Source organism: Haplochromis burtoni, unplaced genomic scaffold (genome assembly GCF_018398535.1).
Source record: "Haplochromis burtoni strain Fernald_Lab_line unplaced genomic scaffold, NCSU_Asbu1 Contig_134, whole genome shotgun sequence".
In the NCBI taxonomy this organism is placed as follows: Eukaryota; Metazoa; Chordata; class Actinopteri; order Cichliformes; family Cichlidae; genus Haplochromis; species Haplochromis burtoni.
Genome location: NW_024582495.1, coordinates 666,502 through 736,541, shown reverse-complemented (window position 1 = coordinate 736,541; position 70,040 = coordinate 666,502). Strand labels below are relative to the sequence as shown.

Sequence of the window (70,040 nt, the reverse complement as noted above, 5' to 3'; positions counted from 1 at the left end):
GGCAAAGCTTGCAGCTCCGGGAACAAATCCAGTAAGAGGCTCAGACGTGTCATCTTTGAAACAGCTACAATGGAGATTTATATCATTAGAAAAAGCATCAAATTAAGAAGTGAAAACAACAGCATTAAAAGAGTTGCTCACATAGATTGCCTATAAACTGAAGCACTGTGCACAAGACACACAGAGAGGAGTAAAACTGAAATCATGGGAGAACCCTACAACAGCAAAGATGGCGGTAGAAATATAACTTTCAGAGGACAAAAATCTTTCTAAAATGTAATTGTTGGGCAAAATCCTGTTTGACTAGTGATTTGACATTTGTCAGGATTAGCTGTGTAGGAGGCAGATTGCAGATCCAGATGCATGGGGTACACAGGGGTCAATTCTAAAGTGAGCCTTTAATGTCGGCTATTCTAAATAACAAAGCACCAACCAGGGAATACGATCAAGATATACAGAAACCATGAGGAACACAGAGCAGGATAACACACAGCACTGAAGGTCAATGTAACAAGGGACAAAGAAGACAGACAGGGGGTGAGGAGGAGAGGAAACAGCTGGAAGACACAGCTGAACTAAATCAAAATAACAAGACATGAGAGAATTAAACTAAAACACGACACCGAAGTCAAATGACTATGAAATCATAGCACAAAGTAACTAAACAGAGACAAACTTGACACAATGAGACACAAATGGGCAACTACACAAATAACCGAAGACTAAACAGAATAAACCCTAAAAGGGATATTGATAGCAAAACTCGGCTGAAACAAGGAACTAAGGCTCAAGAATTTGGACAAGAACAAACTAAGAACTAAATAGAACATTAAAATAATACGCAAACATTCAAAGTTCACAAACTGAAACCTCTGGGTTCAAAACCCAAGACCATGACATTGTTTATGTTGTGATGACCATTAAAATTAAAGATTATTTAATTAAATTAATTTTAATGCTTCTAAATAACATCCCAAGTAAATGACTGGAGATGTTTCAAGTTGTTTGCAATACTGGAATTTGTTATACAAGATGGACCAAACCACTGAGATATCAACTGCTGGTTTGTGAAGTCCACCACTGTTTAGTTTTGTGGGTTTTTTTTTTTTTTGGTGTTTTTTAAACTAGATGTGAAGAGTGACTGTTTAAGAAACAAGCAACACCACACCGTACAACTGCATATGCTTAAGGCACTTCTTCATTGGCTTTTATATACAGTTCACAGTTGCTCATTTTGATGAACCTTTGAAGCTTTAGTTTCAGCTCATTGTATCACAACATCTTAACTGATTTCATGGCAGAAATCTCAGGAAAAAAAGACTCTTCGCACATCTATTTTGTAAGACAGATGCGTAGGAGAAGGACAAACAGATCCAGCATTGCAAACAGACTCCCACACAGTTTAACTTGGAAAGATCCCTTTTTTCTTCATCAGGCAATATTATTTCTGACGTATATTTGACAAGTAGAACAATCAACTTAGATACCCAACATAGCTGATAAAATCATAAATGTTTAGCCAGACACACGATCAACCTCATTACATATATAGATATTTAGATGTAAATAATTTTCAGCCACTTCATGTACAATATAATGAACAAATACATTAAAAAAAAATTAAAAGTAAAAAATGAAATCCCAGCAAAAAGTTAGAAACGTGAAATAATTTAGCTGCAAAAGAGATATCAAAAAGAAAAGAGAGAAAAATAGACTTTTAGCCATTAAGGTTGAGGTAAAACCTTAAATACTGAGTTCATAGTTGTCTGTTATAGCATGTTCACAGCAAGTTCACACTCACAGATTTAAGATCAAGTCAAGTCTTGGTGTTAATAAGTCATAAGTTAAGTTATTTTCCCAAGAGTTTGTTGAGAAGGTTTTTAACAGGCTACTCTCTGAGCACGAGATGATACAGAGGGAGTCGCTGTGCTCAGAATAGCACAAAGACCAGAAACAGGGAAACTGATATGCTAAGCTGCAAAAAAAAAAAGTTTGGGATTTATGAAAAACACAAAAAGATAAAATCTCAAAGGATAAGTGTAATTTTAAAAAGTATAACGCAATAAACTGACTTTGTTGAGTGAAATCACTAAAGAGAGTTCATTTTAATATAAAGCACTGAGACTCTGCCCATATGGATTGGCCAGAAGGATAGGCAAATTCAATATTTAATTCAAGGGATTGTTGAACTCTCTATATGTTGCTTAGAGAACTGGAAATAGCTAGAGTGAATTATTGAAATGTGTGCAAGTACAATATGGTATTTGTACAACTCTAACAAGCTCAAAAGACTATGCTTGGTATGACCACCTTTGTCAAGATGGCCTGAACCTTTTCTCATTATTTCTTTAAGTAGTCTTTGGTAATAGTAAAGCTAAAGACTTTTGCACAATAAATGTAAAATTTATAAACATACAACTGACCCCCAAATGATCTTTTTAACAGCGCCATCATGCTTGCTATTATTATATGGATGAAGAGTTCAGTAAACTATCAAGACAGATTGTAAATTTTCAGTTATTCACTTCAGCTGCTCAATATGTCAGCATCTACAATATCAAAGAATGTGTAAGCAAATTTATAAACTCTTTGAATGTAAATAGCATTGTCACACAGACTTGGATCAATATGGATTTTGAACATAAAAGAATAAGAGTGAAGGAGGTCTGGTTTTGTTTGTGGATTAAAGCTTAAAACTTGAACTACAAAATAGTGAAAAAAGGTGGCCAACAACATACTAGAATGAATAACAACAGAAATCTGCCATGTGAGCTGAGTTGTGTTAACAAACAGTTTATTGGCTGGGGAATAGGATTACATTTAGAAAGATGTGAAATGAGATTTTAGTTACATTGTAAGAACACATTTTGTTCACCCATCTGCAGTATAAGGTGTGTTATTATTATTTTTATTTATCAGATTTGTTTAAATGTTTTTTGTAATGCCAGGGATTACATCGCTCATTAAAATGTCAGGCAACTTGTGTTCATTAACTGGTTACAAAGTAGCCACGGAACACAAAGTAATCTGACCCAAGCGTGCCCAACAGCACCTCTAAAGTGTATGGGCATCTTGCTGGAGTCATTATTCCATATTTACTTCCAGCTCTTTTTCCATGAGTATGCCCAGATGTCATTGTTCCAAAAAAGTTTTCCATAAACCTTCAACATAGTGAGCAAAAGTAAATCAAAGGAGATCATTCTCTGCAGCAGAATAGAATCATTTGCTACATGCTTTAACAGATAGCCTTACAATAGTCCTTGCAGGACTTAAACATACCACTTTTAAAATGAAAGATGGATATTAACGATAATACATTTATTATTTATTTTGTATTTTTTTATTCTTTATCCAGTTCAGAAGTTACATCATCATCTTCAGAGCGAAGAGAAAACACAGAGCTGCCAACAATCCTGCAGCAGGCCCACGCTGGAGTCACATCAACATCACATTATGACTCAAACACATTAAAATTTGAGAACTTACCACACTGTTACAGTCAGGAGAAAAAAAATTCAGTCAAGTCTGTTTGTTCAAATGTTTCCAACAGATCTTTTGGAAATGGCAGCAGGCATAAAGCAGATCGGTTAATTGTAAGTCCTCGATGTCATGAACAAAGCCCTCACCAGTGCTCAGGATGGGCCAAACTGGGCATAAATGTTCCTGAGAATCATTGCGAGTCTGCCTCTAACAGGTCGCATGTGAGAGCCAAGGTGTCATGGGTTTGAGGAGTACATCCCACAGCAACTGTTTTAGCCTGTTTTAAACATGATACAACCTTCATGTCTGTACTTTGTAATTTGATGCTTCAGCAGGGAGTTGGTTCACTTATCTTAGCATATCATTGGATCGGCATAATGTACAAAATGCATAGCTAAGAAACTAATAGAGAGTTACAGAAGGCCCAGCCAAGAAATCTTTGCAGAACACAAGCTTAGTCCCTGCAAACTCTTTGCACACACTGAGTGGAAAAATTGTTTTAACAGGTCATGTCTTTATGTTAGGGTATCAATCTGACCTGTTTTAGCATTATATTTAGCATAGACAAATAACATTAGGTTAGATTAGATTAGATAAAGCTTTATTAATCCCTCGGTTCGGTTCCTCCTGGAAATTCTGTTTCCAGTAGCACAGCACCAACAGAAGCTGCAAAAGAATGTAAGCAGAAATAGAAATATACCATATATACACATATACACATATATAAATACAGAGACGCATATAAACACAGAGTATATAATAGCGATAAATAGGAATAGGAATACCAGGGAATTACACATTTCAACTATTGTGAGACAATAGTTAGTCTCAGTTAGGCAGCAGATGTTCTTTAGCAGAAATGTGTCACACAAATCAGGTTATGGCATTAGTGTTATGGTGCCATCACTCCTAACCAGAGATGGGCAGTAACACGTTACTGTAATCCGATTACTTTTTTCAAGTAACGAGTAAAGTAAGGGATTACTATTGCAAAAACGGTAATTAGATTACCGTTACTTTCCCGTAGGAACGCTGCGTTACTGCGTTACTAAAACCGTGATTTTTTTTGCGAGAATGTCTCATGACAGTGACGTAAACAAGTGCTACGTTTGTGACAACAGCTGTCTGCAGATCAACAGTGGATATTATATCGAGTGCGGGAGAGAGTATGAGCGTGCAGCGTTTAAAGCGTGGAAGTACTGACCTTACTTTAAGTTTGATTCCATAAAAAGTGACAAAAACATTAGCGTCCGGTGTGCGTGGGAAGAAAACTTCTTTTTACAGCGAAAAAACCCCCCCTAAACTTCCAAGCAAGCACCGAGTACGCAAAGACGTAATGGGAAATTCACAGAGAAACTCGCGGATTCTTCCACTGACCGCCGCGGCACACCTGCACCAGGGTAAACCTCCGCCTGCCCTACTCCTGCTTTATAGGTGAAAATAGAGCAAAAGGACCGCTAGTCTTTGATTTTATTTATTTTCTGCTGTGTTTTACTTGCATCTATATTGAAAGAGTGAGTGTAAACACAAAAAATATTAAAATATTATATAGAGCTAAAAATGATTACACATAACTTACGTAAAGGAAAAGTACAGGCAAAGGTCATATATAGGTTTCTTTAATTTTCTACTTTGTGCCACCTCATTTCATCTCCACTCTGTCCTCCTGCCTGTGACCTAAAAGTCATTCTCAGTGAAGCATCGTGAAAGATTTCTCATCTCCAAAAATAAATATTCAGTAGAGAGTACGAGAATAGAAAAGGGTCAGCGGACGTGCAAGGATGCACAGGTATAACCTTAGAGGAAGTTCTTTCAGCAACTGTGATGTGATGTATATAAGAAGCATGACACTTGGTTAATTGAATTCAAAGTATATATAGTGTTAAGCTGTAATGCATGTGAAATATTCTGCAGGACACTGCTGTGATGAGCAGAGAGAAGGTGAGAGTTAGAGCTTTTTTATGTCTTATACACAGTTTTCAACACTTTATGAAGCGCAATAAAAAAACAGTGCAGTAATAGACAACAGTTCACAATTTAAAACTAAATAAAAAAAAATTCTACAGGTCATAATATAAATCTGTAAAGTTGTGATAGTATACTCATGTTGTCAGTGTCTGTTCTTTAAGTTGGACCAAGGTCAGCAGATTTCCTGTTCCTGAATTTCATATAAATACATTATGTCCATAATCACTTATTTGTGCCATCATTTATTAAATTTGACGAGTGTTTGCAGTCAAGTCAGAGTGTTCTATGCAAACTGTGGCTGACCACAGCAATCTGCTAGTGATCAAAGCAGTTGCGAGGAGGTTTTTCTCTAGAAACATGACTTTCAGATACTGTTCATCTGTTGTGGATAGTTTCTTAGACCTGACACTTCTTTATTTATCCTCCACTTTGAGGACATGTTGTCCAGATATGCCAAGATTTTGGCTAATAACGCTTTGGGAATCACTTTAGTGGTGCAAAAAAATTATTTTATACCTGTCAAACTGCGTTATCGTTGGCATTTTTCATACATTTAACTGAGGAAATAACTAGTAATTATGTGATTTTGCAACAGATTGCTAGTAACAAAGTCCCTAAATATACAATTTAATGTTGCCTGTTATGTGTAGACAAAAGACTGTTTCATCCCTTGACTTAGGTGTATTTTTATGCTTATATGATTCATAGGTCAGTGTTAATAGGCTTAACAAAACAAAACAAAACAAAACAAACAAACAAAAAATGCTCAGGACTGGATTGAAAATGAGTGACATGGCAGCCTGGAGAGTCTGGAGAGCCTGGAGAACCAGTTCTTTTGCTTCCATATAGTAAAAAAACAAAACAAAACAATACTGCAAATCCTCAGTCATCACAAATAAAAGTCACATCAATTCATTTTCCATCCTCATCTGAAATAACAGGATGTTACGGTGCTAATGTCAGTAGGTTCATGTGTTGAACATGTAACAGTGTTGCGTTCACTTTGTTGCGAAACATGGTGCATACATGCAGGCATTCTGTAGCTCATCCCATCACGATAAAGAAACAACAAAGAAGTCAGGTGGGGTGCGGAACATGGGAAATGAAACAGTCATTCAAGTTTTTAACAATGTTCCAGATTACAAACAGTGTCATGCAGGCTGTAAACACCTATCCCAACCACAGATTTACAGTTTCAATGCTGAACCTAGTTGTTTTTGACTTTGCTGCTCTGTGTATGATAATCGTTTCCAAATTTGTAGGAACACAATAGATATGAAATAGATGTGAAATAGATGTAAAAGCTGAAAAAAAAGGTTCAGAGTTGCAATAAGTGACAGCAGTTACTTAGATGGGTGGATATTAACAAGAGTTTTTGATACCAGTGCCAGTATCAGTTCCCCCCTGTGCCTTTATCATTTCCCTTATTGTAGAAAACGTAGAGGTATGCAAGTTTCAACTGCAATATGTCTGATTAATTTCATCTGAGTTTTGATTAGCTGTTATAAAATACAATGCACGAAGGGGCCTGGAATGCAAAAAATCCACTCTTAAAAGTGATTTGATTTTTTCACTGTGTCAGTTCTTGCAACGCATTTCCTCCAAGATCTGATCTCTGCACGAGCCTATACATTTATACTGAAAAGTGTTCAAGTAACATGACTCCTCCAAGATAACCTAATACTACTTTAGATTGATTTTTTAATAATCCAAATCCCGCATGGTCATGGTCATCTCAAATGAGACCTTTCCTAATTGGGATATCTCCCGATGGGGTATGACCTTAAAACTTAAATCATGCAGAACCCCCCCCCAAAAAAAAAACCCCATATACATATTCAACCGGTTCTCACACACACATACATACATACATACATACATACATATATATATGTATGTATGTATATATATATATATATATATGGATGATGACCAATCATCTGACTTAAATGCTCGTCTTAGTACACACGCAATCGTAAAACGTAAAACGCTTACTTGGGCCTTGTTTCCAAGTAAGATATTCTTATAAAATTGTTATAATATTGCTTCATTGGTGGATTTTTCCTCCATCCGTGCCCACTCGCTCGTCAGGAGGCCGCCCATGTCTCCAGCTTCCGCTCGCATTGTAGGGTGGTCCAGAAGAAGGATACAGCGGAGCGAAAATGGGAGTAGAAATTCAGACTATAACTCCGGGTGACGGTGAGAATTATGTGACTTGTTAAACAGCCTTATATTGTTTTTATCCCGAGAGTGTTCGCTTCATTATTCTGCCACTTTTCTCTCTGTTTTCCTGTTTCCAGGGCGGACTTTTCCGAAGAAGGGGCAGCGCGTCGTGGTGCACTATGTTGGTGAGTGCGGAGGCTGGAGCTCCGAGATTTGGATGCTCTTTAACGTTTTGAATGTTTCCTCTAGCCCCTACCTGGGTGAAAGGTGTCTGATTGGGTGAATTGTGAGACAAGTTAGTTTCATCTAACAGTACCCGAGTGCCCATTGCTTCTTCTGCTGGTTAGCATTGTAGCTAGCTTCTGTTAACAGACTGACTATTTTGACTGTTGGGCTATCATCAGCTATTCTGATGCTCGCATACTTTTATTATACCCCCTGGTCTTTTAAACCGGCCAGAATTGTCTTTATTTAAGGGAACGAAGAGTAGTTAAGTTCGTTGAGCTGAAGCCTCCTAACGTAAACTATCCGGGAACCCGTTATGCTAACGCTAGCATCACGGCTAAAGAGTTAGCTCATGTTGGAGAAGACAGCCGGGTGCAGAAAAGTGGGATTAGTTATCAACAAGCCGAGCTCTGTGTCGAGTTAGATATTCATACATGTCTAACCAGCCTTCGGACTCTTATTTCATCTCCAGGCACACTGGCAGACGGTAAAGTGTTTGACTCTTCGAGGTCCCGGGGCAAGCCGTTCAAATTTAAGATCGGACACCAGGAGGTGATTCGGGGATGGGAAGAAGGAGTAGCCCAGGTGAGCAAGATTTTCGCAATGAATACCTTTATGCAGGTATTACTTAACTAGCTATGTTTTCCTTACAACGGCTAAAAGTAACGATTGTGATCTTTCTCTCTTGGGGCGCATGAAATGCTTTTAACTGCGTTTAACTGCGTTGCTTATATTGGGAGGTATTTAGCCCAATCTCAGCTGTAACATCTGTCAGTAGTGACGAGTATGGAAATAAATTTGTGTTACTCCAGATTGATGGTATTATTTTTGCATAAGTGGGCCTTTTTTTAGCCTCTTTTATTAGAACTGAATGCATCCAAATAGCACTCACAGCTCTTTTAGTGGTTTCAAGTGATGCTGGAGCATCTCTGCTCTCTTTTCTTCATCCTCTATCTGCCTTTCCTGTTGCTTTAAGTGGCACAGAGCCTGTTCCAGCTGTTAACACGCTGTTATGATACTTTGCCACCATTAACCCAGTGTAATTTTGCAATTATTACTGTTAGAAATGATTTATATTTAATGATATAATGCTGTGATGTTTGTTCTGTTGTTTCCAGCTTGTGTTTTATTGAACCATGTAAGATTTTTGGGGATTTTGCATGATCAGATGGGTGAACAAAAGACCTATTATGCCCAATTTAGTCTCTATATTTTTATTCACGGGTTCTACTAAAGTAGCTATTATAGGATTACAAGGGGTGGGTGATATAGCCTTAAAATTATATTACAGTTTTTCACAAAAAATTGCAATAACAAGAACTGCGATGCTGGAAAAATGTTTCATTGATGCTTGCAGGCAGCAGTTTTTATAAGTGAATGTAAATGAAGTGAATTTTCTATGTTTCTTCTCTAGTAAGTTACTGTCATTGATGGCACACTTCCTAATTTCAAGTGTGAATGTACTGAAACAAGTTGCCAGCAGCATTATGTCCAGTGACACAGCATAAATCAAATGCAAGCACAAAAGTAGCCTAGGCACTTGTTCTTCCCTAGAAAATTTAAGTAAAAGTATAAAAGAACTGCTCAGTATTTTAGTTTAACAATAACTGAATTAACTCAGTCTCATAACTGCTCTGAAGCTGCACAGGATGTTGTGTCTTTGGTCAAGCTTTTTATCCTTCTGCTTAAAGTCCTGGTTTTCCACCACGTAACCATGTCAGTAATTTCTATCCACTGCTTGTGCTTCCACTCATGTGGTGTGAGGCTAGCCAGCGATGCTTGTTGAAGTGATCTGTGGACATTTGGTTTGCACATCATGAGATGTTAGTATCTGCTTCTTTGTAGCCTGGTTGCACTTGGTTGTCTGTTTTTGCCACAAGTGGCGAAACAAGTTTGTTGTTTTCACCCGCAGCATGAATAGTTTTGTTGCATATTTTGTAAAACACTGTGTTCTGTTGGAGGTTATTAAAGTTTTTAGGTGCTAAATCGTTATTGGAGGATGACCCATGGCTGTCGCTCCCAGATAGGGATGGGTATCATTTAGGTTTTATCCGATACCGGTGCCAAACCGATACTTTTGAAATGGTGCCGGTGCTTAAACGGTGCTCAAACCGGTGCTTAAAGAATGGAGAACACAAAATTGATCCAAAAACCTCTCATGTTCAGCTGTTTTGTTTGTTTTTTTAAAAAGATAACAATGTTAGCCTTTTCTGCAGCTATGGGGCATATATGGTATCATTCTTGGCTGGAAGCAGTGCTTAAACAATGGAAAAAACACAAACTTTGTCCAAAAACCTCTCATGTTTAACTGTTTTCCACTTTTTCTTGGGTCATTTTAGCCTTTTTGGCCAGGGTGAAGGGAGTATCTGCCATCAAACAAGATTTGAACCGTAGGTGGTTTGAGTTTCTGGGTTCCTGGCCTGAGCTGACTATATTAGGCATATCCCCATTTTTTTGGTGTCATGGGGGGGGGGAATCTGACGCCGGAGCTTTTGCCTCACATTGTTTGTTTGTGCGCCGACCTCATAATAAACATTATCCACCACTGTAACTGTACATATCTGACAGAAAATAAGAGGAAACACAGGAAACACGATCACTGCACACTACCATTAAACTGCTCTTTTATGATTGTGACATGCTAGCTTTCCCTGGCCAAGCTAACGCTGAGCCTTGTTTTCATTTCCTTACTCAAAGAAGGGCTAAACATGGCTTATTTAAAGCTTTGCTAATCTGTGGATTTGCAGGTTACTCCTGTTTGTGCGCCATCTACTCTCAGCGTCTTAAATGTCGCTCCCATAAGTGTTCTTTGTCTAATTTTGTTTTTCAATGGTGGTTGGAAAACGGCTCGTTACTGCCACCTTCTGGCAGTAGTAAAGCACAACATCCTCCCAGCTGCTGTTAAATCTGAAAGAATTAACTCCAGGCACACATGGTTACATAATTCAGTTTTGTTTCTTCCCGCGCGCTTGCCCATCCTTACTAATAATGCCTTTGAAAAACGCAGTTCAGCATCACCACAGACTAACATTATGAAGTCTGTGGTGATGTGTTTATTGGATTGCCGTTGCATTTAACTGCATTAGTTTAAGATAAACAGAGCCTGTACTATTAAGAGGCCTTTAAATAAATCTATTACTTAGTTCGATTGCGGCAGCAGTGTTTCATTTCCATCTTCTCCACAGATGAGTGTGGGTCAGCGGGCAAAGCTTATTTGCTCACCAGACTACGCCTATGGCAGCAAAGGTCACCCAGGGATCATCCCACCAAATGCCACTCTCACCTTTGATGTGGAGCTGATTGGTCTGGAGGCCTGAAACTTGTGCACTCAACTTTAATTCCACTCAGATTTTCAGGGTGAGACGTGTTTAATAATGTGAATAATCAACATGATTAGATTTGTAACACCCGGCGCAATTAGGGAAACATATGTATTAATAATCCTAAACTGTACTATCGCTCCCCACATGCTTACAGTGACTCTACAGTTATCTTTTATTGCTTTTGTCCAGAGATTAAATAGTATGGATATAACAAGCTTTAGTGTCAGTAATCCACTCTTCCTCTTCTTAATCACAGCTCTGAGCTTTTTTTTTCCTCTTCCCCCTCACTGCAGGTTGACTCCTATCTCGGGAACATGGAGGAAAAAGGTTAACAGATGGTTCCTGCTCTTGATTCCTGCATAGGACCTATGTCTTTTGTTACACTATTTCACTCTCCTTTACATTTATATACAAGTTCTGTTTTGTCACTTGCTTTAAAATGTTATCCCTTATATTATACTTTAGATTCCAGACAGTAATAAGTCATAGGCCATCTTATCACATGTATTTTGTCATATACTGCTTTGTATTTTTATGGTCGTATTTTTTTTTTTTTTGACTTCAAATTGACTTTATTGCCGCTGTTTGACTGACTAAATGCGTCTGCCACCAGGACCATGTTTTAAGTGTCATAAATACTGAATGAGTCTCATTCCTGTGGCTTTGTGGCCTTTACAATAAAATCGTATTGATTGCGGGTAATGAATTGTCTTGATTCAAAATAAGAATAAATTGTTTGACACAATATTTTTATGAATTACTTTTGTTATGTACTCTAAAATACAAAAATGCCCAGAGCATGTCATAATCAGGGGATCAAAAATCAAACGTTTTCCTGAAGAGCGTTAGAGGACCTGTAAGATGGTCTTAATTTATGAGCCAAATATACCTGCTTGCTTTAATATCCACAGCTAAAGGGGAAAAATTTTCCTCTAGGAATGGCTTATTCGAATACATTAAAGAGTGATTTTTAAGTAAAATGATGTTTATTTCTCCTCAGAGTTATTCTGTGTCACTTCATAGCCCTTTTTTTGGTCATTTTAAGCCACAGTCAAACAGGCCCAGTGACCCTGGCAACCAGCAGTTGTTAGGGAAAAATGTGCATTCTCTGATGCAACCACGTAGGGTATAAAAATGTTAAATTCAGCTTTTCAATGGATGCTGCAGGATTCTTTAATTTGTCAACTGGCTTCTAGGCCTGTTACTGGGGCTTTGCACTGATGCATGAATAAGGTGAGACTCTACAGGTGAACAGGGTATAAAATACCACCGTGTTATTTCCCCCAATTAATCTTAAGTAAGGAATATTGAGTGTAATACTTTCTAAGTCTTAGTTTTATTAAAATATTCACTTTTTTTTTTTTTTTTTTTTTTTTTTTTTGAGCAAAAATTGGACAAAGCTCAGTTTTTGATGGCTGCTTTTTACAGAGCTATATTTGTGTTTGTTGGTTTTTCTAATGGTCTTAAAAAAAAATAAAATTATTGTTTTTTCTGTATTCCAAACTTTGAGTTAGTTTCATTCTCTTTCTAATGTGGCATCAATTTTTTTTGTTTCCATTGTTTTTGTGGTTGTTGGAATATTCTTGTTTCATTTTATTGACAAATTAATCAAAAGATTCTTTACACAGCATATTTTTGATATATTTTCTTGTTTCTCCAGACAGAAAAAAATGACCTTTTCACCATGTTTTCAGGAATCAGATTGATATATTTATAAATCTTTAGAAACTTCAATAATATAACACAGAATCGAGCTGGGGATTTTAAAGAATGTAAGTGCTACTTAAATGGAGATTTCTAGGCTCAGAATACAGAAGCTACTTTGGGCTGTTCCCTTATTCACAAGGGGTCGCCACAGCAGGTAGCTCCACGTTTGGTTTGGCAGTTTTTATGCCGGGTGCCCTTTAATGCTGCAACTACAAAGGGATTTCTGTGTCCTCCCAGGACTGAACTGGGGATTTTTTCACCTGTTAGGTGAATGCATCAGGCTCAGAATATGTGAGGGAAAAAAATCAAAGCAACCTTTAAAGATATACATTGTAAAAATGTTCTTGTAAAACCTTAAGAGGTAAGTTACTATGAAAGTTCCCCTAATAATTATTGACATAAAAAAGGTTTGGCATTGCACATTTCCCGAAATTTTATATTTAAATATGCAGATGAGCTGATGTATTATCTAATATGCATTCATTTGCATAGATAATGCAATGGAGCAAAAAGTGTTTCTGCCTGTAATGTCTCGCCTTAATAATTCATATTATTATGTCTCACTAACAAAAGAAAATAGAAAACAGAAGCATGTTTTATTTCCAAGAACAAAGGAAACAGTATTTTTTTGCAATATTTGGCTGTTTCTAATGACTGAAGTGACACTGAGCAAATACAAATACATAAAGGAAATACTGTTGCTTCGGAACAAAAGTCAACCAAAAACGAATAGCGTGAAATTTGAAGACAACATTGTGCGCTGCTCCAACAGACTTTATTATACAGTAAAATCGTCTGCTTCTTCCTCACGCTGAACCTCTGATTAAACTTCTCAAAAACCTCACTGGAAGGATCCCTGAAAGCCAAACCTTTGTTCTTTTTGCATAATAAGGCTGAAATCGGTAACTACATTTACAGCACGTCATAGTTTGTGATTACAATTGAGTCACATCAAAGGGCCACTTGAAATAGATACATTATAACATTAATGCTCAAACACTGATACACTGCATTAGGCTTGACTGCAGTACAGTGAAAGAAGCCACAGTTGATGCCAAAAATAATTATGTTAATTCTTTCTAGCAGCTGTGCAGACATCTTTTCTTTTTCTTTTTTCTTCATGTAAAATCAGAAAATATATACCTGTATCAAACTGTTATCTCTTTACAAATTCACTAAAGTGCTCTCGCGACTCACGCCATTCATCTGTGTGGATCACCGGTGACTAAATCTCCAACTTTCCCTCTTTATCTCCTTAAGATACAATGTAGATAAATGATCTGAGTGTGCGTTAAAGGATGGAGCAAATCAGACTCTCTCTCTTTCACACACACACACACGCACACACACTACGCTAGTTAGCTTTAAGATCCAAAATGTAATAAATGTTGTCCTTATAAAAGTATTTTTCACAATTTAGACCTTTACATTATCTCCATTATGTAAAATAACCTTGTATTAAGCTGCAGATTTCTGCTTCTCTATCCTTGGTCACGGATGCTCTTCCTTATTCATGTGTCCCAGCAGGATTGAAATGGAGTCTATACAGTTTTCCTTATGTTGTAGGAATTTAAAAAAAAAATCATCCATCTGTCTGTTTCACTCTCACTAGAGTCAGTTCACATCTTTGCTTCTCAGAAAGTCCAAAACCTTTTTTCCTTGTTTGTGATACAAAAACGAATGCTTTTCCTCTCTTTTGCACCCACACCCTGTGTGCCCTGTTTATTAACTGCTTCTGAACACGTCACAAAAGAGCTGACTCTAACGTACTTTTCTGCTTTGGTGAGGCATCAGTGATGCCAAAGGAATTTCATGACTGTGACTCTCACATTCTCTGTGAACAATTTAGAAAATGTGATGATGAAATTAGAGAAGCATTCAGTCACACACTATTTCTCTTATTTTCATAATGTGTACATTGTTGCTCTGAAGGCATCGCATACTGAAGGGGCTTTTTAATGCAAGCAAGAGTCCAAACAAACTGTGGGTTACATGCAAACCGCAATAAAGAGAAAACCACTTAAAGTGCAGGCAGTAGCAGTAAATACAGACTATATCAGTAAGGAAAGTATTTGATGTACAACTAATCTTTTGTTCTCTAAGGCAAAGCATGATCACAGACTCTAAAAATCTTATAAGTTTTGATATCCAATGCGAGGTTGAGACTGAAATGTTTTAAAGTAAAGTCAGTGTTGTGCCTGGAGAGGTTTGGAGTCTTTTCTTAATGCCAAACGTGGCTGAAAGTTTCAGATTGATGTTGTTCCGTTCATGCTGGCGGGTCTGCGGCCCCTGCCTGCACCCTGACGTCGAAGTGAATGGAGAGCCACAGCACAGCAACCTCTCAGCAAGGACCCGATGTGGTACACCGGCATGACCTCCTGTGGTGCTCCTCGGCACAGCCATGCCATGGTTGGAACCACCGGCACTGCCAAAGCCAAGAGATCTACTAGGAAGTACCGGCTCCAGTGGCACCGCTGAGCGGAATGACCTTCTTCACCAGCTCCTCCATTTTCATCCTTATTATCTTCTTCTATCTCCACTACTGTAGCTTCCTGCTTAACTGGTAGTGGAGCTATAGGGTGGGGCTGGCAGGTCTGAGGTCCCGCTGGTTTGTCCGGTTCTGATGGCTCTGCATTGTAAATATACTGAGGAAGGGATAGAGGAGGTAAAGATGATGGAAATCGTTGTTGTTCTGATGGCGTTATGTCTGCTGAGACTAAAGAAATTACACTTGGGCCTTCTGCACTGCTTTCTTCACAAAGCCAGGTCATGGTGGGGCTGCAGGCCTGGGAGCGGACCTCTGGTTTCTTCTCTGCTGCAGGAACAGGAATGGGGTTAGACTCAGTAGCAGAGACTGCAGCAGCCGTAACCGGGACTGCAGCAGCTGTAACCGGGACTGCAGCAGCTGTAACCGGTACTGCAGCAGCCGTAACCGGGACTGCAGCAGCTGTAACTGGGGCCTCCTCCTGAGGTAAGTGCAGAAACAAGTGATGGTGGGGGAGGTAGGTGTGTCCACTGCACCTGCAGCTGCTACTGAGAGTGTGGCAGGAGTGTGAGATTGGCAACACAGCCCCACCGCTGCACAACCTTTCATAGGTGGAAGAGCGTGGCACAGCTGGGGGGCCTCGGATGTGGCTCTGTGCCGGCAGCTGCTCTGACAGCAGGGCCGCGTCCAGGAGCAGGTGAGTTTGTCCTGCTGTTTGCGATGCTCCGCTTGGCTCGGGAGCACTTGAGCCGCGCTCCAGCTGCAGAGCCTCGCTGCTCAGTCTGGAGTGGCCGGCGCTGCGGGTTAAAGTGCTGGCTGGGGAACATCCACAGGAGCGAGACTTCCCACCTGGCCGACCTCCCTGCAACCCTGAGAATGGCTTGTGGTCATGGGAGTCTTGTTGCCGTACACCCAGGTTGGACCTTACCGACTCAACCACCTCCTGGAGATGCTGGATCTCCTTGCGGGCCTCTTTTAGGGCTAACTGGGCCTCGACACGGTGGCATTCCTCTTCTATCCAGTCTTCCTGCATCCTGTACAGCTGTGCCCTTAACTCATCTATTTCACAGTCCCTGATGAGGAAGTAAAGATTTTTGAATAGCAGTTATCTTTGCAGAGTCACTCATACACAGACACAGTGTAGGGAAGCACTAGGGAAGAGCAAAAAATGAAATAGCATTCATACAACAACAACTGCAACCACAACAAGGAAAGTAGGCGTATAGAGAAAAAGACTAACCTGTGCTGTAGCCTTTCCACATTTTCCCTCAGTCTGGCTCGCAGGTGTCGTATACACACCTCCTTCTGTTGAAGGGGTGTAAGGTACTGCTCTGGGGTTGGGGGCCTGATCCCATGGTTGTCGCTGCAAGCTGTGTGCTTCACCTGACGTCTGAATCACACGTGAATGAAAAAGGTTGGATTTAATCACATATGATGAGTATAAATTGATAGCTGACTGACAGTGAGTAGTAAAGTATAGTAGCATTAAACAGAAATCTGGTGATATAAAATAAAACACAAACCAATCCAACAACCTTCCAATAAACCCTTACTCTAGATTAATATCAGCCAGTTTTTGCTGACATTGTGTCAGCACTGGTAATTCAGTTCAACAGTTATTGCAGAAGCCAAGGGGTCCTGAAGTCTCAGCTGGCAAATCCCCTGTAAGAGCGTGCCAGTCCGACACAAGACTAACACATTCAGACAGTCAGTTACATCCATAGCTTTGGGCAATTCCGTGTGCAGTCCATTGAACTTGAATGTTTTATGAGAAGATGACTGAGTATAAAAAGATCTGGGGTAATTTTAGTAACATTTTGGTGTCTTATTTTCCGACTGTTAGACTACAGGAGTGTAAGTTGCATGTTACCTGGGGGTACTGGGATAAGTCCGGGCTGTAGGACTGCCCTCTGGTGGCCTAACTCGACCAGGGTAGGTGTGAGTACTTGATGTGTCGCTGTGGGAATATCGCCCGCTGCCGCCACTAGTTCCCACCGAGCGCCTTGTTGGGAGATCAAATTATTACTTAATAATATTATTATTAATAATGACAAAAATCAGATTTCAATCAGCACAACTATAATCGTAAGAGGATTTTTATTTCGATGTGCAAAAATTTATAACTGGAGAAAATTTAAAAAAGCAAACATCAATGGCAACAGATACAAGACAGAGTCGAGACGCACATTCAAGAAAGAGCTGGGGTGGAAGTGGGTCGCAAAGCAGCTTGCAGATATGCAGCAACTGTAAGCAGGCTGAAGCAGCTTAAATAGCATGCCCTATATGAGCCAATTTGATGTGTAGAAAGATAGCTGCTGAGCTGGTAGGTGCTGATTTGCTGGGGTGACAGCTGAGCTTGAACTAATGCTACACTCAATACGTAATATTTTTTGCCATTTGGCTGAAAAAAAAGAGAGAAAAATGAGAAGAAACAGTACCTGCGCTGACCTGAGGAGGGCTTTCGACTCGGAGTTAGAGACATCGATGTGCAAAGGAATGTCCAACGTCTCCACGGCTCTCTCTAGAGAGGGACACTAGGAGCCCTCAGAGCTGCGCTGTAATCACCGTTACAGACACAAACATATCACAGGTAAAACCAGCATGAAGAAAACTGAAATCCAAAACCTGACAAGGAGCGTGTTTTGCTTCTAAAACACTGTGTCTTGTGTGCGGCCATTATGTGGCTCTAGGCTGGAAGGCAGTGACAAAAGTCTAACGCCAACACTTGTAAAATAAATAGTCTAGGCAGCAGCAGATAAAGCCTCCTTTCTCTGCTGACACAAAGGCGACACAGTAAGTCTACAATCAGCGCAGCTGCCTCTCTCTACGTTGTGTCCTCCCTGTCTGCAGAGCTGCAGGCAAACATGATGAAACTTCACATTAATTGCTATAAAAAGCTATAAAACAGAGACAAAGCCTCACTTTTGGTGGCTGGTAGAGTCAACAGTCACTGGGGTTATCAACTGTTCACAAATACTTAAATAGTGGAACAGAGATTGTTCCTGCATGTGTTTGTACTATTGTAATTTCAACTGTGTTAATCTCTATATTTAATTTAATATATTTCGTTTCTGTCTTTAGAACTATACAGGCACTCCTGATTGTTTCTCCAACATGAAGGTTTGAATCTGTTTGAATCCCTTCTTCACAACAGCAGGTTTAAAATGTTAATGTCAGCCGTGGTATTAAAACTCAAAACAACCTGACTAGTGACTGAAATACTGGGCTGGCCCACCTTTTGCCCTCAGAACTGACTTATTCCATGCTTTCCTTCCATCTTTAAGTAAGGTGCTGGAAACACTTCTCGGAGATGCAGCTGCTGCAGATTTGTTAGCAGGACATTCCTGATGAGAATCTACTGTTCCACCCTAACATTCAAAAGGCGTTCTATTGGACTGAGATCTGATGAATGTGGAGGGCACTTGAGTACAGTGAACTCACTGCCATGTTCGAGAAACCAGTTTGAGATTATTTCACATGGCGTGCTATCCTGCAGCAAGTAGCCATCAGAAACTCAATACACTGTGGTCATAAAGGGATGGATGTAGTTAGCAACAGTAAGTGTTCCAAGAAAATATCCCCCACATCATTGCACATACACCGGCATGAACCATTAATACGAGACAGAATTATTTCAATCTGCTAATATCCGATTTTAGTGAGTTTGTGTGAATACTAGCCTCAGTTACCTCTCCTTGGCTAATAATAATAATAATAATAAGAAGAACTTTGACGTGTATAGCATTTTCAAGATACCCAAGGACACTTTGCAAAAGAGTAGAAAGCAAAAAGGCTGACAGGAGTGGCACTTGCTGTGGTCTTCCGCTGCCCTAACCTGTCTGCTTCAAGGTTCAACATTTTGTGTTTTCAGAGCTGCTCTTCTGTATATATTATAATATAATGAGTGGTTATTTGAGTTACAGTTGCCTTCCTCTCAGCTTGAAGCAGTCTGGCCATTCTTCTCCGATCTGATTCTCCTCTGATCAACAAGAAATATCCACCCAGATATCTCCTGCTCACTGGATATTTTCTCTTTTTTCATTAATTCTCTGTAAACCATAGAGATGGTCATGTGGGAAAATCCCAGTAGATCCTCAGTTTTAGAAACCAACAACTTGAGTTTAAAATCGCTTAAATCTGCCTTCCCTCCTCATTCTAATGCTCAGTTTAAACTTCAGTAAGTTGTTTTGGCCATGTCTACATTCCTAAATGCACCGAGATCCTGGCTTGTGGTTTGGTGATGAGATATCTGAGTTCAAGAGTAGATGAACAGGTTACCTAACAAAGTAGCCGGTGAGTGTATATTGGATTGAAAGCAAGTATTGCGTATTGACTTTTTCAGAATTTAGACTTGTTCGGTTTATTATTATCAGATATTTCATAACTGCATCTTCCCTAACTTTGATACTTATTTTTAAGACATTTAAATGTTTCTACAAAATATTGTATGGTACAATTGAGAGCCTTATATCTGCTTTTTATTTAAAGTTTATATTTAGATATTATAATAACTGTGATTGTAAATCAGGCTACGTATTTACTAATTTAAGCAGTTTGATACATGTTGATAATGAAAAAGAATCTAAATACATATACATTCCCTGAATTTAATTATCCCATAGGTAAAAATATTTTTTCGCAGATAAATCTCTTGTATAATCAAGGTGATCTAATGGTAGCTACAGCCCATTTCTGTTCAGCCCAACCAGCAAAAAAAATCCAAGATGAGGACAAAATGTTCTCATCTGTTTTCAGAAGTCTCACAGGTCTGCGTAAAGCTTAAGGAAACCTGCTGATCCACGCTCAAAATGTACCAGCAATTCAGGCAGCTGCAGACACAACAGACCTGTAACACTGCCGCTAATGAAAAGCGCACCCAGCGAGCCGGAAGAGTCTCATTGTGCCCTATATTTAATTTCTAGGACGACGAGGCAGGAAATCTCACCTCCCTCTCCTCCGTCTGCTCAACAAGTGCTAAGAGCTGGCGAGAAATACGCAATCATCTTACGTAAGTGTGAGTTTCGGTGTTCACTGTGTAGGCGAGCAGCATCAAACAGCCGGTGCATAAAACTGTACTCAAAGCAGCATTTAGGCACTCTGCAGAGGATCCAGGAGGTGGGGGATGCCGGGAATGTTTCCGGATAAATATCACAAGGAGAGATGGGGACGGTGCGCTTTGTCCTTGAGTCATCATTACGGTATTGAATCACATGATTTTCAACATCTGTCGCCTAAAATAAGACGCTGTTAGATAAGCAGTTAAAGAAGTCTCATCACTTTCGCATGGCCAACTGACTGCAAGCGAGTCCCTAAACAGGACACCCAACACCCCAGCAGGTACTTTCTACCGAAGACAACGCTTCTAATCGAAACCGCTGACAAGCACATTTCGCCCCAGCTGTGTCCTACATACGATCATGTTGAGTAACCATATGATACGGTTACTAAACAAGGGTATATCACCATGTCTCTGAAGCTCAAAACAAACGTTCCCTGCAGACACAAAAGACCGACAACAACCTGCATGTGAAGCGGTACCATTTGGGCAGGTGGCAGCTGTGCATCGCGGAAAAGCCTCGGTTTCTGCCTGACTTAACGGTCCCCGGTGGCAGCAAGAAGAAAAGATGCTGGTGGTGCTGATGAGGGTCCATCCTGCAGCCATGAAGCCCGCAGATTAATGAGGCGACTGCGTCTGCTGCATCGCTGCTTCTTAAAGTGACAGCAGGGAATCATAAAGCCTCATCCGGCAGGATTTACCCGCATGTCTCCGTTTTCTGACAGGTGAATCCTTTATTCTAATAAAGACAAGCAGGCTGCTGAGCTCCCTGTTCAACAACCCAGGTGACGGACGGACTTGCAGAAAGAAAATCATGCTCCAACTCACAGATAAAGCAAAGTTTGTTTGCATAGAACAGAAATAAATACAAGTCTGTGCTTCGATATATGCATTTACTTTAATGCAATCCACAATGCATCAGCCAATACAAGACACAGCACGAATAGAGAAACTTCTAAATTTTCACTACTTAAATAATTAACTTTAACAACATATTTCTACCTGCTAAAGAGTCACGTTAAATACGTTGTTAAAGAAAGTTTTGAAGAATGAAGAACAGCAACATTTCAGATAAAACAACAAAGAGCTATGTGACATTTTTTTTGTGTAACTGGTCACAGAAATAACTTCTGAGATCTTGTGTCTGGAATAAATATACACGACAGAAAAAGCAGAAAGCAGACTAAAACATATAGAGAATTGAATATGTAAAATCAGAGACCTGATAAAACAGTATGGCCAAGCATTTTAGGAAACGTGTTCCTTCACTGAAACCCAGAACAAGCAAACATATAAACAGAGTAATATGTGTTCATTTAATGCAGTTTATACTATTTATTCCAGAAGCTTATTTCAGTAACTTTAATATAATCTTATCAGAGTTAAACAGACACAGTGATTGTGCGTCAAGCTGGCATGTTAGAAGACTGACTTCTGCTTTTTACTAATTGTAGAATTTGGGTCCAGGTGTGGCAGAGATGTCCTCATAGGGAGCGGTCTGACACAGGCGGAGGACTTCTTGTTTTTTCAGGACGAGGAAACAGAAGAAGGTGGTTGCAGCTTGCCAGCGACTGCTTCCTTCACAAATTCCCTGCAGGCTGAACGTGGGGTCTTTGCTGTCATGCTGGCTCTGCTGCAAACACAAACACACATAGACAAGAGTTTAATTTCCTGTACATCACCCCTAATCCTCTCCCATCCCTCTCATTGTTAAATTCCTGTCCACGCTGACTACAGTTTCTGATATTCAGGGTTAAGTAGGGCATGGGGCAGAAAAACACAGTACAGGGTGTCCACATTTAAAATAAACTTATTAAGTAAAATTTGATTGTCAACTAATTTTGTTACTAAATGGCTGCGATCAGATGTGCTAACCAACAGACCAGCAGGTCCTTTCTTTTTGGTAAGTATAAACAAAACTTAATCCCTTTACATTTATGTATATGTTAATTTTCTCTTTTTAATGCATGGTGAAGTTACATTTCTGGATAGTAACAACTCAAATAAGTTTCAGAAAGAGAAACAGAGACGGCCCCGGTATGCTAAGCTTTTTCTGGACTTTGCTACTCTCCTTTAGGTCAAGAAGATTTGTTCAGTTTTATTCTAATTAGTAAAAGGATACCGTTAAACAATTCTTGAATACAACATCTCCCTAAGGCCAACAATGATATCCAGAAGGTGGTGAGGTTATGTCATTGACATTGGGACAACTTTCATCTTGGAACCAGTATTAAAAAAAACCCCAAACCCTTTCCTAAACCTGGAAACTGGTTAGTGATTTCCTGGCGACCAAAGGTTGCTAGGGAAAAATGTGTTTTCTTCACATAGTTTCGAGTGGTTGTGGGAGGCTGCTCACACTCGCTAGATAAAATTGGTCGCAAAGAGGACGCCACACTCAAAACCTCCACGTGACTGATTTTGAACAATCAGATGTGCCCTATTTAAACCCTCAGTAGCAGGATCGCAGATGTCAAGCCAAGACTGTTAGCTGTCATTTACTCAACACTGAAATGTTTGCAGAGTAATCAGGATGTTGTTATCATATCTATACCATAACAGTCAGGTCTGAATTTTGTCTCGATCATGCGTTTTTCAGGAACCAAGTACTAATGTTAAGTCAGCTTATGTAACATCCAAACTGAAATTAAGTAGACCCCATGGGACAAACAACACTCCTGTGTCCTGAACATGCATTCTTCCCATCTATTTTAATTCCAGTTACATCCAAGATGGAGTAGCTGGTGCGACTTTAATTCTAATGTCCAACCATTTATTTTTAGAGTCTTACTTTTAGAGCGTTCAGAAGCTTCTGTGCTCGCCTGGTTATCCTCCTCTCCTCAAAGTCCTGGCTATTCAGCATAGACTGGAGGTAAGAAAGGCACCATATTTCAGTCAGTGATGCTGGGAACATCGCCAAGGCAGGGTGGGAAATGAACACCCGCCATCTGTCAAGTGCTAATAGATTGGAGCTCGTCTACTGTATTAGCTATTTTCACACACAATCATCCATTATTAGTTCACTTTCATTCCACAGTTAAGGTCGGTGAGAAGCAGAGGTTGGCAGAGGACAGTTTCCTGCCCTGCTTCTATTTGTAACTGTTTGTGTCCGCAAGCACCTGAGTGTGGAGGGAAGTTGACTGCGTGCTGTGCTCCAAGTAAGGCGGGTGGACAAATATGGAGTCTTCAGATGGAAGTGATGGATGAGTAAGCTCTGACCTGTTTTCATCCTGGTACAAAGAGCACAGATTATGAGCTATGGACAATGAAAAACAGTGAAAGCAGGGGAACTATAATAAATATATATTTTTTTACATAACATGTTAATACTTACTTGTGTGAGCTGTGAGTAGCTCTCACGCTGGCTGTCGTTGACGTGATCGTGTTCAGTCAGCTCAGTGTTGTGTGTTTTTTCAGGATCAGCTGATAAATCCATGACACTGACTTCTGTAGTGAGGGCACTTCGTTCCCTCTGAGCTAAGGAGCAGGACAAAGCACATACATTAAAAACAATATAGCACCAAATCACAACAACTGTCACTTCAAGGCGCTTTATACTGTAAGGTAAAGACCCTACAATAATGCAGAAACAACAACAACAAAAGAAATCTATGAGCAAGCACTTGAAAGCAGTGGGAAGGAAAAACTCAATTTCAACAAGAAGAAGCCTCTGGCAGAAACAAGCTCAGAGGAAAGATCATTTTATTATAATCTTTCCTACTTTCTCCACCATTCTTTTGTCTTTTTACCCTTCTGCCTCTAAGCTTTAACTTTGTTATATTACACATGTACTGTAATAACAGAAACAACACCATAGAAATGAATAAACAAACATAAAATACCTTTATGCTCTTCGTGGCGCATCTCCTCAACATCCTCACGTACACCACGGCGCTTCACTTGGAAAAAACTCCTAGCAAAAAGCTGGAAATGTAAAATGTGACATAACATTAATAGCAGGGATTCACCTTTGTCTATGCGCCAAAATGCAAAGTTTAATCAAAATCACGTCATAAAATCAAAAAGCCTTTACTTGATTTAAACTGGCTTATCTATTATCTTCCCATGCACCTCCAGAACGCCTCGAGCACGGCTGCTATTTTGAGACCACTTGGTGGAAGTCTCATTGTGTCCTCTCGCACTATATACATCAGCAATGAATGCTGGATCTCCTGCAGCGTGTCAAAATGAGAATCCTTTAACTGATTCTACATTTTGTGCAACTGAAGGAACTCACAGGGAAGCAAATTTGGCAAGTGACGAGTTATGATTGTTTCAGTGTGGCCAAAAGTCTCTTGCGTTTGGATCAAACCGTGTATTTGCAGTAATCATTACAGCGTTTCCACTGTATGCCCTCCCTCAGATAACTCAGCGATTTTCAGATGAAGACAACCACCAGAAAACCCAACACAAGCTAAAGCAACAAGCATGTTGCCGGTCCCACTCGTGATGCTTTTGGTCTTTCGGGCTTTACCTGAAAACTAGTTTTAGCCATCGAATTCACTATCATTACCAAAAGGTACATTAGTTTAAAAGACGAATGATTCCTCTGTAAATAGGTTTAAAGCTTGTCGTGAAATTGCAGAGTGCTCAGCTTAAATAGCAGCGCTGGAAGCTGTCTGGAAGTGGACCAGAAAAGGTTTTTGAAGGAGAAAATCATTTATGTGACTCCCAGAAAAAACAGACAATAGTGGTGATATTATTGTGGGATTAATATTGTTGAGAATGTAGCAGGGTTTCACCTCCTTTATCTGGAGCGATAAAACAGTGGAACACGGCTGTGCAAAGAGTTTATCTGCACCTCCGCTCTCTTTCCACTGCATTAGCTGCACAGTGGGCGGGGCCATGTCCAAAGGAGTGACCAGATCTGAAAAGTCAGAAAGCTGCTTTCTGATGCATTCGTTGCTCAGCTCTTTAGTCTGATCCACCACCAATTTGCGTTTCCTCTTCCCCTTCTTCCTCTCAGAGTTTGCTGAAGAAAAACAGTTAACCATACAAGAGTTTATGTGAGAAAAAGAGTGGCATTTCAGCTGTTCTGATGTGAGTGGCTTTTGATTGGCATGCTTGGTGCTTACGAGTGATGGGCACAGGTTCGAGAGCAAAGGCCTCCTCATTAGCGAGCAGGGTGGTCTGATTCGCCATCGGGGTCTCTACTTCCATGGAATCCGTTCTGTTAGCATCTGCCAAACATATGGGCTCTGTTCAGAGCAAACACAGCTCTTTACTTTCTTAATGAACAACACAATTCCCTTGCGCTGCTGTACAATCAAGCGCATATCACTTGCAGCTGTTTAAATTAAATTGAAAATGTGATTTAAATAGCTAATGTAAAATACAGTCACAATGAAATATCACCTTGCTGATCATATAAAGGCGAGCTCGGCAGGTTTTCATTTTGTGGATTCTGCTGGATGAATTCTGTGGCCTCAGCATTATCACTGGACTGCGCCAGAAAATCTACAAAGTCAGTGAAGGAAAAAATAAAACATATAATTAATATGTTTTATTTTAATTCAATTTTAATTCTGCTATGTGAAAAAGCAAAAAAAGAGACCATCTGCAACCATACAACCATTCATTATTAAAAACTAAAAAGCAGATAGGAGCCATGCCGTGTCTCAAAGGCTATTTATTCTTTGTGTTACAGTTCAGATGTTGGATCCCTGAGAGAATACATGAACACGAGTCCTGTCAAGGACCTGAAGGCCCAGACAGACAGTCTCCTCTCACAAACACCAAAGCTAATAGCAGATGTGAGCAATCCAGGTCAAACATTTCAGTTTATAACCAGGACAAGGATTGCAAACACCACTGGACAAAGGAGAGCTTTGATTGAGTTTATAGCATATCCTGTGACATTTTACTCAATCACCTACTGCAAGAATGGTTTATACTCCTTTTTTGATCTGTATGCATTTGGTGACAAAACACCAATTTTTAATGGCCTGCTGAATACTGATATATTTGAAAGAATATTTTCTGGCATCACAACTTTACAGTAAAGGTAACACTAGAGTCAGTCAGTATCCCAGAGAGGGATCTGTTTTTAAATGTTCTTCTGGCTAAAAACTGACTGTAAACTGATCCTCATCAATTCACGTAAGACTACCGAGTAATCAGCACCTCCAAATCTGAGGAGTTTAAGTATCTCGGGGTCTTGTTCAAGAGTGATGGGAGAAGGGAGCGGGAGATCGACAGACGGATTGGTGCAGCGGCTGCAGTGATGCGGACGCTGTACCGGTCTGTTGTGGTGAAGAGAGAGCTGAGTGTAAAAGCGAAGCTCTCAATTCATCGGTCGATCTACGTCCCTACCTTCACCTATGGCCACGAGCTGTGGGTAGTGACCGAAAGAACGAGATTGCGAATACAAGCGGCGGAAATGGGCTTTCTCCGAAGGGTGGCTGGCCTCTCCCTTAGAAATAGGGTGAGAAGTTCAGCCATCCGGGAGGGGCTCAGAGTAGAGCTGCTGCTCCTCCACATCGAAAGGAGCCAGTTGAGGTGGTTCAGGCATCTGACAAGGATGCCCCCTGGGAGAGGTTTTCCAGGCATGTCCCACCGGGAGGAGGCCCCGGGGCAGACCCAGGACACGCTGGAGAAATTATATCTCTCGGCTGGCCTGGGAACGCTTTGGTGTTCCCCCGGATAAGCTGGAGGAGGTGGCTGGGGAGAGGGAGGTCTGGGCTTCTCTGCTTGGGCTGCTGCCCCCGCGACCCGGCCCCGGATAAGCGGAAGAAAATGGATGGATGGAATACCGAGTAAGTCAAATCCTCGGTCCTCATCCCCGAATGCATCTCCATGTTGAGCCAAGCTCTGGAAGCTCACATCCATCAATACATTATGATAACTTTGGCGCTCATCTCCTACAATCAACGACAAGTAAGGGAAGAAATTAATAATATTCTATGACAGAATGAAATCAGGCTCAACAGAAACAAAAACAATAACAACTCAACTTAAGCAAGAAAACAACTCCGCTCTTACCAATGTCTGCAAAGTTTAGAAAGTTATTTCCAAAATCCTCTTTCAGAGTGATTTCCTCCAATCGACACTGGTTCAGTGAAAAGTGGTCCACAACATCTATGTCACTGGTGTGTGGACACAAACAGAATACTTATTCATCAGGTTTAAATAAATAACAAGTAATTAAATTATGTATGATTGCAGGGCAGCCTTACTTTAGGAAGTCAACACAGAATTATAACTTAGAAAATAGGTAAGTCCACAATCAGCCTTATATTTTTTTATATATTTTATATGAGCAATCCTTCTATTCATATCCTTTTATATTGACAAGCATGTCATAAAAATCAATTCTATAAATGACAGGTTAGACGTGTTGGAGAAGTGAGGAAAACAGTGCCTGGGGTCTGGAAGCTGGGGATCAAAGGTAGTGAAATCTTCGACCAAGGTAATCGCTTTTATTGTGGCCTCAAGCCCCTCCACCGGCAGATCTGTCTGACCTGGTGTATTATGAGAGAAAGAGCATGCAGGTAAATTAAGTTTTCACACCATAGGTTTGATGAAAGACTGTTTGCTGTGATCGTGTACATGAGAAAACCACAAATCAGCTCAAGTTCTTGGGGTTGAAAACGTTCCTTCTTAAAATATGTTGGTTAAGCACTTATGTCATAAATGGGATACGGTCTGTTACCACTTTAGATACATATAAGTGAAACTAATGCATTCTAACACATAGAGCATGTTTTCATAAATACTCCTTTCATGAATATTGCAATATGCCATTTTTGTTGAAGCTTTTTGCTGCATTACAAATAAATGGCTAATATAAAATAAATGATTACATGGTTGGTTCAAAAACAAACAAAACAAACACACACACAGTCTTATGTACCATACACTGTAACTTTAATAAACCCAGGAATAATTGTAGGATTGTTAGACTGGATTAATCGTATTAAAATCTGAATGGAAATTTTTTTACATGGCAGTTAATCAATTTCTGAAAACCATCCTTTCCTTATTATCAGCCGATAAGACCATTTCCCACACCCATAAACATAAACTACTCTACACTCTTTTTATATTGCCAACACTTTACTCACTTTTAGTCACTTACAGTTATTTACCTTTCAGTCACTTTAATTTTAAAACTGTGTATATACTGTATATTCTGTGTATTTATTATCTCACTCCTATTGCCTGTTTATGCCCTGTCCTCATCTTCAACATCATGCTGCTCTGTTGTATCTTAATTGCCCCTTGGGGATAAATAAAGCCTTTCTGATTCTGATCAGATTGTGAAATAAGTTGTGGTTCCGCTAAAATTCAGGTTTTAGCTTTATTTATTTACGAGGAACTGTCACATAAACTGTACAACAATAGCTGCTCCGATTAAAAATATTTTACAATGTTATTCTGAAAGAATTTAAATTATTTAACGCACACACAGACACACACGCGCAAACACACACAAACTTCAACAAGGCGGGGTTACCTGGCCTAAAAGCTGTTTTAATCTTAATCAGGGCATCGCTGCAGTCTGCAAGGAGATACTTTGCTTTTCTGGAGTAGATTCGAACCACACCAAGGAGCAGATGACCAGATGTCCGCAAACCAATTCTCACCTACAAAGAACACACAAACTGATGTCTCAGACTCACTCTTTATATAGTTAATATAAAAGATTAACTAAAACTAGCCATTAAAAAGCGTTTTAGTCATTTCAGGGATAAAATCATGATTATTTAACTCAAAGACTAAAAAAAAAAGTGTGTTTATTTAAACTTAAAAAAGTAGACACCTGACACTCATCTCCACCCTGCCTGTGCTCTGTATAAACCCAGAAAAGGGAAAGCAATAGTCTTTATCACTGTGGTTAAATTTGTTAAGAAAACTATTTGTTTAATAAGACTGGGATGTCTGATTGTGTTGTGTGTCAGCTGCCTTCACTGTAAAGTTTCACGTTCATATTGTGCTATCTACTTGCCCATGGGAAAATACCTCCTATACTCTAATAATTAAAAAGACAAAAAACAAAACAAAAAAAACAAACAAACCCCAAACTAAAAATAACATAAAAACCGAAATGAACCAAGCAAATTCACTTTAGGAACTGACTGAAACTAAACGGAAATGAAAACAGTTCAAATAGAATAGAATGGTCCTTTATTTTCATTGCTCAAGCACAACGAAAAATCATAAAGCTAATGTCAACATAAAACTATAATAACTGGCTTAAGTTATCCCATAATATGTGGTTATGGATATGCGCTTTGAAAACGTTTACCTTTGGTGAAATTATTTCTCTGATAGTTGTTTCCAGGTTGCATTCAAAAACATGGGCCTTTGTTAGCTTCTTTTCCCAGTGGGCTGCTAGCCAGATTTTGGCTAGTGATCCGCGCTTAGAAGTGAAGAGTTGTGTGTAGAACATCATGTTGGTAAGTTAGCTGTCACCTGTGAGGGAAATATCAGTGTTTGTTTAATTATGTTTCACGTCTCGGCTGAATTTTCTCATGCTGATTTAGCTAAGTTTAGAAAATAGGTGTTTCCTTGACCGCTAACTAAGCCTGACTTCTACTGTCAATGTCCTCTAACTAAGTTAGCTAAGAGTTAGCTACGAAGCTGTAAGCCTATCAGAATTTTTTCAAGTGAGTTTAACTTCTACTGTTATCAGTGACGCTAAAAGCATAAAGGGGTTATAATAATTAATTTTACACAAGCGCAGTAAAGGCCCGACACAAACACAGCCGCCTACCTTAACTTTGAAAGTGCCGCCTTTTGACATTGAACAGCATAACACCGCCAGGGGTTATTCTGGCGCCATTTACGTCAATTAAAAAACAAACAACAACAGCCAGTTGATATAAATGGCCACAAATATATATATATTTTTTAAAACTACTAACATTATAAAAGTACCTGTGGTATTAAAAAAAAAAAGAAATCACACATTTCACTATTCAAGCTTAAGTTGAAAAGAAATTCACATATTTAAAGAATTTTTAATCAATTATTCATAAGAAACCTTATTAGAACAGCAAAAGAGTGCTTTCCATTAGTTATGTTCATCGTCATTAAAGTTAGTCTTCCTCTAACAATACTGGTCTCTAGCTGTCTAAGTAGTGCTCAAGGACTTTTGCAAAGTGCAACACCATCCATCTATCCAGAAAATATGGCCTATTTTCTTTTTCCCTTTTCGCTGCTCCCTTTAATAGTCGCCACAGATCATCTGAATCCATCTCACCCTAACCTAACATCCTTCTCTCTCAGGTAAACTAATCTACCTTAACTACCTCTACTCCTTGCAGCTTCACTCTGACACATCTCTCCCTGTCATTTGCACACATGTATTTTGTCTTATGTCTGCTGACATTCATTCTTCTTCACTCCAGGCTGTCTGCCAGTTGCTCCCTACTCTACTCAACGTCATACTCCATGGAGATCCCATATGTTAAGTACCTATAGTACTCTTATGCCCCAATCACCACTACAATAAAGTTACCAGGACATACATATATGCAAGTACTCCATAAAACTGCCCACTCCCAATTCTCAACTTTTCCACCAGTCCCAGTTGAGAGTACTATTTAATATACAATATAATGTTTGATAATGTATGATAACAGCATGGAAACAACTCTTAATTTGTTATATGTAAGTACTTTCCTCAAGGAGAGCTTTAATCTACATAGAATAGAATAGAATAGAATAGAATAGAATAGTCCTTTATTGTCACTGTACATGTACAACAAAATTGTGGGTGCTGCACACCAACTGTGCCAGAATAAAATATAAATAGTAGACAGTAGGGATAAATAGCAAACAGGAATCAATCAAGAGGGATATATATACAAAACAAGGGAATATATATACATAAATCTAAACTATTCTATTCTATGCTCTCTTAAATAATAGAAAGTCACACACTGGAGAACAAAATAGTCACAGAGTGCTTGGAGGTAGTGCAAAGAAAAGTCTTGGTCTGAATAGAGTCCGTGTGTGAGTGGCCTGAGTGATAAGGTTACTCAAACATTGGCTCAGATTGGTGAGGTGCGTGTGCGTGGGGTGTGGGGGGATAGTGTTTATTGACAGTCCGAATGGCCCAGGGGAAGAAGCTGTTTGTGAGTCTGGAGGTGTGGGACCAGATTGACCTGAGGCGCCAACCAGAAGGCAGTGATGGCCCTGGTTTTACTTAGACTTTAGGTAATGCTATGTTATACTGCTTCCAACTTCTACACTAAAATCTAAACTATTCTATTCTATGCTTAATTTATTTGCTAATGATTGAGGGGGCACAGTTTATGGATGCAGTTAAGATAAGCTACTTCATATTTTGTGCATATCTGAGTGACATCTGCTTAAGATGAAGACCTTATACATTTAGATCTGAAGAAAGAGATATTAATGGGAGAAAATCACAAAGTAAAAAAATGCAATTGTATTGATATAAAAAAAGATATAATTGGCCTACTGTTTGTCACATTTGACAGCATGACTCCTTTTTAGTTTTAGGTTGTCCATTTGTGCAAGAAAAGCACTAAATAACTGTTTTATGTTTCTGTTAAACTGATGTTTCTTAAAACTAAAGCACACTCAGAATCATGTAACAATTCAATTTTTTTTCAATTTTTTTTTACAAATTAGCTAATGTTTTATGTCTTAAAGAAAACAGATCACAAGCAATGCTTTTCAGAGGCTTCATGCCCCAGTGGGCTTAAATTCAGTGAGTCAAACTGGTTTGTCCTCAGACTCTTAACTTATTCATGTAAAAAAAGGAAAGTCATTTAAAAACCTATGTGATTATATAATTTCTCTCACTGACAGATGTTGTATTGAAAGAAAAAGTAACAAATTACTGCGATTACTGCTGTAAAGTCTGACAAGTTTCATTTCACACATGATCAGGTGTGGATTCTTAAAGCAGTCCATCATAAATGCTTCTCATGTGGTAATCTGATGTTTGGTGTTTCTACTTCTTCTACTTGTGTTTAAATCCTCAAAATGATTTAATATATTTTTGGTCCTAATGACCAGTGGACATGTGAAGGAAAAGCACGAGGGTGCAGCACGAGATTGTCATACTGTATCTTATTTAGGAGTGCACAGACACACACAGGTGTTTTTAATTTTCTGGGCTGCATCCCAAACTGAATATTTTTTCCCTTTAATGCATACTACAGCTGCTCTTACAAAATATGTATTGCTGCATGCAGAAGGCGTACAACTGGGATATACTCCATCATAACAGCACTTTGTACTTTGACAGTCATGCATTATGTGTAGCTGACACAGACAAAAAACCCCTCAAAAACATGCTGGCTTGCATTCTGCAAAAAGCGCCAGTATGCAGAAGCACATCTTAAGATGTAAACCTAAATACCAGTTTTGGAACGTACTGACGTACTGACTCTTTTGCCACAGTAACATTGTGGCTCAGTTTTTAGTGCTCACAGCAGAGTTCATGCTCAGGCAGCGGTCTTATCTGTGGAGTTTGCATGTGCTACCTGTTATCGTGTATGTTTTCCCCAGTTTCTCCTTCAAACACATGCGGGATGAAGGTTTGATCACCTGTTTCAGTTGGAGCTCATCCCCAGGCAATGGACAGTGTCTGCAGACATCCAGTATCTGCTTGGGATGTGTTAATGCAGTAATAAGTTTAAAAGTAATTTTATCCACCACTTATTTACAGCTACAGGATACATAAAGATGAATTTTATGGAATTATGGGTATTGGAAAAATAAAGATTATGTAGCTTAATGTTATTCCAATATATAGGAGGTTGAAGGAGGTGTTAGTCTTTATTTGCCACTTTGTTCTTAAGGTTTCCTGTTCCCTTGTTCTGTTCAACAAATTCAAGCATGAACTGCCTGTTTCAGATGTGCATCAGCATTGACCTGATATGTTTATCTTCGACCGGGCGTTGGTCAGAGATAAAGATATAACACAGATAACACAAATATCTAGTCAGCCAATCACATGGCAGTAAATCACTGCATTTAGGCATGTAAGCATAGTGAAGACAACCTGCTAAAGTTCAGAGTGAGCATCAGAATGAGGACGAAAGATACTAGACTGTTGGAGTCAGATGGGGGGCTGAGCATTTTAAAAATTGCTGATCTATTGGCATGTTCCGCACAACCACTTTGAGGTCAAACAACTGCTCATTACAACCAATGTATACTGGGGAGCTTCTCTGAACCCACAGCATGTCAAACTTTGAAACAGATGGGATTGGCTGCAGAAGACCACACTGGGTGCCCCTCCTGTCAACTAAAAACAGGAAATGAAGACTACACTTCGCAAAAGTTGACCAAATTTGGACAACAGAAGACTGGAAAAGTGTTGCCATGTATGATGAGTCTGAGTTTCACTGCAAAATGGGCAGAATTTGATGTAAACAACATGAAAGCTTGAAAGACTTGATTCAAACTGGTGGTGGTGGTTTAATGGTGTACCAGCTGAGCATCATTTAAATGTCACAGCCTTCCTGAGTGTTGTTGCTGACCATATCCATCACTTTATGAACAGTGTACAGATCATCTGATGGCTGCTTCCAGCAGGATAACTTGCCAGTTTCAATCCACTTTTGGGATGTGGTGGAAGGGGAGATTAGCATCATGGATGTGCAGCTGACAAACCTGCAGCAACTGATGCTATCATCTCAATATGGACCAAAATCGGTGAGGAATCTTCCCAGCATTTCTATACCATGAAGAATTAGGGCAGTTTTGAAATAAGGCAAAATAAGGTCCAACCAGGTACTATCAATGTGCATCTAATGAAGTGGCCAGAAAGTGTGTATATTAATCAATAGACAGCACATTTGTTCCTCTGCTCTTTGTGGTTCAGTTTTTTATTTTCTTCCTTGTTTTTTCCCCCCTTTGATATGTGAAAATGTATTATTTCCCCCCAAAATTTATAATAATAATCATACACCTTTCTACAATATCTGTTTACATATAACTAAACGAAGGCTTATTGTCTTTCCACTGTCTTTCTGTTTGTATGCACTAGAGGGCACCAGCATGCTGGGAAAAACCAAGCAGAGCCATGGTGTCAAAGTTTGGGTTAGAATGTAACTTTCACCCTCTGTTGAAGATGAAATATAGTGAAACCTTACAAGAAGTGCACAGTAATTACTCACAGTCTATTGCAGACCTTAGTTGTAATGTTAAATCTTGCTGAGGTGTAGTGTTGCACCTAACACTAACTTTCATGTCTGGTTTTTCTGCTGAATAATCATTTTCAGGTCATTTGTTTTCTTTATATTTCTTTTCATTATTCTAATAAAAACATACTGTGTTTAATAAACGTATTTTATGTCAGCTTTTTAACATCATGTCCTGGATCTTAAACACTAATTTACTTAGAGAGTTACCGTAAATACTTTGTGTATTATAGAGTGCTAAATTTTGACCCCATTTTCCAAGATTTTAACTGATTTAAAATTCCACTTAAAAATTTAAAAAATAAATAAATAAAATAAAATGGACCTTTTCTGCTCATTTCCAGCACCAAATTTTTAGTCACTGTGCATGTGTTACGGTTCAAAATAATGAGTATTTATCTTATAAAGTTCATCCTTGTTTTGCATGAAGCAATTTTAGCTCAGTCCCTTCTCCTCCAAATTAAATTATTATCTGATTGGATGCTGCTCATAAAGAGGAAGTGTGAATAACAGCTGGGTGGAACCGCTGTAGTCATAGTCAGAGATATTCTCCTGGATGACCATGTTATGGATATTTGCTCTCCCTAACATCATATAGAGCCAAGAAAGAAAATAGGCTCCATATTAAGCAATTCATTGATTCAACAGAAATCTTAGCTGATAGACTGATTAATCAACTAATTGACTGAAAAATTAGTTCAGTGTTAGTAAAATATGTGATTCAGTGCACTATGGTAAATGGCCTGTATTTATATAGCGCCTTTTACTAGTCCCTAAGGACCCCAAAGCGCTTTACATATCCAGTCATCCACCCATTCACGCACACATTCACACACTGGTGATGGCAGCTACATTGTAGCCACAGCCGCCACTATAATAACCAGATACATTTTAATTTACACAGGAGGTCACAGCCTGACATCAGGGTGATTCTGCCAGGTATGACTGTGGTTTTCCTCGACCAGAGGTAAGATGAAAGAGCCTAAACTCATAGAGGAGTTTTTAATCTCTCTCCTTTGTCTCTCATAGACCTGCCTTTCTCTCACATATCCATGTTTAAGAGCAAAAATCCTTCTTCTAGTGACCTTCAAGGCAGTGACGACTAGCAGAGAATTAAACCCGCCAAAATAAATTGTGTTTTGCACTAAAATGATGTCTTGAGTTGTCTGAGTGCACAAGAACAGTTGGTATGGGAAGTCATAGTCTGGGCTTTTAAGAGGAACAGACAAACTGAGGATAAGAGAGTTGGTGATGGAGATTGGGACTGAAAAGAGGAAATTCACATGAAGATAAGAGAAGCAGCGATTATTTCTGAAGTGGCTGTTGAATTGAAGCTTTATTTCATAATTGAGTGCTGTGCTGGGTAAACTTAGTCTTTAATGGTAAAACTGTGTACTCAGTAATAATCTCAATCATGTTTACCGATCAATTTCCATCTGGCTCTACAAACAGACTGCACGGACCAGAATGAAGAATCTCACATGATTAGTCTCAGTAATCAAAAAGGTAAATAATTGTTTTTATACACAGTTTCAAAAATGCACCCAGCTACAGTATGCACCCAAGTAGGACTATGCTGCCAGTTTCTCTTAATGCGATGTGCCATATCAGTTATTTTTCTTTTAATTCCTCCTCTGGCTGTATCTCATTGCTTCCCTATATTGGTTGCCAGTGAAAGCTTATCCTACAGGCACTTTTTTTTTTCAAACTGGGGGAAAATAAATTACTTTGCATCTAAGTTGATCCTTCATGCATATTTTCTTGTGCTCCCTGTTGGGATTGCGGTTAAGATTTTCATTTCAGCTCAGTTTAGCAAAAAATACAAGTACATCACTTTAGGTCATATGCCCTATAGATTTTACTTTTCATTACAGAGATGGGGCTTCCTATATGTTTTAAAACGCACATGCATGTAATCGTCATAGGAAAGGCAACCTCACAGTTGCAGCTTTGCTATCAACGTGAATTTTGATTTTTGATTAGCCTTCTCAGAAAGATTTCTCCTGAAATGTTGTGTGTGGCACACAAAGATGGTTGTTTCTCAAGTCCTAAAACCAAAGCTGTCCAAGGTTATCCTCATTCAGACCAATATTTATTCATTTATTTATGCCTTTTTCCCTTCCAGAAATGCCATATCCACTGCAGGACAAGCAGGACATTTGGATGATTTGGCTTCATTTTTCAAATCCAGCTTCTTCACAAAAACGCTAATGCAGTTCTCTAAAAACTGAGAGCAAATTTCATGCTCAACATGCACACCATCCGAGGAATTTTAAACAGAGGTGTCTCCTATAATGTCAATAAACTGCTTTATGGAAAATTGCATTGGCAGTAAATTTGAACCTGCTGTGCTCCCAAGTTAATGAACACCCAGCAAAGCAGCTTCCTCACAGATAATTAAAGTGCTCGGAAAAAAAAAAATTAAAGATTGCCTCATTCACAGAAAATAAGAGCTGATTTTAAACATTCGATTATAATCTCTGTTCTACGATCGTTTTCAGTAAAATTTGTGTTTACAATTTCCCCTCATGTTTTAAAGTGTTTTTATGAATAATTTGAAATTATTTCAATCTTTCTGAAATCTCGCTTTCTGTCAGATGATGCAACTTTCTGTGCCCCCAAAACAGTGCAATGATCCGTTTGTTTTTGTGTTTTTAGTAAATAATACTAAACAAGAACTTTTACATACATGATACTTTTTAAACATATATACATACACATGATGTCACACAGCGCAGGACCACATTATAAAAGAAACTAAAATTAAATCTAACATAGTTCTTTGTATTTTTGCATTGACATGGATGAAAAGACATCATCGTTGCTGTAAAGGAATCGCTTTTTTAACTGATGGATGTAAATGCATATTTTTAGCAGAAAATAAACTGCAAGACAAAATCTCTGTAAAGCAAAATAATTCTCAAGGACCTTCAGTCTTAACCATGGCCTACTTTGGAAATCTTTCTCTTTGTACTGATGTAAAATATTGCTGAAACTGATTTTCCTTGATTCCTAATCAGTCGATTGTTTAAATAGAATAATTTGAAATGACAGGTTATTAAGTTTTCTTAATAGCGTGGGTTCCCTTTAATATTGGTTTGCTAAGATCTAAATAAGAAGAGAAGCGAGGCCCCACAACTGAAATGGGAGTTTCTGTAAACCAAAGGGAGTCACATGCAGTGCTTTTTATGAAATAAAAATCTAAACTTATGTACAAATTAATGTGGAACTATTTTGTTCTACAGTCTCTGTTTAGAAAATGACTGCAGGTTATATGCTGCACTGGAGCCCTGCAAGTACAGGCCTCTTGACTGAAGTGATCTTCTGCTTACAGCACTCTCTCTAACATTAAACCTCTCAAAGACCCTGCAGACTGGACGAAGTGGGGAAATTTGGTTGTGTTGTTCATCCCAGAAAACTGCAGCTGCCAGTTTGATTTTATGTCTCAGTTACAGTACATCCCACTATTGACAAGGACAAAACATTAGATCAGACATTCACTCCTACAGGCGGTGAATACTTGATCATTTTAGGTTGAATACCCCTTTACGTACAGTATCACGGTCCTCAATGTAAAGAAACCTAAACAATCTTTTTCAGAGTCCTTGACTGCAATGCGTTCTTATAATATACTCAGTTGGCGCTGGTGGAATATTAAACATAGTTTATCCTCATGATGCACACTGAGGTACACATTTTCCTAATTAACCTTTAAGCTGGAGGGGGTTCTGCTGTCTCATTTTCTGCTCTCTTGGAATCCTGTTAAATTACTGCACATTTAAATGAAACAGGAAACAAGCTGACACAGAAGTAGACGTCAAGACATTGCAAGTATACTTTTTTGTGGCAAATCTTCTGAGAAGTTTTTGTATCATGTTTTCATTTCACAATGAAAGAGTCACTCAGAAAGGATGACATGAAAGGTCCTTGCAAAGGTGGTGAAGTCTCATTGAGACTTTATTGTTCAGTAACCTCTTTGTCTTTTTGATCACGTGTTGTCCTTTGTTTGCTTTATGAAAGAATCAGGCTGTTCCACTAGAGGAACTCGGCCTGTGGTTTGGCTGAGAGTTGGCCGACTGTCACCTCTGTGTAGGTGGATCCAGTCAGGATGCAGGCAGTCCTTTGGGGTGTCACATGACACAGAGCTGCATTGTCAGTGCAGTGCAGACACGCCCCGTAGCTCTCCTGCTGTCCATTTGAAAAGCGCGTGGAGACGCTCATGTCCTTGTTGCGCTGTGATGTGGATCCGAATCGTTCTTTCGGCTCGGACTGCGGACTGCCCCTGTAGATCATCTGTCGTAACATCGAAGTGTCTCTGTATAAACACTCGCGAAAGTTGGGCTTACACAGGAGGTAGACCATAGGGTTGTAGATGGTAGAAGACTTGGCAAACACTGCAGCAAGGGCAAAAGCAGCAGGAGGAACTTGCGTGGCATCCCCGAAAGCAGCCCACATGGCCACGACAGCATATGGAGACCAAGCAGCCAGGAAGCCTATGCACACTGCTACAGACAGCTGTGGAGAAGGAGCATTCACACATATGCATGCAGATATTCAAACAACATTGAACAAAAAACATGACATGCAGAATTTAGTTTCATGTTAGTGGCAAATTTGTATGAAAACATATATCTTAAGTATTATAACTTTAGTTTTGAATCTATCCATGCAGAAGTCTACATATGCATCAGAAGACTGTACAGAGATAAAGAAAGTAATCATTTTAATTTATAACCTTCTAATTATTTATGTTTTCATATCCTACTCAGATCCTGTTAGCTATAAAAGCTATAGTCAGTGGTGCTGAAGCGACACAGCCATAACCTCTGACCTTGACAATGAGAGTGTGTGCATTGGTGCTCTTGGCCTGTGGTGACACATGCTGCTGGACGGCCTGACGTGAGCCTCGCACGGTCAGCAGAATGAAAGTGTAGGAGAGGAAGATGATAGTGCAGGGGACTACATAGCAAAAGAAGAAAAGGCAGATAATATAAGACAAAGCTGAAAGCTCATAGTTGGGTGCATGCCAGTCAATGCAGCACGCTGTCCCATAAGGCTCAAGACTGTAATGTCCCCAGTGTGCCAGTGGCCCCAGAGCAAACACAGACGCGTAACACCAAACTCCAGCCACCAGGAGGTGGGCATGTGACGAGGAGAAGTTGTTACCTGATAAGAGAGGAAATAGAAAAAGGTGCCTTGAAGTTATTATGCTCGTTTTACTCCTGCTGCTGGTAAACTTTCTGTAGCTTTGACAACATCATGCGTATCAATTTATTCCACCCTCACCGTGGTTTGGGACACAGACTTTAAGGCAGCACACTAAGGAAAGCACTGTGAGGTTTGTCAAGCTGCAGAGACCAAACAGCACTCCACACATAGCATACACCTGGCAGATGATTTCTCCAAACAGCCACCTGTACACACAGACAATGAGTAAAAAAATGTAATAGAGGCTAGGGCCCAGAAAAGTGCTCCCTGTTTGAGTGTAACTGTAGAGTTTCAGTCACAGCTTTGGAGGGTCTTTTTATTGAGTGTGAGGATTGAAGTATAACAACAAGCTTTGGGAAGCCCTCTCCATCCCGAACATAGATTTCCAATATAATTTGTTTATATTTATTCTGCAATCTGATACAGTATTAAGAGTACCTGCTGGAACATGATCCATTTCAGTTGCATTCAGGCATTTAGGATGAAATAAACCACTTTCCAAAATGTTCTCACTTTTCCTCATTCTCATTCTTTCTTGGTTATTATTAATCTCTTCTAACAACAATAAGCCCCTGTTCAAAACCAGAGGTTCAGTTAAGATAATTTAGAACAATACATTTTAAATCAGGTACATTATTATTACTGGAGGCCATCATGTATCTTGTGTCTGCAAAAGTGTTCGCATTATTTTGTTTTTAAAAAGTATATTTTTGGTTGATAGATGACTATTTTCTGACTGTTTGCTAAGCTAATTGCACCAAAGGACCTCTGGATATATAACATGGAAGACTGTGTCAATAAAAAACAAGGACAAGAGACCTCACGTAAATGTGCTCCACCTTAATGTTTCTTTGTGAGCACTGAAGCTCTCCTGCAGTGCTGGAATTGCTCTTTGCAAGTCAGATTATGATCACTTTTACATGTATGAAATGCATACTAGATCTCCTCCACCTTGTAACAGCAGAGACCCTCGATTTGAATATGAGTTTCTGGGAAGAGCAACTCACAGGCAGCTAAATCTGGCAACTAAGAATGGTGGTGAGTGACAGAGACCACAGATTTATTTTTGTTTACCGAAATGGTGACATTTTCATGACATGTACCGCAGTTTTGCCAGATGCCCTCTCTTGGGATGTAGCTGTTGAACTCAGGGCAAACTGACAGTGCAAAACTCTGTGAGTGTGAAGACAAAAACAAAAAACAAAGCCGAAAGCAAACACCTGGTAATGCTCGTGACGTAACACGTCTTCGTCAGGCTTGGAAACTGCAGTGTCCTCCACTGAAAACGGTTTCATTCAGAGTTTTGCACTGTTGATTTTCCCAGCAGGAGTTGGAGTTTGAGGTCAATGATGAAAATGTAAGTAGGTATTTAGACAGAGAGACAGAAAAAAGGAAGTGCACAAACTTTAACAGGAAATCTGTTAAAAGTCATTTTTTATAGATTTTTAGGTTAGACATGTTGTAACATATACTCACTGGGCATTTCATTTGGTATAACTGTTTAAACTGCTCATTAAAGCAAATATCTAATTAGCCAAATACGTGGCAATATGTTGATTAACTTAGGCATGTAGGCACGATGAAGACACCCTGCTGAAATTTTAAGTAAGCATCAAAATGCCGAAGAATGCGGATTTACTTTTGCTGGATTGCTGAATAGACTTGTCTGAGTATTTCATAAATTGCTGATCTACTGGGATTTTCCCACACAACCATCTCTAGGGTTTACCAAGCGCGAGCTGAAAAGAAAATATCCAGCGAGCAGCAGTTCTTTGAGTGAAGCCAGATGTCTGAGGAGAATGATGATGTCAAATAACCACTTGTTACAACCAAGGTAAGAGCATCTCTAAAAACACAGCACATTGAACCTTGAAGTAGAAGGGCTAAAGCAGCAGAAGAGGTGACAATTCTGTCTGCTGACAACAGGAAACTGAGGCTGCAGTTCACACCGGTTTACCAAATTTAGATAATAGGAAAATTGGAAAAATGTTAATGAGTCTCAGTTTCTGCTGTGACATATGAAAGCATGGATCCATCTTGGTTCTATTTATTGTCACAAAACGAATCAAACTGATATCTCTTAACGTGACAACGAGTTCACTGTAAAAGGCTTCCACAGTCTGGTCCTGATGCAGAAGGAAATTGATGAATTCACATCAGTTTGTTAGGAATGGCACTAAATGTGGAGGCCCTTCCACATGGGGCTAGATTGAAAATATAGTTAAGGCCCACAACTACACAAAATGTTTATCAATCTCCATTTTTTTGCTATAACATGTAGCTATTTATAGTGAATAGAGAAAAAAAATTAATGATTACTGATAAATGAATTTGAAGTTGAAATGAAATAAAAATATAGAAGGAGCTTTTACGATACCTGTGTGAAAACGCCGATGGTATGGCCAGTGGAAGTAAAGTGAGTGTCATCCCAAGGTCACTGATGGAGAGATTGATGATGAAGAACTCTGCTGGTTTCAAGGTTGACCGCTTGTGATAAGCAACAAGTAGCAGTGTGGAGTTGCCTATGATGGACAGTACACCTGTGAAAGAAAAGGAGATTGAGTTGTGCTAAAGATGGATAAAGCATAAAAAAAATGTTGTGTGGACTCACAGAATAAGCTGTAGACTGAACCCATGAAGATGTCATGCTCCTTGGAGATGGTGGAGGTAAACACAGCAGACGTGTCTGAAGCATTTCCCATCTGAAATGTCACCACTCGAATTAATTCATGGTCAATAAAGCTGAAAATAATCCAGGAATTTACAAAAGTCAATACTCAACTTAGGATCCTAAAAAAATGAAAACATGCAAAAAGGAAGTATATATAGTCACTATGTAAAATCGCATCAATGCAAACTGTTTTGTTTCTGAAGCATTTCAAACACTGCACACTGTCTGTAGTGCACTGCAAGCTGTCCTACTGCTGTTATTGCAAGAAATATCTGCAGCCTACAGGATCAGATGTAGAAATAAATTAAAAAAGCCGTTTTGAAGAAAAATAATCCTCTGCAAAAGCTGAGGACTGTTCATATTAAACACAAATATCTAAAAAGCATTGACAGATGGAAAAAATTAAAGCACGGTGTCATTTTTAGGATTTACAACAGGGGTACAAGCGGTTGAGGGAACAAAACAGTTATGATTAAGACCAAATGTGCTCAGATTTTCTGGGAATAAAAAGCTTGTGAAATTGCAGTCTAAGCATGATTCAGCAAGCACACATGCAATTGCAATCCAGACACTGAAGTGATCGAAGAGATACATAATGGGCCGAGGTGAGAGTGTGATTCTTTTTTTTCCCTGCCATGAAACAGAGTTGACAGGCTCTCCAGGATTTCTAACACATTGTTGGAAGATTCTTAATGGAGTCTTCTCGCCATCACTTGAAAACTGTCAGAGGCATTCATGCTTCTCATATTCTTTAGCCAGTCGGCTTCTTCTTACCCAGCTATTTGCAACCAAGATAATGATTGCTATTCAGTGCATCACTTTGCTTGATAGAAAATGAAAAATACAATGGAAATTGGGAAGGAAAGGATGGTGCAGGGACGAAATGCGGAGCAAGAGTTGGATAGCTACCAGAGATGATGTAGAGGCAATATTGATGTTCAAGGACTTAGGCAATCACAGGGATGAAGCTTCATTACTATGCAAGTCAGCACGCCAGTCAATGACGAAATGTCCAGTCAGTCTGAGTGGAGGAGACTCAGCGGAGTACAAAGCTGTGACCCATTTTAGTACCACTCAACTCCATGAACTTCATTCTTGTGTCAGCACAATAATGGATTCTCAGTCAAGTAAATTTCCCCTCAGGTGTTTTAGGAATCAGTGATGGAACTGGCGTAGCATACGTTTACTATCATTCCAAAGCCTTTTCTTCCCCAAATTAATTACCTTGAAGAAACAATTCTTTGTATTTCTTTCAGCATCTAATCTCCAGTATTGATTAAAAGCAACACTGTTACCACATTAATGATCAGCCCTGTTATTGCTGGGATAGATACAGTTTGTGAGAGCATGTGTTCTGATAAAATGTGTGTTCACTCAAATCTGTGCAAAACATGTTTTCATCTCATGAGATCTCTTGGGAGGGGAAACTGTCAGGTTTTGGAAGATTTAAAGTTGATATTAATCATAAACATCCTTTGCACAGATCTGAATGTGCACATGCTTCTCTCTCAAGTGTGCTGGTTTTTAAGCTCAAGCACTCTCAACAATCACTGACTGAGCTTTTTCTTTTTTTTAAAATTGGCTCTGTAACTGAGAAAGCGTGCATCTTCCTTTTAATTGGATCATAATATGCTTATTTTTGCATTAGCTCCATAATAAAACAAAAGCAGCTTTGCATAGTTCAAATTTTAAAATATGATCCTTATTTATGTTATATTGGGTTTATGTGTAGCTCCTCTGTTTGACGCTAAAAGACATTTAAGCTCCTGTCCCTTTATGCCAACTTTTGTCTGATGGGTTGCCCTTCATAAATACGTTTTCAGGTGGGTACAACTTCTTTAAACTGTGTCTGAGATATATTAGAGACACCCATTCTTAATTATATATAAAAGCAGCGGAGCATAGAAAAAATGTGTCATCGTTTTCGAAAAGGCTCCGGGTTCGCTGTCCAAACGGCGTTTTCAAATGTATCCGCTTTGGAAAGCGTTTTCAAAACACTGCGTTTTCCTTGACTGAAAACGCCGTCTCAGTGTGGATGGAAGGCCAAAATGGAGAGAAAAGGATGCGATTTCAAATGAAAATGTATTAGTGTGGACATGGCCCATTTGGCCCATTTTGACATCATAGCGTCACATAGTTGTTGCAGATTTGCTGACGAGTTTTCTGCTGCTTCAAGGTTTAACAGGTTTTGCATTCAGAGGTGCCTTCGTATCAGCTCAAGTCAGTCTGGTTATTATCCACTGACATCTAGCATCAACGAGGTGCTTTCACCCAGAGGGCTGCCGTGTACTGGAGGTTTTCTCTGTAAACACTAGACATGGCTGTGTGGGAAAAATCCCAGCAGATCAGCAGTTTATGAAATACTCGGATCAGCATAGCGAGTGTGGAAATGAAAAGGGAGCTGTTATGGAAAGATAAACTCTGTCATTGGTCTGCTGTGATAGATTGAGTATTTTGAAGCTGAGTGGGCTATGACACAACTGTCATGTCTCTGAGCTTGCCTGAATAACTAATAATTGGACGCCTTTGATACAGGGACACGAGGACTTTGACCTCCAGATGATGACGTGAGAAGTGCGCCTTATATCACCTGCTTACCTGACTTATTATTTAATTTTTCACGCACATGTGCACTCTATCCTTTCCTTCTCTGACCCTGTAGAATCATGTGGTTTGCAGAGGATATTTAAAATAATATTTCTGCAGTTTTACTGCTGTTGTCAGCATGACAAGTTATCTATTAAGTTTGCAACAAGTTTGCCTGAGGCAAGCTATCAAACTGTGAGATTTGCGGTGCCACTGAAAGTAGAACTGTCACTCATAACCATTAAATGTCTGTAGTCAGCAGAGATGAGCAGCCATTTAAAGGCTGACAGGCATGTCAGCGAGTGAAAGAGCAAAGAGACCACATGCTCAAGAGCAATGGTTGTGTATCTGCAAGGTTTCCAGCCAGTCTCAATTTTTGATTTGTGTTTAAATGTTAATCTGTTACCCAGCATTTTCTTTCCTTCAGAAAATGTTGCCATCAGGATTCGTATTTTTATCTAAAGTAAATTACCCTCTTTGCCATTATAATGGCTCTCAGTGTATGTGCATTGACATTATGAATCAGAAAATGTTTGTGATCGAATGTGAACTTAATGCAAAGTGCCACATTTAATTTTGCATGCTTGGCTTGATTTACCAGCCCTGTCCCTTGAGCATTTACACTGTTTATATATGTACATTTCAAAGCAGTATTGAACAGTTTTTACTTATTTATGCCTTTTTGTGTTACAAATATGCTTGAAAAAAATAACCTGAAAAGTGAAACCAGTGTGGAAGTGCCTTAAGCCTGTATTCCCTCTAATAGCCAGCAGGCACGTCTCCTCTGATTGGAAAAAAATACCTGGTTGTATAGACGTCTATGGGGAAATGACCTCTGTAAATGAATTCCTGGGGGGTTTATAGTGTCACTCACTAATTTCAGGTTTAACATTATGTTTAGTTTATAAATTATCATCCTTATTAGAGTGAAACAGAAGTGTACAGTGCCATAAAAAAGTATTTGACCCTTTCCTTTTCCTTTCTTTTTTTTTTAGTATTTCTAAAAGTAGGATGCTTCAGAACATCAAACTAATTTTAACACTAGACAAATGTAACCAGAGTAAATAAAAAATGTAGCTTTTTTTCTTTTCTTTTTTTTACCTGACAGAGCTGCTGAATCAATACTTCATGTAAATAGGACCTGCCTGACAAAGTGAAGTAGGCTAAAAGGGCCTTGAGGCAACTGTTTGGCACTGTATAGCTAAATTTGAATTGAATTGAATAGAATTAAAAGATCTCTAAAAGCAACCCATCATACCACGGTCTACAGTGAAAGATCCTTTTAATTCCTTTGGACTCCAGTGAACTATGATGAGAACCATTATCCACAAATGGAGATAAGTTGAACACTAGTGAACCTTCCAGGAGTGGATGTTCTACCAAAATCACTCCAAGCACACGTCATCAACTCATCCAGGAGGTCACAAAAGAACCCCGAAAAACATCCAAAGAACTTCAGGCCTCCCTTGTCTCCTTTTATGGGGAGTGTTCATGATACAACAGTACTAAACAAACTGGGCAAAAATGGCATGGGGGAAAAAACAATGCTGACCAAAAAGAACCCAAAGGCTCGTCTACCCAAGACTTTGGGCAAATATTCTGTTGGCTGAACAAACAAAAGTTACATTTTCAGATAGCTGGTGTAAAACTAATACACTAAAACCATGAATTCTACTCTCCACCAGAAAATCCTGAAGGATAATATCCAGCTATCAGTTTGTACCATAAAGCTAAAGAGGACTTGGGTTATGGACAATGATCTGAAACACAACAACAATTCAACCAAAAAACTTAAATCAATTTGACTGAATTACTAAAACAATTCTGGAAAGAAGAGTGGGCCAACATTCCTCCCCAGCGATGTGAAACACTTATCACAAATGTGTGATCCACAGCTTATTTTCACTGAAGTCAAATAGACAGCATAGCACTAGACAGTTTCACTACCATTAGGCGAGTGTTTACAGGCAAGTCAGCATCTTCCATATAAACTATGGCAACTGTACCAACTGACTAGTGACCAAAGCAATTGCAAGGAGGTTTTTTTTTGTGCAGCACCAAATGTCTGTTTGTGACCACTTTCAGCCTCCAGCAACCATTTACCAACCAGACGAGGAATTGATATATTTTCCCTGTTGACTGGTGGGTGCCCGGGCGCCTCCTACTGGTGTCTAGGCCTCTGTGACGGTGGCTCTAGCAGCTAGTTTCACAGATGGCCCATAGCCTCCAGCAACCACTTGCCAATTGGTTGACGAATACACATTTTTTCCCTAGCAACTGGTGGTTGTCAAGGACCGCTGACCAGTCTTTAGGCCTGTTTGACTGGTGCCTAACCAGTCAACAAAAAAAAGAAAAAAGGGGAAAAAAAGAAAGCAAGATATGGTGCATACAACTCAAACTCTTGTGTTCTAGTTCAGGGCAACATAATTATACCACCGACAGCCTCACCCAGCAGCACTCTACCACACTAGATGCTGGGAATCGGTGGTAAAGCCCTTTGAGTTGAGCAGTATTTAAAATCAAAGCAGCAAATATGATGTCCAGTGTGTTGTGTGGTACGTGCCACGACGACCTAGTGGAACCTTTGTGAGATTAAAGTCAACTGTCACCCTCGCTGTGTGGAACTGCCACCTCATCTGAGAGTGACTGACAGTGACAAGCGAGTGCCATCACAGTACAATATTTACAGCAAGTTTTAGCGGCATGACAGCATGGTTGGAGGCAACTCCTTCAAACATTGCTGGGCATACGACATATCTTATGTAACCTGGAGAATTAACATATGATGCAATCTGCGTTCACATGATGTGTTTAAGAAGTCAAGCACTGCATCATATTAATGTAACTGTGAATCAGTTGTCAGCAGAATTATACGGGTAAATAAATTAAGCAAAGGGAGATGGCGCATGATTTGATTGTAGCATAGACCTTCTGCAGTTGTGGTAACATAGAGGACAGATTGCCATTTAGCTGATTGCTACTGAGGCAATTAATCATAAATGGTCTGATGCAAGTAGGCAATTACAAACTTTTGGTCATGTGACGTGTCGCTCATCCTAATTGGATTAACTTGGCATAAATATTTTTTAATATACAATGCTATAAAATAGCTTTATAATGTTAAGTTGTTTTATAATATTCAGTTGGACCTCTGTGGCTATGTGCACATCACCATCTTCATCAGTCTATATCACACAAACTATTGTGTGATTAATCTCTGATTAGTATAGAAAAAGAAACTTTTGATTAGGTCAGTGTCATGCCCTCAAACAGCTGTTTTCATTTCCTATTTGCCTTTGATTCTCATCTGCAGTTGGAGCTCAGTCACTTTGTTAAATTATGTTGTATCCAACAGAAGGACTTCACAACAAAATCCGTCTTTGTCCACACTTATTGATTTTCTGCGAAGAGAGCTTTGAGTGAGCCACAATCACATATGTCTGCACAAGCAACAACGAAAACAACAGCAAACAGTTCATGCATGCAGGCAAACCCATCCAGATAAACAACGTGCAGCAAGCGGCTCAGGATCAAGGCAGGCTGTCTTGCAAATGGTCAGTGTTGTGACGGCTTCAACTTGGACCACCAGATAAAGAAAAGCACTCGTTTGTTACAGAGTGGGATAATCAGGATCTCGTCACTAATCCTGCCGGAGGTCCCACGAGTCGGCTGTGAGGTCTGAGCCTTCATCTTCATCATTATTACAGCTTGCACAATTCATTTTCGCTCCCTTGATTTAGTATCTGAACCTTAAATGAATGCCCTTCACTAAATAACCTTTTAACATATCCAGATGTTGTCATGTTAGAGGAAGAATTGCAAGTCAGGAAAAACTACCAGACATTTTCACAGGAAAAAAAAGCGGATCTAAAAGAATAAAAGAAAACAAAACATATATATATATTGATCTATGTCAGCGCCTATCTCGCTGTTCACTGGTAGTAAACACTAAAAAAAAAAACAAGCAAAATTTCGGGAGTCACATAAATGCGACATCATTGTTGATCCCCCCCTCTTTTTTTCTGTTATTGTCTAATCTCTTTGTATTGCTCTGAAAATTGACACCCCGCGGCTACGCTGCTTACCTTCCAGGGAGGAATGGCTTGTCCTCAATTAAACTCATGGAGGCCAGGTGGAGAGCAGGACACAGAGGAGAGGAGCTTGGCCAGCCACCGAGAAGGAGACAGAGAGTGGAGGAAAAAGAGAGAGGTGGGGGGGAAGGATAGAGAGAGGGGAGCACTGGTTCTATTTCAGCCTCACACTGAAGAGTCCGGTTAAGGTATCCTCCTCCCCTTCAGTGACATACACTTGCATGCAGCTGGCCAGGTGGACACATGCTCGCTGCATCTTACAGCATGTGCGCTGATCATTATTGTGGGCATTCAACTGATGGAGAACGAAAAGCCCACAGTGACGGCAGGCCAGAGAGAGAATAACGGGAGAGAGAGAGAGAGAGACGGATCAGCATAATACTGGTAAGATCCGAGTGTCACTGATGACTCAAAGTACCGCTCCCCTCCCCATTTCCTCTGCCCACTCTTACTACCACTACTTTTTCCCCACATACCCTACACTTTGGATTATCCTCTCACTTTGCATATGAATGAATCGTGCATGCGATTCAAGTGTGTAAGGTGGGTTTTCCCAAATCAGTCTCCACAGCTGACTAACATGCTGCTGTGAGCTGCTGGTATCAAATCTCTTAATTAATGAATCTTGAGGTTGGTAGCCAGCAGGAGAGAAAAGCAGCAATTGATTATAAATTTATAGGAATGAAGGCAATGGTGTTCTGATTTATTTTCATTCGATTTTGAATTCAGTCACGGTTTCATAATTTTGGCTTATAATGGTCTCATGTCATGGTCCCAGTTCAAAGCAAAGAATGGAAGTAGCAACAATGGCTTATGGTGCTGATCAATGTATGTCTGCTGCTGTGCTACTGGCATCTGGAATTTGATGTGTAATTTGTGACTAAAAATGAATTTTTTAGGTGGCTCTCTGTAATTTAAGTCTAAAATGAATGTGACAGCCACTTTAGAAAATAAAGTGTCATCCTCGGTCACACAGTAAATCCAGTCCTGGTAGGGAGCAGCTGAACTCCACCTGAAGCACTGTGTCATCCCACTTTATCATACCCACCAATGCAGTTTGCTTGTAGCAGCACCACTCCCAGACTGACAGTCATGGAAAGCTGCTTAAGGGAGCGTGGGCTCACTCGCTGAGCTGTGCCGAGGCTGCAGGGCTGTCAAAGCTGTAAAGAGCTGTGCTGTCATATTAATACCTCAGCACAGGGTTCTGGTCCTTCTCAGGCTGCTCGCTCAGACACGTTTAGATGAACTTAGTGTCACAGCCAGTGGCTGCAGTAGTATGATGTCCCTTTAGTGTAATATTGGACATGGCAGGAAGTGATCAGAGCAAGTGGAAATTATTAGAGATCATGTTGAAAGTGAGCACAGTCACTTTCCTTCTGGACCTGAAGAATGTCAAGTCACTTAGTTTTAAACAATGCTAGATCATGTTTTCATGTGTTAGGTGGTCCAAAGCTGAGATCAGAAGAGAAATATCAGCATGATAAAATAATATAATACTCAAATAAAAAGATAAAACCCCAAATCTATATAGGCAGTCAACAGACACTTTGCCTTATACAATTTTTGAATTTAATTTAATTTATTTAATTTAACAAAATATGGAGAGAAAAAACACCTTGACTATAATTATTTCATTGTATTAATGATACTAATATTAGCCTGGAAAGAGCACAACATGCACAAAAAATATTCACCAACATGTTTACTGTAATGTGCCAGAACTGTGTTCACAACTGATTTCTTTACTGTTCCAAAGTGGTAAAAAAAACAGTCAACAATAAGGGACGTAGCAATAGCACTTTAATTTAATGAATTATACTTCAACCACTGAAAGGCTCCACAGGACTGTTAACAGAGTTTTGGAGTCTCTCACATATATTCTGAAATTGTTCTTCTGAACAACATGAATACTGAGAATTTATTCTATTAAATTCTCATTAAATCCTCCTGAATAGTACTACTGGGAAAGCAAAATGAGTACTGTTTTTTTGGAATCTCAGAATTACATCTGTGCTTTTTGCAGATGATGAGGTTTGATTGGGTCCATCAAAACATGACTTTCAGCACGCTCTGAGTGGGTTCTCAGGCGAATGTGTGGAATGAGAGTCTGAGTCAATGGTCCTCTGCTGAAAAACGGTGGATTACTCCACCCTGCATTGCAGCCTGTAAGGTGTTGTACCAGAATGTAAAAATATATCTGAGCTAGAAAGTGAGCCAAAAAAAATGATTAGTTTCCAATGTAAGGTGGCTGGCCTCTCCTTTAGAGATAGATTGAGGAGCACTGACATCAAGAAGTAGAACTTCTGCTCCTTTGCATCAAAAGGAGGTAGTTTTGGTGTCTCATCAGGATTTGTCCTGAGCAGCTCCCCTTGGAGGTTTAATTGGACACTATCAGTTGGGAGGAGACTCCAGGCTAGGCTGAGAAGGTGTTGGAAGCATCAGGTCTGGGAATCCCTCAGAATCCCTCAAGAAAAACTGGAAAAGCTGGAGGAAAGGAGTTCTGGAATATCCTTCCCCGACTGCTGCCAGCATTACCAGACTTTGGATAATAGGAAGAAAATAGTTGGTTGGACGCACATAGCAGACCATAACTGAAATTGACAGACCTTTCTTGGACAGAGTTAATCTCAATTACTAAATTTCTGTGTATGATTAGGAATATAGATAAGAAACAAAAGTTTTGGTACTGGAAAGCCTACGTGGTCTCAGTTTGTACTCCGTGTTCTTTTAACCTGTGATGTTTGAGACGACTTTGTTTACTCCTAGTAAACAGTTTACATGAAGAGAAAATGAGGAACTTTGTTTGTCAAACTGCAGTCTCCAAAACATGCAATATTCTCTGATGATGAGTTTGCTTTTTATTTGATTTAGCCAAAACAGAAAGTTTTGGCCGGGACATCCACTTCCTACACTGACAGCTTAAAAAAATAAAAAAAAATAAAAAAAAAAATTGGTGATTGTTCCCTGAGGCTGAGTCTGCAGACGATAGCCGATGGGTTCCTAGATTGACTCTGACTTATCCTCCAAGGAGACACATCGGTATTGCTTCAGGAAAGTCAACATTAAGCTTATTAAAATGACCTTGACCGCTGAAATGAAATGTATTGCTGTGATGTGGGAAAGTGATACTTCACCATTTATTTCCATGTAGGTCAGAGAAATATCCTTTTATATGACATCTTAACTCACTTAAAAAAAGCTTTTTTAATGAAACGTTTTTTTGGAAGGTTGTTGTTTATTACATAAGATAGCTGTTAAATTGAACTTTGTCTTTGGTGAACGGCTCAAGTTCTAACTGTATTTTATCACATATTTAGCAGTGTGGTGGCTCAGTGGTTATGTGTGGCATTTTCATGATATGTTTGTGCTTGTGTTTCCTTCCAGCATCAAAGCATGCTGAGTAAATACTCACATCACTGTGCCCTTGAACAAGGCACTGCCTTACAGCTGGAGTTGCTCCCCAGGCCCTACTCCTCCTAATGTCTAGCATCGGTTAATGCAGGGAATGAGTTTTCCTACAGCGATCAACAAAGGAATTCTTATTTCCATTTGTTTTTTAAAAGTAAAGGTTACCCACCAAAGTCAGAAAAGACGTAACCAACATTAAATCTGACACATGAAATAAATATCAATTTACCACTCTGACAATATTGCTTAAAAGTGGCTACAAATCATTTGTTTTTCATACGTTTCTCTTCCTGGAAGATGCTTAAATCTTCCAGCTCTTGTTAGCAGTGGCAGTTGACTGAGAGCAGAGGCCAACCCTCAGCCCTTTTAAGAGCATGGATTAGAAAGCTTCAGGGTACAGAATTATCTGATAAGGCCCTACAATGTGATTAATTGGTGCTGCAGGAAATTGGTCTGCTTTTTACCAATAAATAATTTGAACGAAGGGAAGCAAACAGCTTTTAATATAAAAAAAGTCCTTTTTTCTTCCTTTTCACATAGCTGTCAGTCTGATTATTGGATGCTTCATTCTAGACTGAGATGTTCTCGAAAAAGAGAAAATAATAAGAGTATCAAATGATTTAATTTTATTGCCAGAAAAAAAGAAATGAAAGAATAAATTACATAACAGCTGATTCCCCAATATCTACTAGAGGACTGCTTTTCGTTCCAAAGCAACGACCTTGGAAAGAGATAAAAACAAAAAAGCAAATAAGTATGTTTAATACCCATTCATAGCCATGTTGGATCCTACTCTATTACTAACAATGCCATAAGCATAAGCTGGTGCTTTAGTTGATTTTCAATCATGTGTCTGTTTTCGTGTTGAGGATTAAATTGCAGCTTTAGGGTCATTTCTACCTGCCTGAGGGACAGCGAGACAGAGAATGCTGAGACCACATTGTCCTGGTCACAGCAGCCTGAGTCAGAAGAGAACATTTGATGCACTCTGAGGCATTTATTTTGAGCTGCAAAACAGCACTGACATGTTAAATAACTTCAACCTGACAGGAAGAAGTAAAGGATAAGATGAAACGGTCTGTAATCGATACCAGAATACAAGTAAACATGCAATGTTTATTTGTTTATCACTTTTCAGGCATCACTTTGAGACTGCAGCATGATGATGATGATTTACTGTGAAGAGATGTTGATGCAAGTGGTGGAGGCCATGACTAGGCTGAAGAAACAAAACAAAACTATCAGATAGACGACAAAACCAGTAGTGGCCGAATCAACAACGTGGTATACTGTTGATGAAGAAGCACTGCTCAGCTCTGCTCAGCTCAGCAACACTAAAAGTTCTAAAAAGACCACATATGACAACTAAAGGGAATGATTGCAGAATTGTTTCTATTGTTAAGAAAAAAAACCTTTGTACCATCTAAGTCAAGAACAGTCTTGTTAAGGTAGGAGTATCATTATTAAGGTCTGCAATCAAGTGAATTTACAACAAACTACAAACCACTGGTTACACTTAAGAATAAGAAGGTTCTAAAAAAAAATCTTCGGACCAATTAATTCAAGATGTTCTTGTATCAACTGGAAAGAGAAAAGTATGAAGAAGAAGAGAAACAGCTCATGTTCTGAAGCATACCATGCTATCTGTCACATTATCTGTCAAACATGTTGGAGGCAATGTTATGGCATGGGCATGTATGGCTGCCAGTGGAACCGGGTCACTGGTGTTTATTGATGATGTGACTGCTGCTAGAAATAGCAGGAAGGACTCTGAAGTGCACAGAGCTGTAGTCTCTGCTCAGATTCAGCCAAATGCTGCAAAACTGAGTGGACACTGCTTCACAGTGCAAATGGATTAAGACCCAAAGTATACTGCAACAGAAACTCGAGTTTCTTAATGCAAAGAGATCAAATGGTAATAAGTGACCAAGTTAGTGAGTCTTCAAGTATTAAATAAAAACTAAATGCAGAAATACCCAAAAAGGGGAGAGGAAACAGCATTTAGGGAGGAACGAGGAACTGTGCATAAAAGACAGATCACGGGTGTGCAGGCACAGCATTCAGCAGAATAGGTGGGCTACCGTTGGTACAAATGCTTCAGTCTTTAGGTGGGTGCATGAATGACACAATTCATTTAACTAATACAAACTTTCATCAGTTTTGTTTCATTATGTTTTTACATGTTTGTTAAAAATAAACATTTCACTTGACATTAAGTTTCTGTTAAATAAGTCTATTCTTAAATACAATAATAGATGTGAGAGAAACATCAGTGACTCTAGATTTTTATCATGACCCTTGCAAAAAATTTTGTTTTGATGGTAATGGAGGTTCTTAAGAAGAGGAAACATATTGATCTCAATAAATATGCAGGAGATGAACGCTAAGTGCAAACTGAGCATAACAAGCAACGCAAAAATAACGTTGATGTTTGATAGCTGTTATCGTTGCTTGCCTAATGGCACATAATGTGTCTACATAGTGAATCCTAATTGTCCAGCAGCTCTAAATACAAGCCCCGCCCCCATTTGTAAGAGACTGATTGATTTTAATGTGTTTTACAGAAGGAAAAAACATCAGCTAAATCTGATATAATAAAAATGTGAAAATTGATGGGTTGCACGTACAAAGGTCTTCTCATTCAGTTTTTCCACTTACTTAAGGAGCCTATACTATACTGACTGAAGTAAACACATCATCTTAGTACCAACATTCTCATTTAAATTGGAAATCCCTGTTTAAATGGTTCTGTTCATTGTGATCTCAAGGAAGATTAAACTGTACATGACTGACCGGGAAGGTAAATGTTGTTGAAAAAATGTGAAATGCCTTTCGGTCCATTATGGTTATAGATAGGCCCGATTCTTATCATTAAAAAAATATAATTGCTACTTATAAAATCCATCCATCTTCTTTCACTCATTTAATTCAGGGTCACAGATGGGCTGGAGCTTATCTCAGCTATCACAGGGCAAGAGGTGGGGTACACCAAGGGCAGATGACCAATCTGTTGCTAACACAGAAGCAGACAACCATTCACATTCACACCTACAGATAATTTAGAAATGTCAATTAATCTAACATGCATTTCTGGACTGTGGGAGGAAGCCGGAGTACTCAGAGAAAAAACATGCAGACACAGGAAGACCATGCACTCCACACAGAAAAGCCCCAGCTGGCCAGTGGATTGGAATAGATTTGAAGACCTTCTTGCTATGAGCCAACAGTGCTAACAACTGCACTGCAGGATGGTAGGAACCTCTTGTCCTCAATTCCAGCTTTATATATTTATCTTGGACTAAAGTATTGTAGCTTTGATTAAGCCACAGATCACATCCTGACATAGTTCATGCCACTCTAAGATATTGTAACCTTGCTGCAACCCTTCAGCTCATGCATTGAGTTCCTCAACCTTTAAGCCAACTTTCTTCAGATTTGTAGAGCATTTAGAGCAGTTTTGACTTACTTTTGTTGAACCTTTGGTAATGTTTAATATGAGCATCACAGTTCTAATGTATGATCAGGGCTGTACTTAGGTAGAAGTACAGATACTAGTGTTAAAAATACTCCTTTATAAGTTGAAGTACTGAAACAACTTTTTTACTCAAGTGAAAGTGAAAAAGTACAACCTCAGAAATGTACTCAAAGTAAGAAAGTAAAAGTAACTTTTTGAAGAACATTTCTGCCCTCTATTTTTTTTTATTAATGTAATTAGTAAACTGAATACTGATTTTACGTGACATTGGTGTAATGAAGCTAAAACCAATTTTAGTACTTCATGAACAAAAATAATATCCAAATTAAATCCAGGACTGAAGGATATATGTCAGGGAACCATAAAATACCATGTGTTGAATAAAAGAGGTCTTTAAATGTATAGAGTTTAGTTTTGTGCGACCTTGATGCTCCTGACCTCCGGTGCACATTCCATAAATTATTAAATCTCACGATCTATAGTTCATATGTGGAAGACCTTTATGCACTTCTTCCTCATTAAATCTTCATGTTTATGGAACGATCTGCAGTCCACAGGTACGAATTCATTTACCTTCTGCTATCCTTTTCCTGTGTCAATTTTAATCCATGTGTCAATTCAAAAAGTACATTAAACAGTTATTCTGACTGACTTTTTATAGCCAGAATTTAAAGTTTAAACATTGTCCCCACATTTTGATTTCATAATTTGTTGTCGTCCCCAATGGAGATACTGGTGAGTCAGTTGAGGGCCTAAGCAAAAATTCCATTCCAAAAACCATTTTTATTTTGGTAACAATGCCCAAGACAGAGATGACTGTTTACGATGTGTTATTAATGTAACGACTCACTGATCCTGGTGGGCTTCCACATTTCTTCAGTCTGATTGTTACTCAGTAACTTGACTGCTGTAGACTCCTGGAGTCGCACTTGACTCGATCACATCGAGCTGGACACACCAGGGTGCTTTACCAGTTCATTAATGTTAAATGTCAAGTAAGGAAAAGATATAACGTTATGCAATTTCTCCCCCATAGTTAAGCCTAGACTAATAGATTATTTTTTATTTATATTTAATTAGATTTAGATTTAAATGTTATTATCTGCTCACCCCTGTCCTGCTTTTTTCCCCTCACTTCCTCTTTTTCTTTTTCCAGAATGATAAACCTTCTTCACTTTCCTTGAGTGGCTTTTACTGTTGTCATTCAATTTGTTTAATTGGAATCATGCAGGGTATTTGTAATGGGAGTCACTGGCGTCAGGTGGGACTCCTTAGGGAGAGCAGGTTTCTCTAGTGTCATTGCAAACGTTTCACATTGCCACTCTTGTCATTTAAAGTTTGTCTCTCAATATATATGTTATTCCTCCTGGTAGAAAGTTTGACCTCATTTTGCATTTTCAAAACTAATGATGGTTAATTTTATTTTAATTGTAGGCATCTGCACACAAACCAAGTACAAACAACTTGGATCTATTGTTGTTTAACCTGATTTTTATGATAGTAAAACTTTTCACCAATAACTTTTCAGCTATACACCCCAAAACACCCAGTAGTGCTTCCTGGAGAATGCCAAATCCTGAAGCTTATTACTAAGTAGCCCTGAGACCTTGATTTAAGGTAAGCCTCTCCTGGGCTTCCTTGCTTCTGAGCCAGCTGTAATCAACCCTGTCTGTTCTCTGGCCATCATTATAATGGGGACAAAATCTCTCCTCTCACCTTAAACTTCTACAGAGGACATTTTATCAGATGATTCACATTTTCCTCCAGTGTGCCCCCCTTTTTACTCTGTATCCTTTGTCCTCTGTGTCTGTGCCAAAGCTTTGCCTTTTGTGATTTTGGAGCTTCCTTTGGCCAGGCGCTGTTTGCGAGTTGTGCAGGAAATGTAACTCTGAATCGGATCCATGAGTGAGCAGTGAAGAGAGTCAGAGGGGACAAATTCGCCAGAGTCCTGGCTGCCCTTTCTGTCCAAGTGTCTAGTTGGAAACAAACATGATTAATGTGTTGTTGTCTGGGTTTGTATGAACGTGGAGGCACTGCAAGAATAATAAAAATACGTACACTCAAACTAAGAAAAGATAATGTGGGATTTGTAGTCTAGCAGAGACAGAATAGTTTAATACTTTTTTTTAATGGTTTTTGGGCAGTTATATGCAGCAGTTGCTTCTGTAAGCCGTGGACATCTCTCCCCCTCACTTCCTCAATATGCATGTGCAGACCTGCATCATTATTATCGAGGTGTATATTGGTCTTGAGATTGCTCCATCGCTCATCTTCTCAGCAGACATAAATTTGGTGTCTATCTCTTCCGTCTGCCCTCCTTCCCTCCGTGGCATTTTCCATCATTATTATTCACCACGTGTCTCGGGCTAAAAAGTTTTCTCACAGCAGTGGGCTCATCTCCCACGTAGCTGTCATTTTAATGGTTGTTTGTTCGATGGGGAAACAGGAACTAACAGGGGAAGGTTATTAGCAAGGTCACCTTTCGCCCCATTGTAACTGCCCAATGAGGACTGCGCTCAGAAAACTGGGCTGGTAAATTTGTAGCCTAGAGAGAGAATGAGATGTAGGCTGCTTCTGCTGCACTAAAGGGCTCTTTGGCTGTCTTTCTCCATCACCTTGGCTATAATGCAAATTTGTAATTTTCCTCTGGCAAGCACGGCCTGTCCCTGCGAACTTAATTTTTTGGAAGGGAGACATCATTTACACTCATACTTCAATGCTCCCTGCACTTTTCAGTTGAGTCTATTAATGCTTCTCTATTGCCCTCTTGTGGTGTCCTCACTCCTCTGCACCAACACTTTTCACTGCAGAGTGAAACATGACTACAGAACTATAGCAGAGTTACAGCTTGCCTTCGGTGGCAGCAGGAGGAAGGGTTTCGAGTTTGAAGACTGGGACCTTTCTGTGTGGACTGTGCGGGTTCACCCTTTGCCTCAGGGTAATCAGGCTTTCTCCCACAGTCCAAACATGCTTATGAAGTGTATAATTGGAAAAGAATGAATGGAAGGATGGATGGATGGAACACTAGCAAGGGAAATCATAATAAGATTCAATTCATCCTAATTTTTAGTTCCTTTTAGGGAGTTGTGTAAATATTTTGGAGCACACACCACAGTGTTACATTTGCATTATATGGTGCTAGACTGAGATATGAAATAAAGTATTTTGATGGATGGATAGATTACATACAGTAGTACAATACAAAAGTACTTGGTGCATGTTTGTTGAAACTGATCAAGTTCTAATTAGCTCTAATTTTAGTTAATTAACTATTTGTTTGTTTTTCACGCTTACTTTTGGTTTCTCCAGTGTTCCTCTAGTGTCTGTGCTGAAGTGTCCCTGGGTAAAATACCAAACACAACATTGCCTCTGAGTGGATCTGTGTGTGTGTGTGATAGTTAGAAAATGCTTAAAAGCATATATATTTAAGTGCTATATACGTTTATATTGTGTGCAGGAATGAGTGAATTTGACTTGTAGTAAAAAGTCCTTTGACTGCTAAGTTAACATAGAAAAGAGAACATGAAGATCAAATCATTTTTTATTGAATTGTCTGTATTGAAAAACTTAAAAATTAAACTTTACATACTTTTCATGCAGGACTGCAGTAAGAATATAGACTAATGCTCAAAAGCCAGAGCCATATAAAAACATTACATCTACACTAAATATAAGAAAAAACAATACAAAAACTTCATCATGTAAACATTATTAAATGACTGTTCATTTATGATTTCTTAAAAGCTTTAGAGTAACACAGGTGCAGTTGTTTATCTCTCACTCAATCACTCAGGCTCTGATTATTCTTAGCACCACCATGATTAGATTTCAAGATTCAGTTGTGAGTGCGGTTGAAGTTAGCTGCCTTTTGGTTTTTTCCTTTTGTAAGCTGACAAAACATCATTATTTCAGTGCACATTCGAAACCTTTGCATTGTAAAAACTGTATAATAATGGGCTTAGTGGAACCCCTTTACGCCTGCAAAATATTTACTCTTCGCCGTTTTATAATTCATTGTCCATATGAAGTAAACTAATTCAGAGCGAAGGTATCCCCTCGTGTCTCTGCAGCCTCTAAACTCTGCTCTGTTGGCTCTGCCTTGGAGGTGCAGTTTTTCAGTTCACCTTTCAGCTCAGACAGCTGCTGTGCATGGCTAGAGAGAGTTCCACTGACTTGCAGTAGGAGACCATTTGACTGTCTCTCCAGCTCCTCCCTGATTCTCTCCAGGTCGTCTGCCAAGTAGTTTAAGCCCTTACACTGGTCCTCTACGCTGGCAACCCGCCCACCAACTTCAGTTACCTCCTTTTGGACCACCATAGCTGATCTGCGGCACCCCCGTACCTCTTCAGCTAGCCGTCTCTTCATCTCCTGCAGCTCACCTTTAAGCCGGGTCAGTCTGCGCTCACCGGCCCCAAGCATGGAAGCCTGATGTCCAACCAGCTGCACCACGCCCTTTATCTGCTGGGCCAGACGAGTCTCTCTTTGATGCCAAGAACTGTTGGCTTCACCAACCTGGTGGACCACTGTCCCCAGGGAATCCTGGAGTCCTCTTAGGGTGTGGTTAACTGAGCGCACATTGAATTTGAGGATTGTTAGCTCACCCTGGATGGAAGAATCTTGCTCTGCTTGTTCCTGCTGCTCCCTGAGGGTCAGACGCTTTAGCATGTTCTGCAGTGTAACATTGAGTGTGTTCAACTGGTCGCCTTGCATATCCAGTACCTCCTTCAGATTCTGCTCCAAAGCCAGGTTTTCACTTGGCGCAGCAGAGTCTCCTTGGATGGTAACTGTTTGAGGTGAGGGACATGAAGTGGTGCAGAGCATTTCCAAATTGTTGAGGTGCTTTTGCATTCTGTCCACATCCACCTCCAGTCTGCCTCGGAGTGACTCCAGCTCTGTCTCCAGAGTGGGAACAATGTGATCCTCCAGAGCAGTTGCATTACCCAGCTCCTCCAAAGCTGTTAGTAAACGACACTCCAGATTCTTCAACTTAACCTCCATTTTGGCCTCCAAAGCATGTCCAGTCGCATCTCTGTCTGGGACACCACTTGTCCTTCCAGATTCTTCACTTTTGATCTCCCCAGTCAGGTTGAGCTTGGCCTCTACATATGCCAGACGCCCCTCCAGCATTCCTTCTATGTGGTCTTTGTGTCCACCCAGCTCCACTCTCAGATGCTCCTGGGACTGGTTGAGGCTTGCCATTGACCTTTCCAGCAGCTGCACCCTTTCTGTAAGTCCACTCATCCTACCACAGCAGCTCTCAGTACCATTACAACCATTGATCTGTGCTTGGAGCTTTCTCAGCTCTGTTCTTAGGTTGATGGTGCTTTCCTGTAGAGCATCCTCCATCTGCTCCTGCCGCTTACTTTGCTGCTTCTGGCACTGACGGTGCACATCCCCAGCTTTCTCCTTGCATCGGTCCTCTGCGCTCTCCACGCGCTTCTCAAATCCGCCAAGAATTTCTGTTCTGGCTGTGCTTAATTTAGCATCCATCAGTTTCTCCATAGCTCTTCCAAGCTTGCCATTGGAGTTTGATACCAAAAGATTTCTAATACCTGTTCTATTAGAAATCTTCTTCAGTGCTTCATCATGCCTCATCACTGTCACTTTGAGTTCCTGAATCTCAGCTGTCTTGGCTTGCAGCTCATTTCTAAGCTCTTCAACCCTTTCATTCAGTTCTGCGAGGTCTGGAACAACATGTCTACCATCTAGATCTCCTGTGTCAAGGTCTCCCCCAGGAATTTCTACAAACCCAAAGGTGGATGGATGAGAGGCTACATCTGGAGGGGGAACAGGAACAGTACCAGGACCAGTACCAGGGGGAGCAGAGAGCAGAGCTGACAGCATCCTGTTAGCATCCTCTCTGAGTGAGGTTCGCAGGCTTTCCTCTAGCCCATTCACAGTTACCCTCAAAGTCTCTAGACCCTGGTTTAGACGCCGCACATCCTCTTCCATATGATATATTCGCTCCTCCGTCTCGCTGTCAAGAGCCTGGCCTGAAGAGATAAAGAGATGCTATTAAAAGGGGGACAAACACAGTAAAGAAATCCCAAACACTATGCTTTGATGTGACTGCATTTTGAATCTAGTTCAATTTAAGAACTTGTTAAGAATTTGTTGTTCTTTTACTTAAAAAGAAAAGAAAGTAAATTCAGGTACATCACTTTTAAAACCCAGTTAGCTTTATTGGACAGTTTAAAAATGGGGACATACCCGTGGTCTGTCCCACAGGCTGTTCACCACCAGAGGGGGGAGGAGAGGGGATTTCTTCAGGTATAAATTCCTCAGGTGCTTGGCTATTCTCATGTTCATGTTCATGGTTGGTCTCTGTGTAATGTGGCTCTTCATGCTCTGGAGCTGGCTCTGATTCTGATGGATAAGGCTGGAAGGGGATGTCTGGGTAGGAGGAGGACCTCGAAGGCCCAAAGGGATGCATTGGGAAGGGGTTAAAACTGCCAGTAGGAGGGCCTTTGGGATGACTCCATGGGCTGGCTTTCACAGCAGTGTTAACATGTGGGCCCTTGAACATCGGGACTTTGCTAGGGGGCCCCTTAAACTGGGACTCTCTCATTGGTGGGCCCTTGAATGGTGGCATCATTTTCATAGGGTGTTGATAAACTGGATGTCCCTCCATACATCCATAACCAGAGTACCCAGGGCAACAACGCCACTCCAGCTCTGTGACGGTTTTATGTGCCACCTTGTAAAGTGGCTTGTACATTAGGCGATACCTGCAGGGAGCAGCAGTAATGGGTTAAAAACATAAATTCAGTGTTTTGTACTGTGAAGCGACCTGAATTAAAATCTTTCACACGAGTAGCGTTTACTCACAAAAGAGCTGGGCATTTGCGGCCCAGTGAACACTTGTTGTACTCGGCTTTTACATACGGTGCTGCTCCATCCTGTATGGTGAAGGGCACTGTCTTTTCAGTGACGTAGGCACAGTGGTTCCTTTCAGAGTGGAAATCAAAGAGGAAAGAAAAAAACTTGCTCAGATACAATTTTTAAAAAATTACAAGATTTGTCACTGAATTATCTGACGTGGTGATGTGCATGACAGAGATGGAGAGAAACAGCACTTACTTGTGCCTGCTGGTGGGTTTTCCTTGGCTGTAGTGTTCACCAAGCCCAGGTTTATACTGGTGAAATTCAAATGGTCTGTAGATCTTGGTTTCAACAAGTGATGAAAATAGTGCCATGAAGACAAAAAGGCTCAAAACGCCTGAGAAAAGCATCCTGAGCATTCACGTGTCCAGTGAAAAGCTGAGTGAAAAAACTCTTCAAACTGAAAACAGAAAAAAGTATTCCTTTATCAAGGGACAGCAGAGGCCACTAATATTCAAATATTCTCCACTTGCTTGTAAAAAGACTTGAATTTCTAGGTTATACAGCAAAATGCCACCCTGTGAGTGCTGATGCTGGCTGTGGTTGTAGTGGACTCCCGTGACAAAAGTCCACTGTGAGTTTGGGGGGGGGACTACAGACGCCACTAAAAAGGCTCCACCGGCTCCATCTGCATATCTCCTCCCACTCAGCCTCCTCAAAGTAACACCCTATTGACAACACAGGAGGGAAAAACCCATCATCTCCCCGGTTAATGTCCCACCTGTGACTCTTTTGTGGTTGTTATCTATATAATTTTAATATATGACAATTCTGGAAGCTGCTTTCACCAACCAGAACAGCAGCTGAGCTCTCAGTAGCTTTTTTCCTTTAGTGACATCACGGCAAACCAGAGAGGAAACGCTGCATCACCTCCAACGAGTATAGTACCCAGCTTTGTTATTCACCCTTTAGAATATAAAGTAAGAAAGACATGCATAAACATTCTATGTAGAAAAAACAAAACAAGAACATCATGTTCAGGGTAAAAGCCTTGTTTTAATATAAAAACTAAATAAGAAAACATGCCTTCACTGCTGTAAGTAAGAAGCAGTCAAGAGACAGACTTACTGCTTATTCTAATATTAATGTTTAGAAGGTCTTCGAATGGATTTGATTTGATGTGTAACTATTGCTATAGATTTGATTTATAGATTTTTAATAAATGTAAAATTTGATTGTATATCATGTGTTCATAGCTGCCATTTTTTATCCAATTTTTTTTCCAGTTATTTGTTTACATCACCCCAGAGAGATAGCCCTTTCTTTCATTTTCTTTGCTCTTTTAGCCAATGTAAAATTGATGTGACACAAAAATAAAAAAATCAGCTTCTGGTATCAGTAAATGTCATCCTATTTGCCAATAGCCTGATATGAGCTGACAACACCAGTATCACTCGCTATGTGAAGAATATATCAGATATAGTCTTTGCATCCAGCATACAGCAATGTTAGATAATATGAAAACATTCAAGTAAATCCAGTTAGCTAGTAATTTGTCATAATATATAACACAGTGTAACATGAAGTAGAAGTAATGAAGTAGAAAATTCTCACATTCAGAGGCTGAAACCAGGAAATGTTTGACCTTTTAGCTTGATGCTAACATAAAAAATTAATCTTAAATATGTGCTATCAATATTTTATGAGCCCCAAATGGGATGACACACACATTTTCTCACTGGAACAGCCGAGCTGTGATGATAGTGTTGAGGTTATGTGACGACCTGACAGTATATGAGGTGACACATCTTGGCCTCCCTGACTTCACACATACACGTTGACACGGTCTGAGCCTTCATTTAACAGCAAACCTCCAGAAAGGGGAACAAACAGAAACAAATGCCCTGTGTTAAAGGCTTTGACAGCACACACCCATGACTGAGTGCTAGGCCCCACAATTCCACACATTCATGCACAACACGGCTCTTGTCCAGTTTAAGTTCACCGCCCTGGGTACAGAAACACGCCCGGGAGCTCCATTGCACCACAGCTAGGACACTTTCCACTTTCTGGTTATATGAAGCAACATTTTAGTTGCATAAAGCCATATAACATGGAAAGTATTGTACAAACATTGGAGGTAAACTAAGTATTTTTTTAGGCTCGTATTTCAGTTCTGCCACTTTGCAGTATTAGCTTCATACCTCATTCATTTACAAAGAAAAAAATTTAACTTTTTCTTATGTTTTTACTGCTGTTTGTTGGCAAAATTATACAAGAACTGCCAGGATGACTTTCATAACATGAATGAAAAGATGAGTCATGGGCAAAACATGACCTCATTAAGTTCTGGTCGTGATTCAGGATTCATCTATTTTTAAAACCGTGGTGTTGTTGGCAGATGATGCGTCTTTGAGTGCTACTTTTGTTACAGTTGTGGTCAAAAGTATACATACACTCTTCATGGGCATGAATCTTTTAATGATTTATTTGATCTGGGAATTTTGTTTTTCAGAGTGAATTAACTGTGGAGCACACATCTTTAATGACTTAAAAAGCAAGAATTGGGTTCCCAAGTTTGATTTTATTTTATATTTTTATAATGCACATGGAGTTAAAAGTGTACATACAGGCTCTATATTTGGTTAAATGTTGCTTAGCAAGTTGCACCTCAACCAGACACTTTTGGAGGCCATTGACAAGCTTCTGGCATAATTCTGGCTGAATATTTGACCACTGTTCTGGGCAGAAAATTTTAGAATTCATTTAAATTGGTTGGTTTCCTGGCTCAGACCCAGCTTTTATTTTTTATTTCTTGAAAATAAACTTTGCAGATAGATTTATTTAAATAGCTTTTATGGGTCTAATATATATACTATACAAAAGTATATACAAAAAAAGATTTAAGGAAGCATCAACAAAGAAAACTGTGAAGCAGAAGTCTCCCTGTCATTCATCTTTAACCCTTCAGTGGAGGCTAAGTTGCTTATTTAATGTTGGTAAAGTTAACTCTACACATAGACTGTATGTAAAAGATGCAGCAACAATGATGTCATCAATTTCTTTGTCAAGTTCATTTTTTTAAACATATTTGGTACAGGTGTGAATCACCAGACAACACACAATTGTGATTTTAACATTGTGTGAGATGCTGAGTGCGATTTGTAAAGAGTGAATCTACAGGTACTTGTAAAACTCTTCAAGTCTTGGATTGAAATTATAGTAACTGTAAAGTTAGAACAGCCAGATCAGTAATGGATGTGTGTGGAAAAACTGAAATTATCCAGTTGTTTAACATTTAATGTAACGATTTATCACCATTTTAAACTGCAAATTATGTCCTGAAAGTTAAACTTTGGTAAAGTTATCTCGTTTCAGACACTTGATTTTTGCTGCAAAATGAGATTGTTGAGGAGGCTGACACCGTCCCTAACATAGATGTTTTAATAAAACAGAGTCAGTCTGTGATCATATGGGGTCAGGTTGGCAATTACATGCAATCTATTTCGGATAATACACTAATTAAATTTGATAAATCAGTAAAACTCACATGTTGCTGTTCACATAAACAGGAATTCACATTTAATGGAAGTCCACAGTTAACTGTTACATTTGCACTTAGAAGCCTAACCAGAATTAAATCAGCTGGCGGCCAGCTGAGTTGAGTTCCCATGACCTGCATGCATGGAAGAAGACTCATTCAGACTGATGGCAACATGTCTGCATTTATAAATTATAGCACGCTCTCTGAGTGATTGCAGTCAGTCCAAGTCAGACTGCGGATGATTGCAGAGTGGTTATCTCCCATCATGAGTATTTTCATTTATTTAATAAAATCCCTGTCCCTGTATCGATACAGTATCACTACACAAAATATTGCAATATAATAGTGAATAAATCTTTTTTTCCCGGTTGTCACAGTTTTGGGAAATTATAGAATCAAAGTTTTTTTTTCCAGGATGTAAACATGTTTATTTCTGCTATAAAGCTGAGCATTTTAACATGGGTGTCTATGGGGACAGACTCGCTTTTGGAGCCAGACGCAAGCTCCCATTAGAGGAACTTTGGTTTTTGGCACTTCATGTTTTAGCCCCTCAGGGGCCATATGTTGTACAAAAGTAAAATCCTGCTTCCTTAATAACCTCATCGTGTCCTATGTGTTGCACATGAGTGCAGCATATGATTTTTAATTTTAATATTTTACAATGATCACCTGGCGTATACTGACAGACTTATTTGATCTGGAGTTTCTTATTTTCCTCCTGCTGATGTCTATATGTACATGCTACCATTGCACCGTAGGCTCTGAAAAATGTGACATTCGACCTAATTTTGAACAAAACTCACATTATATCCATTACTTTGCCGAGATCTTTTGATTGACTCGTTTTAGAAGCAGACCCATTTCCTGTTTCCTGTTTATACCAGGTCCCACCTCTTTTACCTGGAAACACCGGATCAGCGCAGATACACAGCAGCATGTGTGTTCTTTAATATTATCCATCAGCACTTTAACCCTCTTGATTTGTAAACAAGCTCTCATTGTATCACGTGAAACATGTTGCAGAGCACATAGTGTCCGGGCTCCTGCTGGAGCTCTGCTCCTGTAAAACAAGTGCAGCTTTCTTCTCTATTCAGCTCCACCCTGAAGTTTCCCTGAATGGCATCACACAGTTACAAGTGTTTTAGCCTCCACTCACCTGCCCGTCATAATGCTTATGTCAGACTTGAGCTGTTGGTGGACGCAGGGTTAGTCCTGCATGCCTGTGAATAACTGAGCACCATATAACTTTGCAGCATATGGGGAGCTGCATTGTTGTTTCTCCTTTCTTTGTTTTTTTGTGCTTATTTAATTTTAACACCAACCGTCCAAATTCTGAACTGGCCTGTAAATCTGTTTGTGTGTGCCTTAAGTTTTCAGCTAAGTCTGTGTTGCAGGACTGTGGAGCTTTTGCAGCACTTTCCCAACAGTGCTGACTCATATAATATTTGCAAATTAAATCACTATTGAGTTGAAGCACAATCCAAAGTGTATAAAAGATCTATATATTATTTATAGTTTCTTTTTGCAGTGAAGTAAACTTAGTGTTGTGAGTCGAGTCTGGCTTCAAATCCTCAGCAGCCTGTTTGTTTCTTTCTGCTATATGATGATATAGCAACAGCTACAAAGTCAGTGCAGCACTTATTCATCATGATAACTGTAGCAAATGTTACAGCTTCCTCTTTATTTGTGGCCCTTTTTTTGTTTCTTAGAGTGGTCTTAATCCACTATTGTTTATTCACAGCTGTGTGAAAGAACAAACGGCGCCTTGCAAACTTGGAGCTTGTTTCCTGCGCTTGTGTGTCCACTTTTATGTGCTTTTTTAAATCTCTTCATGTCAAATCCGTCGGCTTTTGGTGAATCCATGTTGGCATATTTTTAAGTCAGTGTTTTAGTTGTTTAATTGGGATGCTGAATTGATTGTGAGCCCTTCTTCTCACCTTCTCAAAAGATTTAGTCAATAAATAAGACAAATGTTGGCCTGAGCAAACCTAATTTAGTGGCCACATGCGGAGCCAGGGGTCACGGCGCACTTCACAGGTTTGTTAAGAGGTTTAGTGTGTTTGTCGGTGCCAGACTCATAGCATTGTGTACACATCTGGAGACACACACACACACCTACACACACACACACACACATTTCCATATGGATGCAAAAACTGTTTCCCCCCAAATTGGCTTAGAAAGCTCTCGTTTTTTTCCCCGCTGTGATCCTTCCTGCTTTCTGTTGTCTTGCTGATAAAAAGTCTTACGTTTTCTGTTTGTGTGTGGAACAGTTTTGTTTTGTTTTTTTTACCATTGCTGAAAAACATTCTACAATACTGACTGTTTTTTTTTAAATACATTGCATTCTGTACCCTTTTCCTTTGTTTAATTCATGAGTTTGTATTCATAAGTATTTTGTCGCTCAATCAAAAACCGTAAGATGACATTTCAGCAGCCTGCATGCTAATAACAAACCACAGAGAGTGATTATTAACCTGTGTTTATGTATGTGTCAAAGCCATTTTTACAAAACAGCTCAACAGTTCAACTTAAAAATCTCATGAAACATGCAATAGGTGCTGAATTGTCCAAAACTCTTAAGTTAACTTTTAGTTAATTATATAAGACTTTAATGCAGCAAAAAGAAACAGACAGGTTTCAGCTGGAGTCCTAAACAGAGAAAATCCTGAGATTTCCTGGATTCTTTCCACGGTGTATATTTTCATTATATTAACAGACTCACATATAGACAGCTGGATAATTAAATGCCTGTTTGGACAGCCTTTGGGGATCCTTTAGCACTCTGCAGATTTCCTCATTGATTTGATTCAAACAGAAGAGATGCCATCTCTTCCATTATTGTCTCTTAGCCCTAGAGCTAAAGGCATTAGTGGGTTAACTGATGTTAGCTTGTTGACAGAAATTTAACCCACTGATCAGCAAATTTCTGATGATTTCAGTCTCGCTAAGGTTAAGAATGTATTTGGATTGTTGATCGAAAATTTATTCAACAGATTGACTGAAAAAAAAACGTATTATTTTGCAATCCTTCTCAACAGATTAGAAAAGCAACACGCAGATGAAAGATGGGCAAAAAGTGTCATTTATTTTGTATTAACATGCTGGATTTTACAGATTAATGATATTTCAAAGACAAACAGCTGATAAGTCAATTTTCAGCTATTTTTAATTTATTTGAATGCTTTAGATAGTTTTAAACGGGAGCCATTATGATTTTTTTCATTCTATATACTGTGACACATCCATCTATCCAACCATTCGGTTCTGCTTATCCTTTTCAGGGTCGTGGGGGGCGCTGGAGCCTATCCCAGCTGTCTTAGGGCAACCCTGGACAGGTCGCCAGTCTGTCGCAGGGCTAACACAGAGACAGAGACAACCATTCACGCTCACATTCACTCGGACATCCACACCTATGGGCAATTTATTGTTTCCAACTAACTGTCTTTGGACTGTCGAAGGAAGCCTGAGTGCCTGGGGAGAACCCATGCAAACACGGGGAAAACATGCAAACTGACTAAAGAGGTCAGTGTATGTGTGAGTGATCCCTGTGAGTCCATCAAATTGCTCTAAATGCTCAATTTCAGACCGTTTTTGTCTACTTTTGAATCTCAAAGAGTGTGAATATCCACAGTATGATCATCTCAGACATACAGCTCTGACTGTGAGCACAGAAGTCCCACCTACCAGAAGCCCAGACCT

The 70,040-nt window shown here is 39.6% G+C and overlaps 6 protein-coding genes across 10 annotated transcripts in view; 2 read left to right on the top strand and 4 right to left on the bottom strand.

Moving 5' to 3' along the window:
- The window catches only part of LOC102304896 (sodium-dependent lysophosphatidylcholine symporter 1), an 11,644-nt gene extending 7,196 nt beyond the window's left edge, over positions 1-4,448 (top strand). The window contains exons 13-14 of the mRNA XM_042224316.1: positions 1-31; positions 3,356-4,448. The exon at positions 1-31 is cut by the window's left edge and continues 137 nt beyond it. Coding sequence (XP_042080250.1) covers positions 1-31; positions 3,356-3,728 — 404 coding nt within the window. The 3' untranslated portion in view covers positions 3,729-4,448. The remainder of the gene's footprint in view (positions 32-3,355) is intronic.
- A 3,058-nt stretch (positions 4,449-7,506) lies between these two features.
- LOC102311902 (peptidyl-prolyl cis-trans isomerase FKBP1A) lies at positions 7,507-11,716 on the top strand. The gene is made up of 5 exons (XM_005930678.3): positions 7,507-7,647; positions 7,749-7,796; positions 8,309-8,421; positions 11,022-11,193; positions 11,453-11,716. Exons 1-4 carry the CDS (start codon positions 7,611-7,613, stop codon positions 11,151-11,153), a joined length of 330 nt encoding a protein of 109 aa, XP_005930740.1. The 5' UTR covers positions 7,507-7,610; the 3' UTR covers positions 11,154-11,193; positions 11,453-11,716.
- Positions 11,703-21,084, bottom strand: LOC102310776 (syntaphilin). Of its 2 annotated transcripts, XM_005930674.3 has the most exons (5): positions 20,890-21,048; positions 17,790-17,906; positions 17,222-17,353; positions 16,592-16,741; positions 11,703-16,424 (listed from the first exon to the last, which is right to left on the bottom strand). In XM_005930674.3, the coding sequence occupies exons 2-5, from the start codon at positions 17,831-17,833 to the stop codon at positions 15,113-15,115; spliced, it is 1,638 nt and encodes a 545-aa protein (XP_005930736.1). In that variant the 5' UTR covers positions 17,834-17,906; positions 20,890-21,048; the 3' UTR covers positions 11,703-15,112. The 2 variants fall into 2 exon arrangements, with proteins under 2 accessions (XP_005930736.1, XP_005930735.1); XM_005930673.2 differs by lacking the exon at positions 17,790-17,906 and having other exon boundaries at positions 20,890-21,084.
- A 233-nt stretch (positions 21,085-21,317) lies between these two features.
- On the bottom strand, positions 21,318-30,214 carry rad21l1 (RAD21 cohesin complex component like 1). Of its 4 annotated transcripts, none has more exons than XM_014336241.2 (14): positions 30,120-30,214; positions 29,652-29,818; positions 28,860-28,989; positions 27,765-27,864; positions 27,386-27,489; positions 27,157-27,264; positions 25,760-25,861; positions 25,480-25,584; positions 25,147-25,376; positions 24,247-24,328; positions 23,739-23,881; positions 23,524-23,634; positions 23,196-23,270; positions 21,319-22,040 (listed from the first exon to the last, which is right to left on the bottom strand). In XM_014336241.2, exons 2-14 carry the CDS (start codon positions 29,796-29,798, stop codon positions 21,852-21,854), a joined length of 1,626 nt encoding a protein of 541 aa, XP_014191727.1. In that variant the 5' UTR covers positions 29,799-29,818; positions 30,120-30,214; the 3' UTR covers positions 21,319-21,851. The 4 variants fall into 4 exon arrangements, with proteins under 4 accessions (XP_005930734.1, XP_014191727.1, XP_014191726.1 ...); XM_005930671.2 differs by having other exon boundaries at positions 21,322-22,040; positions 25,480-25,602; XM_005930672.2 differs by lacking the exon at positions 23,196-23,270 and having other exon boundaries at positions 21,318-22,040; positions 25,480-25,602.
- Positions 30,215-35,836: 5,622 nt separating this feature from the next.
- Positions 35,837-49,423, bottom strand: opn7d (opsin 7, group member d). The gene is made up of 6 exons (XM_005930669.2): positions 49,084-49,423; positions 42,353-42,443; positions 42,119-42,281; positions 39,820-39,947; positions 39,365-39,699; positions 35,837-39,048 (listed from the first exon to the last, which is right to left on the bottom strand). Exons 2-6 carry the CDS (start codon positions 42,441-42,443, stop codon positions 38,569-38,571), a joined length of 1,197 nt encoding a protein of 398 aa, XP_005930731.1. The 5' UTR covers positions 49,084-49,423; the 3' UTR covers positions 35,837-38,568.
- A 9,826-nt stretch (positions 49,424-59,249) lies between these two features.
- Positions 59,250-63,418, bottom strand: emilin3a (elastin microfibril interfacer 3a). The gene is made up of 4 exons (XM_042224311.1): positions 63,053-63,418; positions 62,801-62,920; positions 62,183-62,700; positions 59,250-61,965 (listed from the first exon to the last, which is right to left on the bottom strand). Exons 1-4 carry the CDS (start codon positions 63,211-63,213, stop codon positions 60,005-60,007), a joined length of 2,760 nt encoding a protein of 919 aa, XP_042080245.1. The 5' UTR covers positions 63,214-63,418; the 3' UTR covers positions 59,250-60,004.
- Between the last annotated feature and the right edge of the window lie 6,622 nt (positions 63,419-70,040).

Coding starts and splice junctions, on each gene's coding strand:
- LOC102311902 (XM_005930678.3), top strand. CDS start 7,611: ATGGGAGTAGAAATTCAGACTATAACTCCGGGTGACG. Junction 7,648..7,748: donor GACTATAACTCCGGGTGACG/GTGAGAATTATG, acceptor TCCTGTTTCCAG/GGCGGACTTTTCCGAAGAAG. Junction 8,422..11,021: donor GGGAAGAAGGAGTAGCCCAG/GTGAGCAAGATT, acceptor TCTTCTCCACAG/ATGAGTGTGGGTCAGCGGGC.
- LOC102310776 (XM_005930673.2), bottom strand. CDS start 21,002: ATGGACCCTCATCAGCACCACCAGCATCTTTTCTTCTTGCTGCCACCG. Junction 17,354..20,889: donor AGCTGCCACCTGCCCAAATG/GTACCGCTTCAC, acceptor TCTCCCAACAAG/GCGCTCGGTGGGAACTAGTG. Junction 16,742..17,221: donor ACTTATCCCAGTACCCCCAG/GTAACATGCAAC, acceptor CGTGTGATTCAG/ACGTCAGGTGAAGCACACAG.
- rad21l1 (XM_005930671.2), bottom strand. CDS start 29,798: ATGATGTTCTACACACAACTCTTCACTTCTAAGCGCGGATCACTAGCC. Junction 28,990..29,651: donor GAGAAATAATTTCACCAAAG/GTAAACGTTTTC, acceptor TGTTCTTTGTAG/GTGAGAATTGGTTTGCGGAC. Junction 23,635..23,738: donor GCTACTCACAGCTCACACAA/GTAAGTATTAAC, acceptor TCTTTGTACCAG/GATGAAAACAGGTCAGAGCT.
- opn7d (XM_005930669.2), bottom strand. CDS start 42,443: ATGGGAAATGCTTCAGACACGTCTGCTGTGTTTACCTCCACCATCTCC. Junction 39,948..42,118: donor CCATCGGCGTTTTCACACAG/GTATCGTAAAAG, acceptor CTGTGTGTACAG/GTGGCTGTTTGGAGAAATCA. Junction 39,700..39,819: donor AGTCTGTGTCCCAAACCACG/GTGAGGGTGGAA, acceptor CTCTCTTATCAG/GTAACAACTTCTCCTCGTCA.
- emilin3a (XM_042224311.1), bottom strand. CDS start 63,213: ATGCTCAGGATGCTTTTCTCAGGCGTTTTGAGCCTTTTTGTCTTCATG. Junction 62,921..63,052: donor AAACCCACCAGCAGGCACAA/GTAAGTGCTGTT, acceptor CCACTCTGAAAG/GAACCACTGTGCCTACGTCA. Junction 62,701..62,800: donor CGCAAATGCCCAGCTCTTTT/GTGAGTAAACGC, acceptor TGCTCCCTGCAG/GTATCGCCTAATGTACAAGC.